This window comes from Strix uralensis, chromosome 6 (assembly GCF_047716275.1).
Source record: "Strix uralensis isolate ZFMK-TIS-50842 chromosome 6, bStrUra1, whole genome shotgun sequence".
Lineage (NCBI taxonomy): Eukaryota > Metazoa > Chordata > Aves > Strigiformes > Strigidae > Strix > Strix uralensis.
This window is the reverse complement of record NC_133977.1, coordinates 12,456,832-12,528,920: the sequence shown is the minus strand read 5'-3', so window position 1 is coordinate 12,528,920 and position 72,089 is coordinate 12,456,832.

Genomic DNA, 72,089 nt, shown 5'->3' with positions numbered 1-72,089 from the left:
TATGAAATAGATCTGTAACAAACACTTGATATACTAGTCCCAACCTTTAGCTAGATATTCATCATTACACTGATCTATATTCAATTATTTTTATTTTTTTGTAAAACATGGTTTCTAAATAAGAAACCACAAAGCATACTTTTAAATGCGAATCATGTCTTGGCCCTGCAAATCCCATTGAACCACTAGGACATCCATTAATGTCTGCAAGTGAAAGCAGAAATGGGTAGTGAATGGCCCCGCAAGAGATGACTACAGCAAAGCACTCTGGATTATGCTGCTAAATACCAGCAACATGAGGTTGCCACTGGAGGTTTAATATGAACTGCACGCTAACACTTACAGGTCTTTACTGGTCTGCACCATGGCACATTCTTGGCCTGCTGAATATATGCAAAACACCTCTGAAAGTCACAAACATTCAGTTCATTGGGTAAAATTATTAGGTAATGGATACTAGCTGTTGGATCCTTCACAGAAAATAAATTCAAATGGAATTAATAGAGCAAACGATAACCAAAGACCTGACTTATTTAAGGTATTGTTGGTACTTCTAGTTTCTTTTCTTTCCAAATTAATCTTGATTTTGAGTGTAATGTTGGCTTATTTTCTCTAAGAAACAGGCAAGCTGTCCTGATACTGAATGTCATGTTTCTATCTTCCTTGAATTATCAGTTCCATGGCAAACAGTAAAATAACCCTTATAAGCTTGTTCCATTGTTCTGCAAGCAAGCAATTAAAATCTTGTACTAAATAATCCAAACCCAAAGTAAAAGGAAGCAGTACATGCAGTCACAAAACAGCGGTGCACACACACGTGCGCGCGCGCACACACACACACACAGAGTTTTCATATAAACCAGTGTTACTTAACGCATATTATTGTAGCTAATCTCTTCAAAGCAAATTAACATTAAAAATGCATCAAGTACTATATAGAGCAGCAATAAAATGAGGACTCCATAAAGAACAGTAACAAACCTTCATAAATAAAAGTGCTTCTTTGAATAAGCTGTAACTAAACATCAATTTTATTGTAGTTACTCATACATATGTGCATATATGCAGGTGTGTATGTGTATACATATATATACACACACAATCATATATATGCCCTGATTACACTAATCTTGGTGCACTATTTTCTGTGCACACAGAAGTATCTTTTGTACATTTTTGGTATCTTTCTGTATATTTTACTAAGCATTGGGATAAAAAGAATTTCAATTAGGAACGAAAGAGTTACTGTGAGGAACAAACTGAATGCTGCAATGTGATGATTTTGGTGTTATGCTTATCATACTCCTAGGGAGACACTCGATTACTGAATTTCCAGAACATCTAGCAAATACCATGTAGTGAATAAACATTAGCTTTTTTTTTTTTTTTTTTTCCAATTCACAAATGTTATGTTGCGCTTTGTTGAAAAAGCTTATAATAGAAACATGTTCTACTGATGTTGAAATTACATTTCTCAAACTGACTATATTAAGCCCTTTGCTGGAGAAGAGTTGTACAAATGCAACATGATTAAACTCATGATAAACAAAAAAGAGAACTTGAGGGGACATATGCAGTATTTATGTACAAGCATTAAACAAGATGCACACAACAGAAATAAGAATATATTTTTCTTTACAGCACCGTTTCTTGTTTTATTAAATGCATGAAACCATATACTTATTTCACACACAGTACTTGAGGTACTTGTTTGGCTCCTTGGCTCTAGGAATATAGCTTTTTGCATTTTCTTTCTCAAACACTCTGTGAAGAAGGTAAATATTGCTGTTCCCACTTATAAAAGGAATATAGTATGTAATATTCAAGATCATCTTGAAGTCTAGAGCAGACAAAGGCTTGAAACTGATTGTCAGTAATAATCTTAGGACCTCTGTGGAAATGAACTTTTCTTCTGTCCTCCCAGTCTGGAGCTGTTGGATGAAAAGTCCCCATGTTGTCCTGTAGAAATTCTTCAGAAGGACAAATGGATGGAAATGTGACAAAAGACCTTTTGGAAAGTACAAATGACTAAAATGAGGTTGGTCATTGACTTCATTACTCCCTACTGTAGGATCTGAACATATGAGGAGGCTTTTTAAAAACTCTCAAGAATGTTTCAGAGAGGAAGGAGAGAAAACAGCTTGTTCAGCTGCGTAGGGGTGCACTGACCCCAGCCACTGCTTTGGGATGTTTTTTCTGCCCTTTTCTAGTTACTTTGCCCCATGCACAAACACTCTAGACAAAGAGTTACAGACCCCACTGCTGGGCTGGCTCTCCTGCATCTTGGGGAAGATGACTTCTCACCTCTCTCGTGTTAGCTGAGATCTCTCTCCTCGGCACCTGCTCTCGGTGAGACCCTTTGTCATTAATGAGACTGCTAATAAAAACACATGCACTGGACTCCTCATGTTTCAGCCACACGGTATGTACACATCCATATGCATACATGGACTCCATGCTACCAACTAATTCCCTATCTCTCCTTTTCACTCCTCCTTGTACAGTCACTTACACTTCCATGAAGTGAGTAATGCAAAACAGAAACATACTGTGCTACTTTAAGCCAGGGGGACAATAATGAGCAAGGGCATGTCAGACATGACCTGAATATTTGGGCCCAGCTGACACATCCTCCAGGCCCTGGGCATTTAGGATGGGCACCGCTGAGATTTTCTTAGGGAAAGAGCTCAACAGTGTCACTGTTCATGCTCTCCTGACAATTGCTCTTGGTCTGCTCCCCCTCAGCACCTCCTCCAAGTGGGTAATTACCTCCTGCATTCCTGCTATGCCCATTTAGACACCCATGGTTGGACCTGAGCAGACAGCTGTGGCAAAACACTAGTTGGCTTTTCCAAAGATGTTTTATATATTGATTTGTTCAGACACCCCATTGCCCCAAGGACTGGTGGCCCCAGAGAGACTTTGGAATAGATTTCTGGTTAGAACAGGTAGATGAGCTCACTTTCAGTTTTTTTCAGCTTCAGACTGAATGACTGTGGGGAGCAAGGGGATAATTTTAGAGGAGAATTGGAGGTTGTTACCTTGATTGATTGCTAACATGCCTTTGGATCCCAGAGATAGGGAAAAACTTGTGGTCTGTGCAGATGGTTCAATTCACAGAATATATTAACAGGTGAGGAAAATATCATGTGTTTGTGTTGTATATTATACTTTAAAATGTAGGGCAGTCTCATTCACTCTCAAATGCATGCAGAATCTGCAACTTGATGTATAACGTATTACTTCTGTACGATGAGAAATGTACTAAGCAGATGCAGAATAGCGGCACCAGAACTGTCTAAAACCATATTCCTGTGACACTTTTATCTTAGAGCACTTTGGCTCAAGTAAAGACATTCAAGAACATAAACTGAAAGTTAATTTCTTAACAAGCTTTGCTATTTTTCTAGTGTATTTTAAATTGACTTTTTCCTTATAGAATTTGTTACTAATTATCATATTGTAAAACCCTGTTTTAGGGCACTACCTGGATATCAATGAGCATATGATCTTCACTTGTTTTGACACTCTTGAGTTTTGCTGTCTAGTTCCTGAGTGACAGTGACCACTTAGAAATCGGTGCAAATGAGGTGAAAAATAAACCATTTACACTCTGAGAATGTTCTGTCCTTGCAGACCAAATATGTCCATTACAAGGGAACATTTGACTTGTACAGTGAAAGCCAGTGAAGTGTAGTTCATTGATGTTGTAGATATTTTTGACTAGGCTATGAACAGGCAATAACCACAGCCCTTTTTGCCCTTTGATGTTATAAAATAGATTAATTGTAAGGCAGAGATGATGGAAAACTGAATTAGATCAAATATATGCACACATTATAAGAATCCTGAACTTAAGGTTTCTCCTCAGTACATATTACATATAAATGAAGCACTCTTTTCCACTGTAAATTAGTCTGGTTTGAGTTTGATGCAACTGTAAGAAACAGGACTGCAGGCAGCCTAGAAGTGTATTGTCTTCCTAGTCAAAATCCAAGCTCATAACCTTGGGTCAAAATTAAAATATGTAAATATTTTCTACGGAAAATTTGTGAAGATTTTATTTCGATTTTTGTGTTGTTGGTTAAACAAGGAAAGAAGCTACAGGATTTCTTCAGCATTTCTAGAATAATGTATAGGATCTACAGGGTTGCTTCAGGGTTTGATAATGGCTTTAGGTGTTTTGACCTCCCCAGACCTTAGACTGTGTGAACATACTGCAAATTTGCTATCGCTATTTATTGTTAGTAGGCAACAGGCAACCCTGAACAAGTGTAATTAAGGTGTGCTGCAGTGCAGCTGAGGGAATGCACTCTGCTGCCTGAAGAAATCATTCACCCTCATGTAAGAGAGATCAGCTTTTACAGCTTACTGTGGGTATGAGTAATAGTTAATTATCAGCTGACTTAAGCCTTGGTAAACTCCTGGATCCTGCCTATTAACATTAGTAGCCCTTCACAGATCTGGCATTACACTTCACTTGCCCACTGAGTGCCAAAGAGCAGTATGACTGGAAACATCCTCTGGATACTTTCTGTGGATCACATGTTCTACCATTGCCATTTTACAACACTGAAAGGTAGCTGTAAACAAATACTTATAACATAGGTACATCTGAAGGATACTGATGGAAATGTAGGCTAGAGATTGATGACAACCAATGAATTAATGCTCTGACAATTTCAGTGTCTGTCTGTGGATGTACTAAACCAGAAAACTGTGGAAAAATTTTTGCAGTAAATATGACCTAGGCAGGAATTAAGAAAGCACTGTAATGATTTCTGCTTCTCTTCTCTGTAAGAATTTATAGATCCTTTCCGTGCTAGCTTGCCAGACATACTACATCAGAAATGCCTAAACTGGCTTAAGGAGCTGATACCTGTCTCACTCCCCCTCACACCCATTTAGGCTTTCTGGCACCATGCTAGCAAAAGCATTTGTATAGCCATGGGAACTAATCTGGCTACATAGAAATCTTTCTTTTACAAAATTACTTTTCAGCCACAAGTATTCTTTGATCTGCTTCACAGCACCACTCTTAAAGGCACAACATGTGAGTGGAAATGAGTGACCTAGGGCTTTTGCCACCAAAGTGAGATACAGGTCAAACATCTGTCCCTGCCACACACCCTTGTACGGTCTTCAAGATCACGCTATGGCTCAGGACACATGAAAAAAGTAAAGTACGATGCAGATTACTTATTTTGGTGAGGAAACCAGGGCCTGGCACAGATGCAAGGTGAGTTCCAAAGCCCCCTGATGTGATGAGAATCTCGTAGCAGATTTCACAGGCTTTGGTCCCAACCCAGCAGCTGGATGGACCTGTTTCCTAACAAAAGACTGCTGAGGATGATAGAGGAGGCCTGCCTCTATGGCAAGGTAGCCACACCTGAAACACTGCAAATGAGCACTCCAAGGTGTCCAAGGAAGAGGTGACGTAGCTCTTAGGAAAGAACATTTCTGCAGCAAATGGGACTGGCTGTGCTCACTTCTTTCCTGTGAATGTCATTGCCAGAACAGTGATTTATTGGTTTGTTGTGTGAAACTCAAACAATGAGTGCAAGAGACTCGGTCTTTTTCCATAGGAATTGTTCTAATGACAATCCATGACATGGGTGGATAGTATAGGAGTCAGGAACCCAGCATCCTTTTTAAACAATTCAGACATGAGATTACTGATTTTTTTCCTGATACTGTTTTGGAAACATAAATGCAGGAGTCATTTTTTTGACATGCTGCCAAGCCAACTACAGGCTTAGAAAAGTTTTTAAGAAGTAAGGATGTCTCCTCCATGCTCTTCATTATATAACTTGCTTTTAGATAAGTACCACAGAACACCATACAGCAAGAGAGCCAATTATAAGTTAAGGAGAAAAGCAAGATTTTTATGGAGAGAGTTTAAGAGAAAAAGTGATTTATTGTCTCAGAGTGAATAAAGAAAAAGGGAGTTCCAGATAAATAGGGTGAAAAAAACCCAACCACAAATTAAAAAGTGACTTCTGACCTCAGACTCAGGGAAAGGGACAGAAAGAGACTGGAGGAAAGATCTGGATTGGATAGGCTATACTGTCTGGTGCTTTTTATTTTAACTATGACAAAAAAATCTTAGTGCTCATTAGAGATAAGAAAAGATCTATTATTCTATACATTCTATGTTTCCTAAAGGTAGCAAGTTGCAGAGGGTAAGCTAAATCAACAGTTTCTTTATTTCACATGTACTACAATGGGTGAGCTACTGTATATTTTCATCTCTTTGATTGCAAGACTGTATCTGAGTGGCAATGCCCTTTCTTCTAACGCTAACACATTTTAAGAGACTATACTGAGCTTTGATCGAATGTTGGAAAGTGTTTGCACTGAGACCTCTTTAAGTGAATGAAAAAAGTTGTAAAGCACTGAATATCAAGTTCTCCTTTGGAGCTTTTTTATTTGAAGTTGTCATGAACATCAAAGATGTTGATGAATCAGTTCTTCAAACACCTTTTCCTTCCACAGGATGTCATTTATGTAGAAAGTAGGAATATGCACAAGAGGGTTTTTTCAGACAGTTCATTTATTTAGCATGGTCACTGAGATGTGATGTCTTCAGGCTGTTGTTCAGAAAGAAAGTTAGTTTTCTTTAGGACTTAAAAATTAATAAGGTTTCTTGGGGTTACAGAATCAGTCAAAAGTACAGAGTTCCAATAGGGCTTATGTTGGGTCAGTTGTTCAGAAATGTATTTCCAAGAATCCTGCAACTTTGTCGCAGTCAGGAAATATCAGTACTGAGCACTGACTCGTATGTCTGAGGTGCAGCTTTACCCTGGTAATCCTTTAAGGATGAAATCTGGACAACCTGTGAAAATTCTCTCTTTTTAAGACATAAGTCATATTTTACAATTTCTGTGATTTTTACCTCAGAGTAGTGACCCTTCAGTACTGGGGAGCTCCTAGTATGTTGTTCCTTCATATTAACATTCAGAGTGAGTTAAATTTTGACTTCTGGACTACAATCTTTAAGATGATACCAGAAGAGGAACTGATGTTACAATATTATTTGCTCACGTTTATGAAAGATGTAATTTTTCCTTGCTATTGCTATACAAATGCTATCAGTGCTTCTCTCCATAAGTCTTATCTCTGTCAAAAGTGGATAAAAAGCAGGAAAAAATAAGAAATTTTTTTTTTTTTTTTAACAGGAGAAAGAAGGGAGGCCTGTTGTTCCAAGAAGCTCTATAACTTACTTATGTTTATTTATCAGCTTCTTTATTCAATAAAGCACTGGACACCTGGGACCATAGAAAAGAAAAGAAAAAATAATTATGGAACAACAACTGCAAGAAGGGGCAATACAACATGATGAGAAGTACTCTTAGTGAATCATCACGGTTTGAAAGAGATGCTTCTGCAGGAAGCTACTTACAGACAGATATCTCTCTCTCCTATAAGTTTTCACATGCTACCTCACCCAAAATTTTTTAAAATACTCTGTTAAAGGCTCTGATTCAGAGCAGATTTAATCATCATAACAGGGAAGGACAAGAACATTTAGCTGCACCGAATATTTTGTCTGCACTGTGTGTTTGCACGCTATAAAAAGGGAAAAAGACTAGAAATACAGAAAGGGGAAAATATGAAAATGGCTCTAAGAGGCCTCTGAGAGGTTTTACTCTGCTAAAACTCTGAGGGGCCACAAGTGGTGAAACTTGAAAAAAAACCCAGCTGAACATGGCTAGAGTCCAGCAAAGCAAATTTATGCATAGCATTTCGAAAAGATTGAAGACTGCAAATCCTACATAGCCAGAATGACAATCCCATCCTGAAATCATCATACATTTCATACGTTGTAGCAGATAACTAACTGTAATCAGTCACACACAGTTAGGGCATTCAGCACGGTCTTGCTGTGAGGTGAGATTCCTTCTTCTGTTGCCAAGACAACTCAATAGATGCTAATGGTGTAAGTTTATTTGGCAGCCCTGCTCTATACCACACTGTGGATATTAATAGGGGGCCTTCAGGCATTCATAAAACATTTAAAATTTTTATTTTTGTCATTTTTTAAAGCAGGCATAATATATACACATAGGTATAAAATGAACACTGCTGTCCCTGGAAAATTAATAGTACTGTAAAAGAAAGAAAATGATGGTAATAAAAATAAGTGCACAGATCAAGTGAAGGATGGAGTCTGGACCAGAGACTCCCAGGAAGGCAAGAAAGTAGTTTGCCTTCACACTTTTTCTTTGTGTGGACTCTCAATTGCTGGGACACTGACTTTGCTATGCAACATGAGGATTGTCCTAACACCAGTGTTTTCTCACCAAGCAATATGCTGGAATTATTCAACCACCGAACAGAGGATAGAAATTCAGTGTTGATAGTTATTATAGACACTTGCAAAAAATCAGAGTCAGCATCTTGTATGTCCAGCAGAGTAAGCAGCCCAGTTTCACAAATGGTGCTGAAGTCTACTGTTGATGTTTACCAAACTCAAAATAAGACAGCAAAAACACAGCAACATCATGTCCTCAGCAACAGACTAAAGAAATACATTTTAGCAAAGAAAAGATAAGTCATTCTGGGGAGGGAAAGAATACATCCTACAAAGACTGATAATACCAGTGCACTATAGCAGTTTCTTACAGTAAACAGAGTGGAAGTTGAAGTCTTAACACAAAATCAAATGTAAAACATCTTTTTTTTGAAATGCAACTTAAATTAAAGCAAGGTCTACACATGCATTAGAGAATATATGTTTTAACTATACTTCTTTTAAAACAAGCTTTCAGCTGTCCACAGATGCTAAGGTTGGAAACATCTGAAGGAGAATGGCTCTTTCCATATGTATTTCTTATTCTTACAGATGAGTATATGTTTCCAGTAGCTAGGTAACCAGAAACACTTCCCTTTAGCAAGTTAGCCATTGAACACTTCCTTTCTTTTATGTATAGAAAAGGTAAGAAAGAAGAAATTGGGTTAATAGATGGCCGTGCCAGACACATGCACACGACTTCCTCTTTACTGGTGAATGTGGCCCTGCAATAAAGACACACCATTTGATGGCTCCTGAAGCCACTGAAACTTGCTTTGTTCTATTGTTGGACCACTTTGGAAATCTGCTTGGGAAAGTCCTTCACTGAGATTTTCAAAGGCAACAAGTGGGTTGAGCTACTTGTTTAGTCATTGAAGTGTACAGGAAAATGCAACTAGATCCTCAATTTGACCTTGAAAAAAGAAATGCTTTGAAGTATAGGATTTGTTCCACATCAGGGAAGTAAAAGCTCTGTATGCTGGGCTTTAATTTGATATTGTCTGGAGCTCTTTTATCTAGCCAGATTTCCAGAGGACATTTATTTTCAAATCTCTGGGGAAAAATAACTCACTTACTATTCCAAACACCTTGAAAGGCAACAGAATGTGATATTGTGTTTCTGCCACTGACATTAACAGATGAAATAACAATGATTATTTTTCATAAGGACAGAGAAGGTTTTTTTCAGCTGCCAATAAGAAGCAGAATAACTCCATCATATTTGTCCTTGGATTTCTGAATGGTTTTCAGAGATCAAGATCCAAGTGATTCCAGAGAGCTCTAAATTTTGTTCTAGGAAAGGAAGATGTTCATAGCAAGAGTGTAAATAGTTATGCTGATGGAGTATATTTAAATTTGTTGTTAATCTTTTATGCAATACCATTTAGTCATATTTTAATAAAGGCATCAGAATGTGTCTCTGCATATCAGTATTTTTATATTTCATCTTTATAAGCTGCAAAGATGAGTGTTTTCTTACTAGTTCTGAGTACTAATTTACCACCTTTAAAGACACCAAAAAATATCTACATTATCACTAACATTAAACACCAAAAGAAACATTGTTTTGGAAATAAATCACTGGAAATAAATTACTTCATAGATACAACCATGTTAAAAGAAAAAGTTCCCATGTATATTAGTCCATTCTGAAAAAGGAAAAAAAGGACTCAATTCCCATAGAAACTGGGTATCAACTTCACAGGCTACTTTTAATGGTTCATATTGCTTTCATTTTCGTTCTGACATTGTTAGGCTGGTCCTATAGGTTCTGTAAGAGTCATTGAAGTGTTTTCTGTCCAGATGCTCGGCAGACATTCTTCGGAGAGCTTCTATCCCAGTGATACAAACCTTTTCTTCCCAGAAAAGGCTTCCAGATCAATGTTGCCAAGTGATCTCTTCAGAGCCCACAGGTGCCAGAATTATTGATTTCCTGCTCAGCACTGGAGAAGAGGCAAAGCAGGACAAAGTAGGAGAGGGCTGATGAGATGTACAGAAGCTGGTGGAGCAGGCAGTGCAGCTGGGCCCATGCAGGGGAGCAGCAAGGTCTGCAGACAGTGAGGATTTTTGGAAGTGTGTGTCAGAAGGGTAAGGATGCCAGTTATCAAAGTAGGGGAGGAGTGGTCACTGCTTCTACATATGCACGTGGCCCGACACAGATCAGTATGCAAGGGACAGCACTGCCAGTGGCAGCCAAACTGCTGCTGCACCACCTGCAATATGACTATTACTGGTTCTAAGAGCTGGGATGAGGCATCTTGTAAAGCAATGAGTGATAGCCTATCCAAATAACACCCCGCATGGATTATTTGGACTGTGGGACCTAATAAGGCTTCATACAACATGATAACAGCTACCATCATTCTTTCCACAGTAACCTTAGAAACACAGGTCTGCTGCATCTCTCCTGTCATCCTGCTTCCAGCCCCTTCCAACTCACAATAGGCCCAAATGTGTAATGACCTGGTATTTGAGTTTATCAATAACAGAAAACATTGAAAACCTGTTGTGCTTTTCCACAATGAACTTCTGAGACCTCACAGCCTTTATTTGAAGGATCTTCATTGTTTTCAAATAATTTCAGTTCATAAATCTTTTTTTTTGCCAGAAGAGTTAAGAGTAGTTCCTCTTATATAGTGTTTAAGAAGTTTGCACATTTCCACACGGTTTGGCTTCTGAAGATGGGAGCCTATGCCCTACTTCCTTATCTTATAATATGCCCTGCAAAACATACTCTAAGTTTTGCTGATTATTTTCATTGGCCTGTGGAGCAAGCAGTCTGATAAAATTCTGCCTTGGACCAAGAAATTAGCAGTGGACATATGATCAGAAAGAAACACTTTCTTTCAAAATTCTGTCTAAATACAAAAATGAATTTCTATCTTGGTCCTTTGGGGTGTGAGTGAAACCGGTGGTATCCTTGCACATGTGTGGAACAATATAGCCACCAAAAACAATGCTTTTGCAATCCATTTTCCTAGCAGCACTTGAGTCATGAGCAACAAGTAACAAACAGTGGCAAATAAATAACCCATATAATCCCAAACTCTTTCTCCCTGGGATCATGCCCATGGCTAAAGTCTTGGGATGGTCCACTACAAATAAACAAGCAATGAAATTTTATAAAAGACTTTTTATAAAAGACTGTTTGAGAAAAGATGAGTCAAATTAGAATGAGGTCTAAAAGGAAGCTTTCATAACAACTGTGCATGGCATCTCTCACACATGATGTAAAATACACTGTGTCACAGTAAAGCTTAACCTCTGCTTAGTCTTGTATTCCATAGCTACTGCTTTAATGTTTCGACAAATGAATATGTTGTAATCTGAATTATTATCTTTAGTTAAAAAAACAGTAACTAAACAAAGGATTCACACTTACAGATTTACCACTGGAAGAAAGTAAGTAAATGCATACAGGAATTATTTATAACTATAAGGCAATGGGTAACATATCTCTCATTTGAGGAAACAGATATTTTTTATTGCCTTTTCCTTGAACTAAACTGAAGTGCTGAATAAGGCTGGAATGGTCAATTAAAATGCTCCATTTTTAGTAGTCCCTTCTTTCTGCTCAGTACTGACTTTTACAATCCATTTTTCCTTATACCCCAATGGTTCTCTAGCAGAGCTTTCTAAGGATGGAAGATTAATATATTACTAGATTAATATATCATTTTAATGTAATTTCTTGTATATACATGCTCAAAAGCACTAGCAAGCACCAAAACCAAACTGGTAATAAGTTCTTTAGAATCTCCTCAGACAACAGAGGTCAGGCTGTAAACTGAATTTCTAATGGACTTATTGCTACAACATGCAGAAGTTCCAGTTTCATATTCACCAGTGTTCATATTTGCCACTAACAGCATAAGGGTGGGGGAAGGAAGCCAAGAAGTCAGCCTTTGAGAGCCTGGCACTAGCAGCAAAATGTTGTCATCCATGTGGTGCATGGCAAGAAGTAATTTAAATGGCAATTAGTATAACACAGCCAACCATCTCAGCATTTACAAGTCAAGCTCATGGGCCATCAGAACACAGATTTCCCCTTTGCTGAAATCAAGGTCAGGATGCTGCTGTGCTTCCATAATAACCCCATCCCCAGTGCATCCCCACCCCAGCAGCACTCCCCTTCCCTTCCCTTCCCTTCCCTTCCCTTCCCTTCCCTTCCCTTCCCTTCCCTTCCCTTCCCTTCCCTTCCCTTCCCTTCCCTTCCCTTCCCTTCCCTTCCCTTCCCTTCCCTTCCCTTCCCTTCCCTTCCCTTCCCTTCCCTTCCCTTCCCTTCCCTTCCCTTCCCTTCCCTTCCCTTCCCTTCCCTTCCCTTCCCTTCCCTTCCCTTCCCTTCCCTTCCCTTCCCTTCCCTTCCCTTCCCTTCCCTTCCCTTCCCTTCCCTTCCCTCTATGAGAAATGCAGAGGGAAGGGAAAGAGGTAGGGAGCAATCCAAAGCTGAACTGCTTGGCTCACTCATACCTGTCACATTACATTAACAGGGCTTTTGACATTGTCTGGCTAGTTAGTAAAGCTTTGCTGGGGACGGGAATGCTGTCTTATAGTTTGGTATTGGCTTTATAGTCTGGCAGCTTCTGTGCTTTTCTAGCTATTAAAAAAAAAAAAAAGAGGAAGAAGAAGAAGAAAAGAAAAAAAAAATAAAAAGGGAAATTAAAAAGAGAAAGAAAAGTAAAAGTAAAAAAGGAAAATTAAAAAAGGGAAAGGAAAACATGTTTCTCTGAACACTTCCATTTCTCTATACAGCCATAGCTGCTGCAAGTTAGCAGAAGGTGTTGCATAACACCATAGCTAATCAACAGCACAGCTATCTTTTTATCTAATTGAACATAAAATAGAAAACTCAGAATGAAGTAGTTTGCCTAGTACTTTGTTCCCGTCCAGTTGTCTTCAAATAAGCATTTTCCAAGGGATCAAAAGATTAACTATCTTTTCCTTGTAACTGAACAGACAAACAACACATCTAACACTCACTGTTATGCTCTTAACCACAATCTATATAATATACAGATTGTTTCTATGTTACGTATATTACATTTTTTAAACTATTATCAATAATTCGTTTATAACTGAAAAGTCCCTTTTTCTGACACATTTTTTCCATGTATTATCCCTGATACCTTCTTTTTTGGCTATCGTTTTATACCTTATTGGGCAAACTACTCTGAATCCTGGAAACACTCAGTATGCTATCACATCTACTGGCAGCGATCCTATAGATCCTGTACAGTACTGGAGTCCCAGTGATGAATGTGGAAGATTCCCATTAAACTGAGCAGGGCTGCGGGGTGCATCTTGCCTGCGGCGTGTTTGTGTCTCCCCAGCACTGCCTGCCCTGGAGCAGGAGTACCACAGACGCAGAGACCTCAGCCAAGATCGGTGCGTTGAGCACTGTGTAAATGTAAGCATGTCAGGCACTGCTAGCTGGAAATTACTATAATCAACTACAGGGCACATTTCTGTGCGTCTAATATACACAGCTAATTACATTGAGCTATAGTTGTTTAATGCTAATTTCAACATGATACGGTGATTGAAGTTACATAGCATATTAATGCTGGCTTAAGGTACTTAGAAGATATTATTTCCTTGGGAATCAATAAGAAGTAGAAGCATCGACTCCAGCAATATATATTTTAAAAAAATATCATTCTTTCATGCTTCAAGATAGAGATTGGTACAGATCAGCTACATATTAGTGCCCAAACTGTTGCGGTAGTACATGTGCCATTTGTGTGTTTTATAGGTCCTACTTATTTCTTTGACAACTGGGAAAAAAAAAATCCCTTAGTTACAGTCAGATACGTTAACTGGAATGCATTGTTTGAGCACATTATTCCTCTAGACATCTTTACAAAGTAGCAATATAATAGGATATTGACTGTATATGAATTGATGGAAAGAATAAAGGCCAGTTGTGACCAAATCATTGAACTTTGCTGATTCAAGTTTTGATCAATAATGTATTAATTTAGATCCCTGAGCAGAAACCTTTTACCTTTTTTTCCCTCCCACACTTTCTGTCTTTCTTTTTTTTATTCTCTTATCTCTCAGCATTTCAAAGGGACCCCATCATGGTCCTATGCAATGAAATTGAGGCAGTGAAATTGTGAAAGGTTACCAAATTGTAACTTTTATATAAAATGTGTTATTGTGTTGCTGTGAAAAGACTTTTTCGTTATTGCAAGATACTGGAGAATTGTGAGTGAACTTTGGAGCACTCACCCTCTTATTATCAAACTAACAGCAAACACTATCTTTTCATCTGTTGTCGTCTGCCTTAGCTGACATCTTTCATGTCCCAGTCAAGCTGCAAGATTCTCAGCTCTATGCACCCTCTCAGAAATGATCAGCTATATATTTTTGGATTATTGGATCCTGGAAAATATAATTTCTGTCTGGTGGTAGGAAGTAAAATGGAAGGGATTTTATTAGATACCATTTTACACATAAGTATGTACTTAGTTATTACAGAATTAACATGAGTATCTAGTATCTAAAAATATTATTTTTCAGTTGTTTTCATGGAAGATAGAGAAATCTTAGAGCTGATATACTTCACTGTGATTTAAGAAATCCTGTATCCTGTATGTCATAAACTCTTTGTGTGACTGTGTACAAGTCATTTCGGTTGCCAGTTAAGAAAGCCCTGGAGAACATTCTTAATCTTAAAAATATGCCCTTGTTTATTCAAAAGGAGTAACGTGCTTAATATTAAACTAGAACCTTTATACTTTCTGACCAGGAAGGGGACGCTTTCTATGCCTACAGCTACTTGTATCACTTCAGTTCAGGAGTGCGTATTATCAATCATGTTTTTTGTTTTTCTTTCCACTGGAAATGAGGAACTCTGAGTAATTCCCTGATCTGTCTTTCCACTTTGGACTGTAATTTACCTAAAATTTATAATGCGTTATATAATGGAAATGTCATCTAATGTGAGGCAGCCTGGTGCCACTGTAATACAAGTAATAAACAGCAATAGCTCATAATATAATCTAATGGCTTTTTTCTTCTACAAATAAAGTCAGAGGCAAGGTCTTATATTAAGGTTCAAAAAGAGAGAAAAGAATACATCATGGCTCATATTTTCATAATTAGTCTCATGATGAACTGCAAACATGGCCTAATTTATGTGATTACCTGATCAAGTGAAATGGGTCTCTTTAAAAACTGTGATCTGCAATTACTGGAGACAAAACTGCAGTACATTTGCTATTCATACTTTAGTTTGCCATGAAAGAAATTTCTTTAATGCATTTTAGTCCAAAACTCTTAATCATTTCACACAGAATTAATAACTGTTATAACAAAATTGGAGAAGTGGAAAGGATTCTTTCACACAAAAACCCCATAGCATATGTGTAATTTTAATTAATATTATATTCTTGTAAATATAGTCACAGGTGCAGTTCACTTTGAAGCTAATGGATCTGCTCACATCACATAGTCAGACTAGGAATGCATTTATGTACAAATATACATACGTGAAATTATCCTGATCTGGTAGTTCTGTTCTCTTTATCCTATTTATCTAAAATAGCTTTCAACCTTTAAGTCTAAGAATGAGTCATAGGGAGGGCAGGGATAGATGCTTGAAGTATTTTGGTGTTCTGTTTCTGGTCAGAAATACATTTTTAAAGTAGATTTAATGAAACATTATGCCAACCACATGCTGGAAGTGGCATTTTTCAGTGAACACAGTACACTGTCTATGTTTGGGAGGAGGTGAAAGCAATTAGTGCAGTTTAAATCCAAAGCCAGACACTCAGAGAAGACATGCCTTGTCATCTTCCAGTGCTGTTGGGAATTCAGAGAGCTGTGTTCAAATATATTTGTTTGGTGAAGCTGAGGATGGGGCAAAATTTATCTATTGACATGACTTTAGAGTACTGATTTCAAACATACAATTCCCCCTTTAAAAAAAAGTCACTGCTATTTGATTTGAATATAAAATATTAAAATCAAGGGAACTGAAAGGGGACATAGACCTAATCTTAGCAATAAGAGAAATATTTCACCTGAATACAGACTGCTGATAAAGGCAGCAGGGGAAGCAGTCAAAGATCCTTCTAGGAAACACCTCTTCTACCATTCTGTCCACAGGGCAGTTAGTCATCCTGCATTCTTTTTACACCTAATGGCATTTCTACAGAGTGATTCACATGACCTGATTTACACAGCTCCATTAGGGTGATAGGTATCAGGACCTAGAAGGTCTGTTTCTCTCCACTTTGGATAAAGTTTGGATAACTCTTTCAATACAAGCATTACAGATGTGCGTGGTCAGATGAACTGAATTTTTCTCAGAGTGGTTATCATTTTTCCCATATCACAGGAGAAAATGAATCACAAGAAGGACCTCCATAGAGCATATCATTATCACCTTAGAGAACAATTTACAGAGGTCTCTGTGGGTATTTTAGAAATGTTTTCAAATGCTTTTACTAATTTATGATAGGGTCAACATTCCTGTCTTTGCAATCCAGGCTTCACGCTAACATTAATTCACTCCTGTTTTGCTCTGCTTTGCACTTTATCCTATGCTGAATGTAACAATAGCTGGGTGTTTAGTGCCTTTTGTTTCACCCTGGCGTGAGGCTGCAGGTGGGAAGTGTGCCCATCAGGAGGGCACAGGGATCTGCTGTATCAGGCTGGGCGTCTGCTTTACTTGTTTTGAGAGGAAGAAACTGTTCCACGTCATCAGCTACAGGACTGTGTGCTATGGCCAGCCTTTATGGAGGCTGTGCACAGGTTATTATTCTCCTGGCCTTTCTGCACTCCTTCAGCTATGCTCTGGGCATCAACATATGAGCGCATCAAAATCCAGTCCTTGCTTTTTACAAGGTATTTTGAGAGCCTAGTACTGAAACAACAAGAGAGAAACAGAAAATGTTCTGCAAAAAGCTTGCTCTTGGTAAAATTCCACATTGATTGCATGTTGCAAGCATGTAGGAAAAAGGTGAAAAGTTTTTGTTTCATCTGTGTGACTTAGTAAGATGCAGTTTGTAAAACCTGATAGTCAGTCTGGCTGATACAGAGGTAGTGCTGGGCAAAGAGATCACTCAAGAAGTTCAGCTGTCATGCTAATGCCTACATTAAGATCTTGCATTTACTCCATTGCTATTGCATCTGTGAAATACAGATCGCTATAAAAAAAGAGAGCAAATAAGAAACAAAGAGAGACTGAACAAAAAAGCAAGAGGTAAGAGAAATTCAGAGCATGAGAAAACACTGAAAAATAACAAGATCATTCAATTATATTTTCTTCTTTTCAGTTGATGTAAATCTACATCTTCTCAAAGTGGGAAGAGGAGGAACATCCATTGCAAAAACATAAAAAAAGCAGAGCTTGTGTGTGTGGTCAACCGGCAGACAGGCAAAAGTCATCAGAACAAAAGAAACCCCAGAAGTTAACACATTGGCCTAAAATCCCAACAAAACAGTAATTTGTTGACTTGACTTCAAACATCCTCTTACAAAAACACTACTTCTCAGTGAGAAAAGCAGATAAAAGACTTTCACTGGGGAGAGTGAGAGAAACGCTTCCTCCTTGTTTTGCTGTAAGGCATAGGATGCCAAAAGGAAGAAAACTTGCAAATACAAATGTTTTCTCCTCTAAAACTAGTGTTCTACTGTAACACCTTGAATTTGGCTTTCTCAACCTCCTGGGAGGCCAGTGAGGAATTTATTGAGAAAAGAAATGGTGATTTTAAAATGTTTGCTGTTTCAAATACTACAAAGCTGACTCCTGCCATTTTAGTCATTCCTCATCTCTTAATCCTCAGGTCAGTCTCATCTCTTAACTCGTCATGTCAAGTAGATTGGGAGATGTTTATTCTTTGACCATTCAAGCAGCAGAATTTCAGGCTGAATGCATACAAGACAACTATGAAACAGAACAAAAATGAAGTATGGGCAGGCAAAAGCAAGGCAAAATTCCAAGATATTTTCTCATGAAATAATATTGCCCTCAATCCTCAACTTTGTGAAATGAAGTAGATATACTGCTTTGAATACTTGTTATTTTACACCCTCAGACATAATCCTGAAAACTGAGTTATTTTTGATTCTTCCATTTTCTTTAAATAATTGCAGTTATAGAGAAGACATGAATATGCTAGTGGTATGCAATGAAATCTGAGATTTGAGATAGCTTATATATTCCAAGTGGAGAACATTGCAATTGATTTATTCAAAATACAACCTATCATTATAAGTCAAGGATTCTTAGAAATACAAGAGTTTTGAATTAAAATGTCGATTTTTTCCTTTAAAAGTAGAAATTACCCATCCTTTTTTTCCTATATATGATCTGGATTAATTTACAGAAGCTTTATATTAAATAATATGCTTTAATGAAGATAGTCACTTGGTAGGATTGTTGTTAACTCACTTTGCCATTGCCCTAGGCAACATTGGCTCTGGCTCCATTGTTTAAAAAGGCTCTATTTTTTAAGGCAAGGAACTGGCATATTTTATTTTACCTACAATGATTCTATATATAGAGGATAATTTTAAGAGTGGTCTATGTTTAAATACATATTTAGCACTTTTGTATGAGGGGAAGAGGGGACCCATGATGACTGTACTAATTTAAGCCTTTGAGATACCTAGGTTCAGTTTGCTGACTACTTCTGCTTTATTTATATCATGATCTACAAAAGGGATTGGTGCCCAGTGTGTGGCACAGGTATGATTTAGCTGTTGGAATCCAGAACCACAATCCTCAAAAACTTGGCTTAATCTCTAGAGGATCTTCATGTCATTGTCTTAGAAGAAGTACTGGGCAAAAGCTACTTTCAGACACTTTTCACTCATCTCTAGGGCTTGTGTCAAGTGATGAATATACAGAAGTTAGTAATGATCATAAAGGAAGTCTTAGAAATCAACACACTTTTTGGAGAACCTACACCAGGAGGTCTAGTAGCATTTTAAAAACAATCAGATAAGAAGATAACTAACTATTCTTTTGAACTTGATTAAATATCAGGTATTTTTTTACCCTCTACTAACATAACTATAAATTTTCATAAGTAATACTAATGTAGAGTATATTAAATCTTACTTTAAATTATATTTTAGTGATTATAAAAGCCTAATAGGTTTTAGCATTGATTTTATTTACTACATCCGATTTACTTTTGTAAAGAGTTTTGTTTGGTTTTCCTTGTTGACATGTTAACATTATTAAGAGGCCTTCAATGAATTTCATTTTTGTGTATAAGAAATGTTGTTATTTTTTAAAATTACCTTGTAAATGTTCTGCATCTCCTTCAAATGTTAAATATGCAGGAGGCTGAATTTGCTTTTCCAAATACATTATTATGAGACATAATAAATCATAATTAGAATTTTAGTCTAATATATTATTAAAGTAGTGCTGCTTAACTGTTATGGCAAATGCCACTGCAGTTGTCTTAGGTCTTCAATGGGCAATATCTCAATTTAAATGGCTCCTCATAAACCAGTTAGGAATTTAAAATTTATTTTTCTTCTACATTTCCTAGGTAATTTTAAGATTTTGGTTCTGTGAAGCCAAAGCCTTTTTCCATTCCAAAAAGAACTCTGAAGCTTAAATTGAACAAGACTAATTTTTGTAAAAATTAATCACCAATTAATTAAATTTAGGGAAAATGTATTGTTGAAGACAGAGGAAACCCCAAATTACTAGGAAATATTAGAATTTTTACATGTACCTATTTTAAGTTTTCAGAAGCTGGGAGTCTAGTCATCAGGATTTACAGGGGACTACTGTAAAAAGCTACAAAACTACTTATCTTTGTCTCAGGAGTAGGCATCTTTCTGGGAAGAGTGGCTTCCCAATGACGAATACAAGACCCACAGGGAGACACCACAATTCAGTTAGAATCATCTCCCTGGTAGCAAAAAGGAGTGTAAGATTTCTGTAAAATCTCTCCCTGCTGCTCAGTCTATTATGCTGACAAAACTCCCTGAAAGCTCTGGGCACCAAGAAGGTGCAAAGCCTATGTACCTGCACCTCCACATAGGGGTGCCTGGTTGAAGACTGTCTGCTCTGAGAGCCTGGCTGGGCCATTTCTTCTCTTCATTTTCCAAAGACAAGAAGACTGCAGACATGTGACACTTTCAAAGAAATATGTATGGCCCTAGGGTATTGTTTTCTTTACTTTGGTTTTCAGTAAGACACAGTATCTTAATTGAGTTAGGTTATTTTGAACACCCTACCAATGTAGTTTGGTTTCCAGAGATTTTTGGTAATAGAGTGATATATACTGAACCAGACATCCATTTTTTTCTTGGCTGCTATTCAGAATCATAATTGTTGATATAAAATATTTTTTTCAGTTTTTTTCCCTGTGAGTTTTTTGAGGATTCCTTTCACCATATGTAGAGACAAGGAAAGCAAGTGACTCTGACAGCTATTGGTATATAGAGGTTAACCTCTTTTAAATGAAACGCAAGGCCAGACCTTTCTTGTTGACTATAAAATATTACTCCCACAGGTTTGGCTATTTTCAGTCTTAAATATCAGATCTTCACTTAACTGCTTGAGCATGTGTATGCTGAAAATACCTATTCTGAAGAAATATTATGCATACCTCTTGTTACATTGCGTACACTGATCTATTGTTATACACCTCATTCATTTAGAGCTGATAATACTTCAAGCAAATTCCTGTGAAAGATTTTGTACTGAAAGGTCCAAAGAGGTTTTTTGTACATTTCTTAGGATTATCTCTTATGGCTTTTGTTTAATGCTCTTACCAATTTCATGTTCCTAAATAATCCTAAAACTCATGTTGGGATTCCTTTGCTTATTTAATTATACATAAAGTTTTGAGGAATTATGCTTAGATTTTTATAGGGAGATCATTATATACCAAGCATTTTGTTTCTCCTTTTGAGATACCAATTGTCTTGAGGATAAGATGTGAACATACTACAAATCAAAACAATTTAAATAGTGATCATATGTAAAATAAAAGAAAGTCAGGCTGTATGAAATAAAGAAACTGACGTTACTGCAGTTAGGCAGTGCATATGCATACACTTTAACTCTAGGGAGACAACTGAAATGCAATCCAAAAGAGGGTATTTCCATTCTAAATTACTTACAGTTACATTTACATACATTGCACTACCCTACTGCAAATTCTTTCCACTGTTTTTATTCACTTTTTATTCACTCTTTTTGATATAGAATATTCCTCATAATTGCAAGAAGGAATCTGCACAGATAAGCCTCCCTAAGTTTGAGTATGCATGGCTGAATTAGCTGGGAGGGAGAAGTCCCTTCTACTTGTTAGGTGAGAACTTCAGAACCACGCAGAGAAGTCAAAGAGGGACCCCTATAATGGCATTATCACATAATGCCCAGAAGAGCACAGCACCTCAGGGGAGCTCTGTGCAGAGCCTGGGAGTCTGAGAACTGATGTCAGGGCTACCCAGGGGTGTGAGCTTACAAACACTTTCTGTGCAGAAGCCTAGGAAACCTCACCAAGATATAAAATAATAAATAAATAACCAAAAGGCATCCAGCATCAGACAGTATTCAGCATCTCAAAGGTGTAGGTTTTACACTTCAACTGCATATATTTTCTTTTAATAGTTACTTTGCATTTTAACCTGTTCTAGTAATTATGTTTCATTATGAATAGTCCACCTTTGATTGATAGGTGGGCTGACACTGTTAATTAGGATTTTGACCCCACTTCCTTTAAAGCCAATGACAAAACCACTATTGACTTCAAATAGCACAGGGTGAAGCTTTAAAAAACAAGCTTTTATTGTACTCATACCAAATAAATTGCTAATACTTAGACACTGCTGAGAGATGATGAGCATTCGTGGGGAGGCACTGGGAGTCAAAGATGCCTTGCATTTTGCTACAGAGGTTTCAATTTCAAACTTTTCCAATATTGTACACTGAAAAGATACTGTGTTGGGTTGACCCTGGCTGGATACCAGGTGCCCACTAAAGCTGCTCCATCACTCCCTCTCCTCAGCTGGACAGGGGAGAGAAAATATAATGAAAGGCTCATGGGTCGAGATAAGGACAAGGAGATCACTCACTAATTACCATTACGGGCAAAACAGACTTGACTTGGGGAAAATTAATTTAATTTATTACCAATCAAATCAGAGTATGATAATGAGAAATAAAAACTAAATCTTAAAAACACCCTCCCCCCACCCTCCCTTCTTTCTGGGCTCAACTTCACTCTCAGTTTCTCTACCTCCTCCCCCTCAGTGGTGCAGGGGGATGGGGAATGGGGGTTGTGGTCAGTTCAACACATGTTGTCTCTGCTGCTCCTTCCTCCTCAGAGGGAGGATTCCTCACACTCTTCCTCTGCTCCAGTGTGCGGTCCCTCCCATGGGAGACAGTCCTCCACGAAGCTCTCCGACGTGAGTCCTCCCCAGAGGCTGCAGCTCTTCATGAACTGCTCCAGCATGGGTCCCCCACAGGGTCCCAAGTTCTGCCAGCACACCTGCTCCAGCATGGGCTTCTCTCCCCATGGGGCCACAGGTCCCACCAGGAGCCTGCTCCAGTGTGGGCTTCCCACGGGGTCACAGCCTCCTTTGGGCACCCACCTACTCTGGTGTGGAGTCCCCCAGGCTGCAGGTGGGCATCTGCTCCACCGTTAACCTCCCTGGGTGCAGGGCACAGCTGCCTCACCATGGGCTGCACCACGGGCTGCAGGGGAACCTCTGCTCCAGTGCCTGGAGCACCTCCTCCCCCTCCTTCTTCACTGACCTTTGTGTCTGCAGAGTTGTTTTTCTCACATCTTCTCACTCCTCTCTCCAGCTACAGTTGCACAGGTTTGTTGGGTTTTTTTCCCCTTCTTACATACGTTACCAGAGATGTGCTACTACCGTCACTGATGGGCTTGGCCTTGGCCAGCAGCAGGTTTATCTTGGACCCATCTGGCATTGGCTCTGTTGGACATGGGGGAAGCTTCTAGCAGCTTCTCACAGAAGCCACCCCTGTAGTCCCCTACCAAAAACTTGCCACGCAAACTCAAAACAGATACCTACTTTCATAATGCATAGGTTTGTCATTTGAAATGAGATAGTTGTCAAATGAAATGAAACAATTTTAGGGCGGTATGTTCATTTTCTGTTACTATGCATTCCCAAATATCATGGGTATTTTGCTACTGGCTTCAGCACGTCCCTGAATTCATTCCAAAAAACTGACAGATTTATGGAAAGTAGGTTTCGGTATGTTGTTTCCCCCCCTATTTCATAGAACAATAATATTGTGTTTATAACATCTTGCTTTCTGTATGCACATATTTCCTTTTCCACAGAAGGAAAAAATGTATAAACAATGACCCTGCTGTGATGTGGATAAGGAAAAGCATCAGTAGGACAATTAATTTTTCCATGTCAAACATGAAAAGGAAAAAATGCAAGACTGACATATGAGTCATGCACTTCCCATCAGCACAAAACTGGTGGGGAGGATGTTCAATGGGACTGGTGTGGAAAATACGTTAATAGGTACTCTAAAGAGTGGAAAAATAGGAGCCTCGGCTTGCTATGACATATGTTTTTTCCACAACAATGCTGGCACCCAAGTTCTAACCCTGTTTTGGCCCATGTCACTGTTCATTTTTCCCTCAGTTTATGCTGGTATAGTTTTTTGTGAGGTTGTTACGGTACAGTGTCACTTAGAGGCAGGACCAAAGAGGGAACTTCTAAGATACCGGACAAGATAGAGAATATCTAAAGCAGATTTATTCATGGAGAAATACTTTAAAGTACAGAGAGAAGAATCATTTATGTGTAAATCATTGAGTCATATAGTTTGCATATATAAGTTGTATTAAGTACAATGAATCATGAGTCCTGAAGTGTGAGTCCCCTTACACTCAGAATAGCAACTCTCAACATCCCAGTCCAAGAATTAATGTAGCATCAGTTTTTTAGTATGGCAAGAGTTATCTTAAAAAAGATCAGAAATCTTTAAAAATAACACTGACATGGGGAAAGTGTTTTATTTTTTTAACAATGGCATTTTAGAGAGTTATTGGAATAGAGTTGGGTTCATGCTGCTGCAGTTGGCAGATGTCAGGTATCTAGTGGAGTTCTTCACCCATTGGGTTTTGGGTCTCTGATAAATCATGCTTGAAATTAGTCTCGGGGGGAGGCACACCTTCAGCTGGATAGCTGAGCTGCAATAGCAAGCAGATAATCCCTTTTCCATGTTGTGGATTTAGCATGGTGGCTTAGGAACTTCACATTTTATACTCCTATATACTTCCACATTTTGCTCTCTCCAGTACACTTTCTGGCACTGATATGACACACGCCTTGTCCAGGGGCAGTCCTACCCTTTGGCAGCCCACACATTTAAGAAGAGCATCTAATTCTGCTACAGCCTAAATTTCTCTTCTGCAAACAGGCACAGGACCAGCTGCAGAGCGTAGATAGTCGTTACCTCCTACCAGGTGGAAATGATTAAAGAAATAATCATGATTTGCACTGTCCAAGTTATGGTCCTACGCTTCCCAGATGAGGTAAATTAGTACAATTGCAGCCTGATTAAACCACATCTCTTGCATCTTAATTTCCTTCTGGTATATCTGGTTCAATCAGGCTCCTTCCAATGGATTCACATTTCCATTTAGAGAATCACACCAGCCTTGCAGATCAAAGTGGACATTTATCAGAGTCCTTTTCAATGAATAGTTATATTATAATGGGGCTCTCAAAAACTAATTTAGAATATACCAGCCTACATAGATCTTGTTTTCATAACAAGTTGCTTTTAAATAAATGTCTGATAATGCCAAGAAAATGAAAAATGAATTTGCATTAAATGAATTTTTTTAAGTCTGCTAAATGCACATAGAAACATATTTATCTGATGGGATATATGAGGGAACAGGACAAACAAAAAGGTCTCTTCAGTCTATAAAGTGGTGGTAACCAATTTATGAGAAATTATATGTAGTGTTATATACTTACTGATGGGAACTTAAGAACATAAGTCAATGATAAAATCACAGTTAAATCTGCTTAAATTATTTTTTTCAGGGAAATGTAATTGTATTGTTGAGTAGATTTGTAATTTCCATACTACTTAAGCCCATAACAACAAAAAAAAAAAAATCAAAAACCGCAAAAGTTGATGAAAACATATATGGAAGGATGTAGAATTACCTTAGAAGGGTGTATGAATGCTTTATTAGGGTTCTGACCACTCTAATGGACTGTTGACCAGTTTTCTACCCCAAAAAAAAGCCACACAGGTTTGATTTGGGGGATATTTTGTTAGTTTAAGAGATATGTAGCACAAATATTTTAGGTGCTTATTAGCATGAATAAAAATAAGTAAGACACAAAGCTACAGCCATGATTCAACATTTGGATTGTTAGCTTGCTCCTCAAATAGAATAGGTGAAGTGTGAGTCTACTGTAAAAATCTTGGTAAATATGATAAATCTCCAATAGTAAGAATATTCAAATGCTACTGTGATTAACTTAGTTCTAAAATAAGCTGAAAAGGATGCTCCAGGATAACAGGAGTGTATAATTAAGTTGCACAGATTTAACATATTAATTACATCATAATGGTTTACCTATCCCATAGCTGGGGGCTTCCAGAGATGTTAGAAAATGCATTGTTATTATTATTACTACTACCAAAAAATTCAGAAATATTCTCTATCTGCTGTTGTAGAGTTCTGAGTTTTCTATTACACTTCTGTTTCATATCTCAAAATGGTGATGGGTTTTCACAAATAAAAATACATAGCTTTTTCACAGTAGGCACGAGTTAGAAATAGTCAAGAGAAAAATGTGTTGCTGAATTTAAAATTTAGTTTTACCACTATTGTACTACTACTCCACTCATCTGATGTCTGTATGACCTGTCTGTACAGCACTGACAGCTGCTGGGTCTGAGCCAGTAGTACTCACGTGGTTGTTTGTTGTAATCTGCAAACAGACTTCAGGGGAGGGCTTTGTTGAAAAATACCTCTGGTGGACAATATTTTACAGCTGAAGCAAATTGCTCAGTGGATGTGTGTAGATCAGTAAGTGTAATCGTGTATAAAATTGATTGTCCATAATGGACAGGAATGACACATTTGGGATAAGTGAGCTGTTTACTTCTCATTAGATAGCCCTCCATCCCAATATGTGTAGACCACAGCAGCGTCATGTGGTAATGTATTCAACTAGATCTTTTACCCACTACATAAACTTCTCTGAATTCCAGCTGACCTCTTCTGATCCCCTCCAACTGGGAAGTGAATTGTTAAAGAACAAAAACTGGCCAGCTAAAATGAGATGTTCAGTGTTACAGGTGGAGTTTACATTATATATGCCACCAGTGTACGCCACTTACATGGTAAGGATGGCTTTGTTATCTATCTACTTAAAATGTAGTCACTTCCCAGACAAAGTGATCTCCACTTGGCAGTTTAATCTTCTATCATTGCCCTACTGGAGGGGGACAGACAGGTTAAACTAAAAATACAACTAATTAAGGTATTTTAATATAACTACACTTTGGAATTTGGTAGTTATTAGATTCTTTTCCATTTTTTAATAGGCAAATATTTCTCTGGAATAAATTAATGAGTTTCCAGTAATATCCATAGTGTTGATTTCTTTTTTTGTGTCAAGGTCTGATCCTATGTTATTGTAATATTTTTATCAACTCTAATGAAGGAAACAAATTTTTTTCACTTTTTATCTTACATTTGTTACATTGAATATTACACAGCTTTTTACCATGAGGCTGAAAGTGAGTTTCACTTCTAATAAATAAGTTCAAGAAATTCCAGACAGTCACCTTGATCCAGTCAATCCCTTAAACTGAAACATCATGAACAACAATTTAAAAAGTCTACCAAATTCAGCAGAAAAAATTCAGAATTTCCACAATCCGTTCAGCTTATCCCACCAAGGTAAATCACTTGAAAGGCAGTTTGTGCCATCGTATTTCTGACTCATATCTGACCAGCAAGGCTCAGAGACATTCAAATTGATTAGAAACAGAGGCTATTCCCAAAAGTATACAACACGCTATTTTCAGGTCAGTTGTTTTGAAATAGAGAAAGTTTTTGTCCCAGGTGAGTCACAGATTTAAAAGCTGACTAATGTGTCAGAGAGGATCTGTGAGGTATGTCTCCTCTGAAGAATTACCATTAGAGGAAGAAGCATTTGCTTGGTGTTATGGCCAGGTAGTGAACGTTACTGAGATAATCTGAAGATACTCTTGGCCTTTGGCAGCAGTTCACACCTTCCTTCTCATAAATTGTTTATCATGATCAAAACAACCTCTGGTGCAATATCCTCCAAGATACATCAGTAAATAACTCTCCAATACAACTGCAAATTTTAAAGGGTAATAACACTTGATACCAACTAACTATGCCATATTTGACAAGGACTGCCCTAGGTCAAGCTCTTTGCCTATGAAATGTATAGTATTGAACAATTTGGATAATTATACTCATATCTTTATATCCAACTTCTCAAGTAATGAAGTAATTCTGTCCTTAACTAATTGAATTCCCACTGTACCATTCTTCAGATAAGAAGAGTTTTCAGAATAAAAGTGGAAGATACATCTTTTATGAACCTCAGTGACTTCTTTTTAAGAAAAAGAAAAGGAACTAGTGGTGATCGAGTTACTTTCTGTTTGCCAGTAGTTATACCCATGAGATCAACTTTGCCTAAACTAGTTGCACTTATTAGTGCTGGACACCATTGCATACTTCTGTTAGTGAGCTTATAAAGTATGTTTTTCTGGGATGCTGAAAAAGATCTATTGCTTGCCTAAAAGGAATTAGAACATTTGACTCACAGATACTAGACTTTAAGACTACTAGACTTTAAGAAGCAGCCAGTGAAAGTATTTTGAAGCACTCCCCTATACAAAAAAATTTCTAATCACATATCTATGTTGTCAGCTTAAATTTCCCTTGACCCTTGCCTCTCATATATACATAAATTAATAATTTAATGTTTACTGATATTAGTATTGATGGCATCACTGTAATGATTATACCTATTACTCCTTCTGCAATCAGGGGATAAACCAAGGTCTTCCAAAGTGATTGGTAAAGTATATTTTGTGATTTCATGAAGCTTGAAAGAGGTCTGTCCATCAGAGGGTTAATGTTTAACTCTTGAGAAGCAGGGCTGTATGAAAAATTACTAAATTAAGCATCCAAAGAAGCACTCACAATTATTATTCTTTTTTTAAAAAAATCTTGACCTGCATGTGACTGACTGCAGGGTAGATATCATCACAGCTGACAAAGTGCTATAAATATGAAGTTCCTGAGCCTCCTGAGAAGTCTGCAAGGTAAGAAGCAGTGACACTTTCTAAATTTTACTGTGTAATTTTGCTGTGTACATATTCATGTACAATACTGAATTGATAATGGCACACTTTTTGCATCTGATTAGTCATGATACAAAAGCCAGAGGGAAAAATGTATAGTCATAAGGATGAACTTCCCAAGTGTTTTACTTCTGCAGCATTAGTTGTATTTCTGCAGATTCAAATGGGATTATTCTTGAGTTATTTCAAATACAGCAGCAGCATTAAAGCTGAGGGTCCAACACAAACCAAAGCAGTAAATGTACATTCCTCTAATATTTACACAAACATAAATGTTATCTTAAATTCAGTTTTAATTACAAAGTATTTCACGATAAATTGGTATTTCTACGTGTGTCCAAACTTATATACACTACGGTCTATAAATTTACTTTTCCTTGTGAGTGGTATCTAATCCTGAAAGAACATCTGAGCTCTGCAAAAAAATCAGAGCTTCTGTTTTCAAACCTTATGAGCAGGCATAAAACACTCAGTTAATATTCAGCTGCTATATTTATTATACATGACAAGAGATAATAAGGTGTTATTAATACATAATAAGTATCATATATTAGGAATGTAATGAAGATGTAGTCTCTGACTTTAAACCAATTATATCATTCCACTGTTTTATGCTGCAAAATTTGACTAAATTTTCTTAAGAGTTCAAAAGGAATGGAATCAATACTTCTTGAATATTTTGTCCTGTGGATCTGATCATAACGTTGCCAATCTTTCCTGTGAGTCTCAGTAGTATTTTCTAACTGAACTCCTAGACATACATGAATATATCACAAACCCATCTTTGCCTTTAACAGAAGGATGTTTTTTCAAAAAGGAAGATTGAATATGGGATGGTACCTGCAGCCTAGGAGGTCTAAGGTGAATTCAAAGCTACACACACTGTGTGTAGATCAGTCTCATGGAGCCTGACCCATGCAATTTCTGTCCTTGAGAATGGTAATACTGTAGATGAGGTAGAATACCCTGTTTCCTCACTTCTTGTTCCTTGAGTAGATTTTTCAATATTTTCTTTCATTAACCTTTAATTAAGATTTTAAGACTCTGTAGCTCATTGGAGCAGCTCCAGATTCCAATAGCAGATAAATATTAATCGTATTCATCATTGTCATTCAAACCCAATATTCTCTCCTACCTCTGTTGTGTGTTCATATTAAAAAAACATTCAATTGAAAGTGCTATATTTAATTAACAAATGAGTTTGCCTGCGGTAGTTCAAGCTAAATACTGAGAGGAGGATTTGTCAATTCTACTATATTGAAAAGCTGCTGGAAAGGGAGATGCTGCTTGAAATAAGACCAATAACAAATATGTGCGATGGGCTAGAGTTGTTGTTAATAATAATTGTTACGATTATACATTAATACATCGCATAATTACAAGCCCAATTATAACCCCATGACAGCCGTTAAGAGTAGCAATGTCTCAGACTATATAGCATCTTTACTTGAAAGATTCCAAATATGTCGTAGGTGTAACAAACTATGGAATAAACTCTTGGAAACAAAGAGCAGTGGAAACCATTGCCGATAAATAAAGCAATCACTAACGTACCCTCTTGTTAGCTTGCACAAAATGAGTGTTTAGAGAAGACAATCACTGGCTAGCTCAGAGGTGAATACCTAATCTAGAAACTCTGCTTCCCCCAAGAGCTCCTGCAAGCCCTGCACAGCTCCACATCATGGTGAGTGTGGAGCGGTGCCTCAGAAAGCAGGCAAGAGCCCACGCCACCTCCTTTTAGAAAAATGTGACACCTCCTTCCAGGGCAGACAATTTAAGGTCCTAGAATGATTTTTTCAGAGGCACGACTATAACTATTTGACCAGTGCAGTGGTGTTTTGGTATATACTGAGTTCTTGAATTTATCTCTCACACAGAGAAAAGACAAAGCATTCCCTAAGAGTTTCCGGTCCCATAAACATTCCCTAACATCAGGGCAGAACAGCATACATTATTGATCAGAAGAAAGAAGGAAATGACCAGGATATCACTTACTGGGATTGGTCTGATGACTTTTTAGGCTTTTCCAAACTAACATGACTGTTATTGTTATTTTCATCTTGCGGTTTGGCTTTCTTTGGACAAGGCGCACATACTTTGCTGAAAGCTACTTTAATCAAATGTGATACCAGTCTTACAATATATTTGAATAACTGTGCTTTCCTTTGGCATGTTAGATATTCACTGAAAAACTTTGGACCAACAGTTATTCCTCAAAGAGCAAGTAAGAAAAGGATGCATAATCAGTACACTGGCTTGTTTTTAGTATGGATTTATTTTGGTAAATACGTTGTCACCTGTACTGATGACAGCGATGTCCTATATTGTGAATTCAAAGCATTTCACAAATGTCAATGAATTAAAGTTCTGAGATATCTGAGTGATAGAAGGGTTTTTGATTTCAAACAGATGGGGAGCCACAGAAAAAACACTCAAGTGCAACTTGCTGCAACCTGAAAGGAACTCTTCTTGTCTCTACACTTAAGTTCTTATGCATTCCTTTGCACTGCAGTTCTCCTGACCCAAACGTAAGATTTCAGGAGCAGAAGAAAACTTGCAGATCTGTCTCACACAGCCTCAGAAAAACCCTGATGCTGGCACGAGAGAAAGAGGTGGCTAAAGAGATGGGAGCTGGACTGCCTCTTCTGGCAGCTGGCAGTTAGACAATCTTTCAACTTAAAAATCAGCCCTGGCTACAATGTCAAATCAAATGTCTGTCCAGTGGCAACTCATCCATTTTGTGTGTTGACCAAGAAATTATAAAATAACTCCTGACATACCAAAGCCACAGCTGAATCCAAACTTTACATGAAGACAGAAATCTTGAAAAACCCCAGTAATAATAGCAGACTTAAACGTGACCTGTCTTTTCTGTTATACATAAAGAGAAATATCCGGATGTGGGGTTTTGTGCATTGGAAACATCTGTTGGGGCTCCAAAAAGAGTAACAGCCTTATTTCACTTTATACACAGAACTTGAGATGAAGGCAGCTGAAAATGCACCACATGCTACAATGCCTTTTTTTTTTTCCTTTCTTTGGGCAGGGTGGGGAGGCATTTTCTTTCAGAGATGGGCTGCAGCAGCAGCTCTCCTAGAAGAGTCTGGCACTGGTGGGAGGTGAGAGGGATAAAATGAGAGAGAATATTGCAAAGCATCTCCATACCTATGGCAAAGAATCCCATGGCTTTTTCTGTCACTGTACCAAACTTCTGTACCTCCTCCTGTACCTACTGCCTAAGATTCTGAGGAAAAAAAGTTATAAATAAAAACCTGCACTAAGCAAAGGAATCTTCAACTGGTGCTCAAAATGTCTGAGATGCTGCAAAGCTACAGTAAAAAACCCATGGCAATTTAAAACAAGATGCAAAAGGAGTATGGAGGGTTTCACAAGTCTCTGGCAAATCAAAAGTCTCATTCTTCTGAATACACAATTTTCATTAATTTTTTTCCTACATGATTTTGAAATGAATGAATCAGCCTATTAAGATCAAACAAGGGAAAGGAGGTACTGTATGTTTAACTTTCTCTGCTGTCTATGCAATTTTTAAACCAGTGTACAAAATAAAATCTTCACATACCTGAGACATACAGCAGTTATTAGGCAACACTATATTTTGAAATTTTTTTTACTTTTCATTAAAGATTTTAGCAGAAACATTTTGAATAATTGAATAAATTAAATTTTAACCCATTCCTGAAAGCCATTGTCTTTCATAGATGTGGAAAATATTTAAAAAGCATGTTAGCGTCTGGATTCCTTAAAACTTCTCTTTTCGTGAAAATTTCAATGGCCCTCAGTAGAGTCTAACCATTGAACAGAGTCAGAGAGTTCCAGTATCTGCTTTTCTCTCTATTTGTGGAAATAGATGCCTGGGGACAGCATCTGTCAAGAGAAATAAACCTCACTGGCCAGATAAAAGTGGACAAGCAAGAAGCACATTAAAACCAGCATCTTGCACTGTGAAAGCAAAGTGATAAGAGCTGATTCTTGCTTTCTATGGCAGATGATATGCCTGTAAACGAGCATTTGGTTAATAACACATTATCTCATCTCCAGAGAACCTGTCTGGATTGTTTTGGGTTTTTTTTTCTTGCTTCATAGCAGTGTTATTTTGTGTTGTAAATTAAAAAAACAGTTTTCTGGATTGGCAGAGTTTGGGCTACTCTTAGGATGGAGGTTTGCATCTCTGCATTTAAATAGTGGTTTCATTTCTAAGCGCTTGCATATATGGGAGTTACTGCTCCTTCAGGCAAACTCACTGAACTTGGATGGGCACTTGCTGGCTGAAGCCTATCTGGTATGCTGCTTTGGAAATCCAATGATGTTGAGGCACACACTGATGTTCAGCAATGCAGGCAGACCACACCAGTGATTTCTGAATAGCCAACAGTGTTTAAATGGGAAGAAAATCTCATACCACTCTGCACATGGTCAAAGAGCTACCTATCTCCCTGCCAGTTATGCAGCTATTTTAATTTGGCATCTATTGAATACAAAGCCATGGAAATGACTTACCCAAAAAATGCGGACCACTGCCTTTGTGTGCCACTGCCAATTTTTAGAGGAACAGTTAATGTCTCGTTTAGTTTAAACTGCTGAGACTCTGTACCCTGAGCCAGGGCAGAGTCTCTCCTGCCCCCACTACTGTGGGAGCCCCATCAACAGCCTGCTGCTTTGACGCAGTAGGACACTGCCTGTGGAGTTTATTCTGAAGTTTCTGAATGACTGGGTTCATAACCCCACTGAATACTTCCTGGAATAATGTTATCTCATTTTATAGCACATAGCATATCTAAGAAATAGGCTGTTAGGAATGCAGTTTATGTATTTCATATTGTAAACTAAAGTGGGATTGCAGTGTTGTGAACAATAACACATCAAGTATTTAAAAACCATGTCTGGCTTAAGTCAGCCTGAGTTTGCCTCTTAAGCCCTTTATAAAAAGCTCCTAGTTTCTAGGCAATGAACGGTGAAGTCAGATGATCAACAGCAACCTTCTCTATTGCTGAAATGAACCAGAAGTACATAATATATGACTAGTCGGGGTGTCTGGCTTTTAAACTGGTACCAACATGAATTATTCTTGTCCCTTTGGAGAGACAGATAACATCATAGCCGAGATTTGTAAATCTATCCCCTACTCATCCCTCACTGCAGTTTGTGCTGCTCTGATTTTGTGTCTAGACCCTTCTGAGCACAGAGTAGAGCTCGTTGAGCATTAGTCAGCTAATGTCATCCTTGCCTCTGTGGACTGTGTTTTATCTGGAAATGCGTGTGAAAAAGTAGACAGTGTGAGCTACCCTATACTTATCAAGGCTGACATAGCAAGAGGAAATTCTGTTGAAGGAAGACATGGACGTTTAGCATGCATATGACAGACAAAAGATATATTAAATTCCCAGTGTTGTGCGGCCAGTGATATCTCTCTTTCTCTGACAGATTCCCATTTGTTGTTTTGCTTGTTGCTGTTTTGACGGTAATTTGCTGCTTCACATCGGCCATTCTTGGGCCTTCTGCTGACACGCACATGAGAAGAGGGGTGCAGAATATTTTTCTTAGCATTTCTAGACTCCTAAGCTTTTCTCTAAGGAGAAAAGAGTAATGAGAATTCAGCCTTGGCTTTTTTCTTCTGAAAGTAGTGCTTGAATCACATGAGGAGGAAAGGCAACTGACTTTTTTTTTTTTATTTCACACGCTCACATACATGCACACCAATTCACACACAAAACCATATAGAAGCAAGACAGATATGCCTGCAGGGTTCAGGCTGAGTTGAAGAACAAACTGTTTTAATGAATATTTTGATCAACCTTGCCAAATTGATTTAGAGTGTGAGTGCAGTCTGGGAATTTTTCTCATTAGTACTGAACTTCATGATAGAGGAACATGGAGTGGTGAGCTCATTAATATCAGTCTGACTATGTCTGAAGGCGTGCATGATGACAGGATGACACAAGTGACAAGAGACAGGGGCTGTGGTGCTGCATGTTAAAAATATCCCTCGCAGTGCTACTCTGAAATATTAATTTTACTAACATAGTTCTTACAATCAGTTATGTTGAATTAATAGAAGAATGAGGTGATTTTAAAGTATTTCCCTAAAAGGAAATATGCCAGCTCCTTCAGCAAAGAGTGAAACATACACTCTAACCTCTGCCTTGCATTAACTTGTTTGATTCGAAAAGAGGCATATGCAGCAGATATGTTACATAGGAAATCACAATTGTTTCCCTTTACTGAGCAGAAAGGTACACAAGATTGCCAGGTAGGCTTTACCTATAATAAATCCATGTTCTTAACAAAACATTGTTACAAAGAAATAAAAGAATAAAAATAAAAAGCAAGAGTAAGAGCACAGATGAAACACACAGACCTATGATGCCATGACGGACTGGCAGCCCACCTCGTCTTCCCTTGACTGTAGCCAAAGCATAGGGGTAGCTCCAAGGAGCCCTGGAGCGGTCGCCACAGAGTAACCTGCCAGATGAAAACAATTCCTCCGCACCCTTGTGAGTTAGTGGCTGCCTTATGGCCTGAAGTATTGGACTTTATGTCCTCTATAAAAGCACTTTATGCTCTCTAATGTAACGTGGTAACTTCTGATTATACATAAAAATGTCCACTCTTTCTAAATCCTGCTACATTCTTGGCCTCAGTGCTACCCTATGGCAACAAGTCCCATAGGTTAATTATATGCTTTGTAAAAACGTCTTGATACATTTTAAATCTATTGCTTTTTAATACTTTTGAATACCCTTTTCTTCTTCTGTTGCAGGAAAATTTATATAGATGCATAGCTCTACAATATGCAATTCATACACTTATCTCAGCTTTTTCTTTTTTTGGTATGCTTGAAATAGCCCCAAAGTCATCATGACTTTAATATTTTTAACACCAGTTTCTAAATCGCACTGCCTCTGTCCTGTCTTTGAAACAGGCAGATCAGAAGTGAGCCTGTCATCCCAAGAAAAGCTCTTTATTATAATCATTTTCATCACAGACATTTTCTAGGTTGTTCCTTGTTCGCTGTATCCTAACATTTTTATTTCTTTCTTTGTCTTCTCTTACATTGACTATGCTACCTGCGGCAATAGTCAGGATTTTTGGTTTTTTCCTAAGCAGTTATTTGGAATTTAGAATTCCAGGTGTGGCTTTATAAAAGGTATGGAAAAGTGATTATATCAAGGTTAATGAAGTGCATTTGAAACATCTGATCTTTGTGCTACAAGATCAGGATACACAGGTCTGTAAGATATGGCTGCTAGTTCTAGCATTTCAGTTTTCACATAGATAACTGAAAAGCTGTAATATTTCCTCTTTCTTCTGTGATCCAGTTGGTCTGGTAGCGGCAATGAGGTTTCATCTGAAGTGTTTTGCTGGGCTTCTGGTGTAATTCTATGGAAATCTATAGAATTACAATGAGATGCATATGTCTTACAACAGAGAAAAATCTCTCCTCAGTTACTTATATAGAGTACAGATACCTATAAACTTAAAAGAGCTAGTTAACATTAAAATACTGGTTTTGTTGAATGTATTTTTCTTGATACTTTTTTTTTTTTCCCCAAAGATTGTATCTTTTAGAAAATTACCACATTTCATAAAGGCAACCAATCAATTCAGGGAACTTTGAATGTTCAAGTCACAAGAATTATATTTTTAAATACAGCTCCAGTGTCTTATGGGATTTGTATTTTCTTCTCATCCTCCTCTTTATTTCTGCAGCCAGAGCCAGTGATACAGCAACGAATTTCAGCCAATAAGCCAGGCAGAAGGGACACCTGGGGGTAATATTTCAGAGGAAGTTGCCTGTTTGGGATGGCAGCTTGTGGGTCTCGGCTTGTCTCTGAAGAGAGATCAGGAAATAAGCCTGCATATTTTCCAATCAGCTGCAACTGAAAGGAAGCTCTTGGTCAAAGTCAAGCAAATTGTTTGGTGGACACTGATTTCACACCTGAATGAGATGTTTCAAGCTCTTCATAAAGAGTATTTTTTATATTCTTAATAATCAAAATTAGTTATTGCTACTGAGTGTTCCTTGACTATTATTCTGGTTTTTTTTTTTTAATTTTGTCACCATTTTCTGTTTTCTCGCTGTACAGCAATGTTTTACAGTTTCCTTCTAAGACCACTGTTTCCAATGGCTGCAATTCTTGGCAATTAAGAGCAGTGGTATCTTACAGCAGAACTTGAGCTACTGATATTAGGGTTTATATTAACAGTAAATGACCTAAAATGTAAGGAGTCAAAGCCTAAGAATCACATAAAGGGCAGTACACAGAAGTAAACTGAAGATAAACATCTTAAATAAAAGAGGGTGGTGAATAATACTACATTTACAGGTGCAATAGAAAACTTTGCTTTGTTTACACATCTGGAACTATTACTCTTTCTGGGGTAAATGAATTTGAGAAAAGCAAAATGTTTGGTAATCTGTTATGTGTCCCTTGCCCAGACAACTCCACCTCAGCTTGCCCCTTCCAGAAAAGATGACTGTTTCGCTTTGTGACAATAAAATTGAAACAAATAATCATGTAAATAAATACTGAGTAGATGAGGTCCCAGGTCTTAGATCAGGCAGATCACTTACAGAGTCTGCTCTACCACTTTACTGACTCAGTAAAGCACAAGTATTTCACATGTCAGCATTTCATAGCATAGACAAGATTCAAAGATTTGTTAAACTATTAAAGATTTTTTTTTTTTTAATTTCCAAAAGTTGCTGCTGTTAAAGTTATGAATTTTTAAGAAAATAAAGGAGCAGATGCTCACCTAGTATAAACGGCATTAGCTCTGCTGTATAAGGTCTAAGATGTACAGGTGTTTTCTTCAACTACCAGACTTAAAAAACATAAATGTGATCTCAGCAAAGGCATGAAAGTTGGCCCTTACAGTCCTGGAAGTTCCTGAAGGCAATCTAAAAAGATACCTGGCCATTGGAATAAATTCATACATTTTAATTGATTTGTTTATGCATCTATGTTTGAATTTCTGTATGGTGTTAACCTTCAAATCATCCACTGCAAATTACTGATATAATTTTTATACTGCTTAGCTGAAAAGACAGATATTTAACCCTATCTTAGTGAGAATACCATACAATATCCAAGTATTTTCTAATGTGAGACCCCTTTAGCACTCATCTTTGTCTTTAAAGCCTAAAAGGAAAGATTTATTTGAAAATCTTAGTTGTTATTTTGCAGTTGTGAATTTTGTCTGCCCTTTACAGTCTGAGAAGCACTGTGTCACAGAAGTGAAAGCATTGGTTTGGAGAACCTTCCTAAGTTTCTGCAGGTGCTAAGCAGTGCCATCAAGTTGAGAGCTGAGAAAAGTCAGGATAAATCCACACATTTTGTTGTAGCTATGTTGCTGCACTGTGATGCTGTGCAGTTTTGCAATGTTTCACTACTCACATTATTTGTAATTGTTAGTCTCTTAGCAGGTTCTAGTGCAACACCATTTCTAGTCCCCTTTGTGACAGATGGCTTTCCCCCCATAGATGGGTTTTTTGTGTGTTATTAACTTTGCATTAGACCTGTTTTAAGAGCACCATAAAAAGTTATGTGCTACAGTTTTCAACAGTAAAACATTTATGCATGCCAGAATTATTTATGTACTGTTAATTGAAGCCAAACAATTTGCAATTTTTTTTCATAGTCAAATCGGTAATTATGTTGTAAACATCCAAATTATCTGCACTAATAACTTAAACGTAATTGTATATACTTTTAATGATCAAAGATTTTTCTCATCTAATTTTATTCCCTGTGATTTTAGAGACTTGCTTTCAAATACAACCAGGTACAAGAGAACACACAATAATTAACTTTGAGGCAGAATCCAAATCATTAGCTTTGATTTATAACTAAAACTATCTGGGTTTAAGAACGTGATATACAGTATGAATTGCTGTTTAATAGAGTACTTCTTTTCTATAAGAAGGTATACTGGATGAATTTTTGCTTATGTACTACATAATGTGGAGCTATCAGAACAATTTCAGACATGCTGTGCAATCTTTCATCTGTGAACAGACTAGTCAGCGTGTTTGCTAAATACAGCTATATCTTTAATCAGAGTAAAAAATGTAACTTGACAGAGTGCAATTATTTTAATTGTCATGGAAAGACAGATAACGAAATTATAAGGTAAATTTGATTTTCAAACATAGGCCTGTTCTAGAACTGAAATAAGATTTCAGACACCTAACAAAATTTTGAACTTTGAGGTTTGTTCTGTCAGAGTTGCAATAACTTTTTCTGGAAGGACACATCCAATGAAGAAGAAATGTTTTTATCTATGTCAGCACAGTTAACTTTGAAAAGACTTGGTTTTGAAGCACTTCTAGGGTTTCTGTTGTACAAAATAAATGCCAAGCAGCTTGTTCAGCAACCGTGCAATCTTTTCATTCTTCTTTCTGTACCCTTTAACAGTTTTTGTCAGGAGTCGATCTATGTTCATTTGACAGTCACACTAAAATGAAAATAATTTTGATTGCTGACATTCCTCCCTCCACCCCTCCAAGCTGTCTTATGTTGTCAGAAACAAAACAGAAAACAGAGTCTTTGGGCTTCATAATGCAAACAATTATTGCATAGGGGGATTTCTATATAAAATTTAGATCTACCATAATTGGGACATATTGAAGCCTCTGTTGGATAGTCATTCAAAATATATCAAGCTGCCAGTTCAAAGATTTTAGCCTAGAAGCCTTAATACCCTATCAAAAATGTGGGCCACTTTCTTGTGTTTAATAGGAGCAAAGTCATAGTCTCATATGCCATAATTCAAGAGATTTCTCAGGTGTGACTGTTTCTGGCTTGAACATCAACATGTAAAAGTTGAACAAGGAGACTTTTTCCACACAGAAGGTAGAGGAAATTTGCTGGCTGCCGGCACGTTGCTAGCCCTTCACGCTATAATGCCCAGGCAGCTTTGACATGGCTCTGCCATGCTGACTGAATGACTGATTTGCATGCAGGTATCTCCAAACTCCTGAGCCAGCTACAGTCTTGTAAGGACATTTGTGTCATATTTGTTTATATTCTTACACCCTAAATGAATATGTATTGTTTTCGCTTCTTGACAGCTTAGAAAACCCACAATACAAAACAAAAGACATCCAAGCATTCTCAAGACCTTGGAGACTTCTTCCTGAGTGCAAATATTTGTTGTTACCTCCTGATCTCACCGTGCTCGCAGAGAGCTAGATCCTCAGCTAGTATGAGGCTTTGTAGCTCTATTTGTTGTCACCATCAGAGGACACAAGTGGGCTTTTTGGTCTTTTCCACACTGTTATAGTGTGAAAAGACAAGCTCTGGGAATTTGTTTGACATTGCTAGAAAGCCAGGGGAGGCACCAGTTTGAAACGTTATGGCACATAGTTCAGGCTGTCACTTTAGGTCACACAGGTTAGCATTTTAGTAGTCTCTTCCTCCAAGAAAATCTTTTCTTTTGAAAACTCTGCGCTCAAACATATAAACCAGAAGCAGAAATATACAGAAATCCATCCCAAAGAGCCTATGCCACTGAATGAAATGGAGTGGATGAAAAATATTTTCAGTTCTTTTTGACACATTCCCACACAATTTCTTTGATTTATCACCTGTTAATGAAAAGACTGGGCCTGGTATTGTGTTATGGCAGGCTGCACAGAGCGGAGGTTTACTCAAAAGTAAAGCTTATATAATATAAATAACTGCAGTTGGAAAGAAAACAGAACAGATGAGCTTTTAGATACAATAGTTTTGTGGGGTTTTTTTCAGCAATAGCTATATCCCTAATCAATACTACTTCTAGAAGATCTGTAATTTCTTTACATATTACTCCAGATAGACAAGCTTCACAAAAGTTCTCACATGCGTGGGGGACTATTTCTACAATGTCTAGGACAGAGGTTGGCTGCAGAAATATCTTAAAGCCACTTGTGCACCTTTAGCAGTTTTGCAGCTGTTATACGATTACTTGGTACAAAGACTGATGGGAAAGACAGCACTTTTGTTCAAGTTGTCAAGTGACATCTGGAATCCTTAGAGAACTAGTTAAAATAAGTTCCACTGCAGATACTTCCACATAAAAGTGGTTATTAGGAAAATGGATCATAATCATTGTACATATTACCCATTCACAGAAAGAGTAACTCTAATAATTATTAGCTTTTCCCTGCATGCAAAACAGCACACTGACATGGTATCGAACGCTGTTTGAGGCATGAAAATTGTCAGTCAGTGCCTTTTAGAGGAGTACAAGCATGGTAATCTCAATAGAGGCTTCAGTTTGTGCTTTGTTTGTGGTGGGAGACAGGAAGCAGAAATGACTCAAAGATCTGCAGATAGGGGGGCCCTATTATTTGGTTAAATCCTCTGTAATGTTTGATCCCCAGATGGCAAATAGAAGAGTATTGCTTCATGAAGGTGACTTTTCAAACTAAGATGCAACAAGCAGACAGGTGGGGGTTTTAATACTCCAGTATCTTTCATGGAAATACAATCGCAGATCCTGTGATGGTCTCAATCATTGGGTGAGGTGTTCCCCTAATTGCTAGGAAAGGTGTATATCGAAGTAATTAAACACCATCTGTTCAGACCTCAGCAGGGGTGAGTCGGCATAACTCCCATGAGATGGGAGAACTTGGTGAAAATGCACCCATCAGTGAGCATGGCAGAGAGATCTCAGGGCATGACACCTACCTGGGCACCATACCCTGACAATCTAAGAGGAAACAGCCAATAAATTAATGCCTCTGCAAGAAGTTTAAAATGTTTCATTTTTGTTTCATTCACACATTGATGTTGCATTTAAAGCTGCTCAGGGTTACACCACTTTTTATTGAAAGATTAAATGAGTAATATGGAAATATCCCAAGAAACTATTTCTCTCTATAGTTATGTCATATGAGTTTTTTACCCAATCGTAAGTCTTTCTAAATGCAATTTATTCAGAGTGAGTACTTAAAGATTATTGTAACCATTACTTTCTTTCACTTACACACGACTGTTCAATACAACATCTGCACACATGCTTCCTATATAGCTTCATCTACTGATCTTTGTGGGGTTTTGCATTGTAAGACACACACAAAAGATTTGTTGTTGATTATACATATAATCTCTTTAAGTCAACTCTTCTGTTGTAAAGTGGTTCTACAGCAAAAAATCTTTTGAATTCTTCTTTTCAGACACTAATTTTCATTTCAGTTTATGATGAGGTTTTTAAATTATTTTGTATCAACTATTTCCTTTTCTGTGTTTTTTTTAATTGATTCTCCTCTCAAAAAAAAAAAAGTTCTTCCTTTTTTCTAGAGACACATGCATACACACTCTTTTAATTTTAATGAGTAACTGAACAATATAGATCAGGGGAGGAGCTGAAACACATTTTACAGACAAATGCTTTTCTCTCTATCCAGAACGAGAGCAGCCATCTGAGGCCATTCCTTTTTGCCATGAAAAAACTATAAAAGCTGAAGAAACATAAGAAATAAAGGAAAATCCAACACAAATTATGATTTAAAGCAAGCCAAAACTCATATTTTTTTTAAAAAATCATTCCATTTCAGGTAACGACAAAAAAGTGGGTGCTTTTAAAGACCAGACAGCAGGTTTTGGTAAGACAGCTATGAGAAGCTCCTGGAAGGCTGCACTCAAGGTGCAATTGCTGTGTCTTATTTCTGCAATGGAGCAAGATGTAAGACAGGATTTAGGTAGGGCTGACCTAGGCCACACGTGAGGGCATGGGGACAATGACAGAAGGGCTTACTGGTAAGGAACATAGATACATACAGTCTTGAGGTAAGTATGATTGTGGCGAAGGTTAGATCAGAAAAAATAAAAATCATTACTAACAGAAACGCAATGTGACTGCAAAGAAAACAAATTGCTCCAGGTTCTTGGAAATTCTGACTGCAGTGACCTAAGGGTGAAACCCCCAGCGTACTTCATGACTTGTGTGCCAGCTGGGACAGAGTCTGCTTTGAATATCAGCTGTGAGATACTGTGCTGTGTGCCGAGTTAATTGGTGAATGGAGAAATAGGGATTTCAGTAAACAAGTAGCTGCTCCTTATTGTAAAGAGAGAACACTGAAATTTAAACCTTCATTTCTCCTTATGTGTGTATGCAGTGTGATGTGCTGCTCTGTTTAAAGTATGCGAATTAATGACATTCTTGCTGCTTCATTTTGTGATTTTTGCAGTGTTTCACCCCTGTCTTTCAGAACATTTAATTATGTCTCTCAGTTTAAAAAGACAACTATTTAGGATTATCAGATATGTTATTATATTATTAGATATGTTTTTGAATATATGAGCATAGTTTTCATTTGTAAGCTTGATTTGTCAGATGACAGGAAACAACAGCGCATAAGGGGAAAAATACCTATTTCTGTCTCAATATAGCTCATATTGCTGAACTAATTACCCACCACTTGTAACTGGAAAATTTAGAAAAACCCTGAGTATCACTAAAAAAGCCTTACAGCATGATTATAGGAGTATTCTATGTAGTAGGGAACTTTTTTTTTACACACCAAAAATAAGGTGAGAGTTTGAAAGTGAAATAAATGGTAATTAAACTTGGATCGGATTGGTTTGGCCACTGCAAAATACACTGTTGCTTTTTACGAGATCTACCGCTGATTGTTTATGATGATTGAAACAGAAGGGTCTCTTTAAATAAGAGTAGAACTAAATTCTGCATATTCATGGGACTGTTTTAAAACAGTCTTCAGCTGCCATTTGAGAAGCCCTGGGTAATCCAGGACACTCGCACTGTCCTGTGGCAACAGGCAGAGGCTGGGCCAAGGTCCCAAACAGCTCTAGACTTAACACCAAGTTATGGATTCCCAGTCTGCACTGACTGCTGATGGATGGATATTTGGAGAGCCTGAACAATAGCATCTTTATAAATTAAATGATAAATAAGACCGTGATTTTTAATCTTTGTGGATTCTTCAACTCAGAATTAAAATTCTCATGTCATTTCCACTCGTACAGATTCTACTTCTAGCACAGTCAGTGATGTTATATCACTATATAAAGACATTTTACAATTGTATTTTACAAGGCAACAGAGCGCTGGTGTTAATGTGCAGAGCCCCTTGACAATTGTAGAGACATTTTCCTCCAGAATATTGAAATATTCATTTGTACACGTGCATTTTCCTGGAAGCTTCTTCCTATGAACTTTTAAATTAATGCTCTATTCTGATCTCAAAGTGCACAATTTTGTACTGTCCTGTTGTATACCATAAGTATGAAGGCACACAAATGAAAATGCAAATCCTCATCCTATGATCAAGTGTACCGTGTGTGATATGCTAGGACTTGAGCTAGTCTACACTGAGACAGAACAGAGACCTATCAGAAGGTGGAGCAGAACAGATTCTGCAGAGTGGAGTCATTTCCAGTAAATCTGCTGCCACATCTTCTTCATACTACATCGCTTATAGATATACATCATCCAATAAATCCCTCATTCTGAGAAGCACTACTCATTCCAGAAACTCTGCAGCACATTAAAGAATAGGAATGAGAGAAACTTCACTGAAGATGCTTCTAAATTTGTCTTTTTATTCCATTGCTTCACCATGCTGTTTTTCTAATGATTGCTATATTTTATTTTACAGCATGTAAAATAAAGTAGTTTCAGTCTCCCTAATTCTATCTGACATATTTAGACAAGTATTCTTTTATTCACTGAGCAGTTAAATAGGGTGTTAGTTTTCTGCAGGCAGTTCATAATGTATTGGCATTTGAATGATAAACATTCACTAGGTTCGATAGTCATGACAATAGTGGGTAAATGTTAGTAGATACTAGATCAAACCAGGGGTTTACAGGACCTGGAGTTCTGTTTCAGATGACTCCAGAGAACACTTTTGGAAAGAGAAGAAACAAGGCACCTACAGATTATAGGAACTCAAAGTAGAGGTCACATTCAGACTATTCTGCTGCTGGGTTAAAAGATGAACAATTTATAACTGGGCTTCAATAATACCTGACAGCTATGAATTCCACAGTTTAATCACACTCCAGGGTGTAGGGGAAGTACTCCCTTTCTCTTTCTTTTAATTTGCGGCTTAATAATTTTAGATAACCTATAGTTCTGCTGTAAATTTTGAGGAAGAATTAGAAAATATCATTTTTGTTGAACTATCGGGTAGTCTATACCAACAAATCAATACTGAGAATTGTAAATACTGAAGGTGCTTAGCAGAGGCTTTTTGTACAGCCTGCAATGCTCCAAGTTTAGCTATGTCCCTTTCTCCTTTGCACTTACCATATTTGCTACAAATTGACCAGACTGTACGTCAGAAACTGCAGACAGAAAATGGATAAACAGCAAAAATTCAAGGATAAGGCTTCTCCCTCAACTATGAAACCACCACACATGCTGTTGATGTTACAGCCTTTTGAAAGGAACGGGCATGTTGCCACCTCACTGAAGTTTCTGTAACCAAGATGCAGATGTGAAATGAATGGCTAAGATGAAGGCACTGAAGTGCCTCAAGGGCCACTCTGAAGTAAAAGTAACCTGTGAATCCCCAGGAAAAGAGAGAAAAAAAAATCCAGATATGTTCATGCACAGGCACACACACTGATATTTCTCAAGGTGGATTGGTTTGATAAAAATTATGACCTTTTTTCCTCTACCCTATTTTATTTTCCAGTACTAAAAATATTGCAAGTGCCTGAGGCGTAAGTCAGAGCAAACCTCCATTATCACTCCAGAGACTTGGCACTTTGCTCATTAGGCTCCTTAGGATCTAACTGAGTGACCTTGTTTGGTGGGAAGGCACAGATGGAGTCTGTCAGTAAATCTTGTTAATGTAACAAGTATTCCTACTGTTAGATGAGATTTGCACCTCATATAAGCGTTTCTATCCCGAGTAAACAACCACCATTCCCTCCTACCAATGTCAGTACCCTTATTTCATGCCACCAGGTACTTCAGCATTTGTTTTTACTGTGAATTACCAAAAAAGAACATCTTGCTGTGAGTGTAGGATGATCTTTCTCTCAAAGGCAGACATGCACCTTGCTTCTAGAGAAAGCGATGTTCACTTTTAAATTTGGAAGTGTTACCTGATAAACACAACAGCCTGCTTCTGCTTTGAATCTTTTCCTGAGCTTAAAAAATATTTTTATGATAGAAATGCAGATTTTTCCTGGATTCATGCTCACCCAGTTGTACTATATCATATACATAACTAATACATAACATAATAAATAAGGGGTTTATTTATGAAATAATTTTAAGTGGTTTAAAATTTTAGGATGTAGCTACTCTTTTGTTTCTGTGAGAAAATAAAAAACTGGTTTCAAAGTACATTCAGCTTCTAAAATGCAATGCTAAGAAGGTGACACCACCTTAGTTCAATGGATCCCTTTGAGTAAAAAAAGAGGAAGACACCACTAACTGAAATATTTAAGTAAAATTCAGTGTTGTGAAAAGCCACTACAACCCTGAACCCAGGATAAATTACATGCTGAATAAGCAGTCATATTTCCTAAGTGTTTTGCATTGCTAAAGCACAGCAGCAAAGCTGAGAGTGGTTGAATTAGGGATCCCCATTTTTAATTTCTATCTTCAGATTTGTTTACTAAGTTTCCCAGTCCAAATGGGACTGTGAAGGCACAGTTTGAAAGCAACAGCTTTGCATATTTTTAAATAATGTTCTATCCTGGTATGCAGATGGAAGAATCAAGTTTGAAATTGGAAACTGAGATGAATCTGCATTTCCTTTTCCATAACCACTTGGTTAGATTTTACAGCTCAAGCAAGAGAAAAAGAATAGTCCTGCCCACCTATGCCTGCCCCTGCATGAAGCGCTGACTCCAGTGGGGTCTCTGTAACACCACCTTATGGCTTAGATTGCTTAAAAAGAGGAGAGAGAACAGACAGAAGAAACCACACTGCTTTTACTTCTGCCTTTCCACCCCTCATCCGCCTCCTAAAAGACAGCAAGGTTCTATGTTAGAAAGCCACCATTGTTCACAAACTTACTAAGGGATATGGTTTATAATGTCTGTTTTGTTTGTTTTTAAATATGTTCATTTACTTTCTTCCATGTATATTTCTGCCAAGTTCTTGTTGCTTCCAATGTACAAACACTTTTTTATTAGTTAAAACTTCTCTTTGCTACTTGCTACTGTAGGGATTATAAAAAGAAATTAAATTTAGGACACCAAAGATCATCACAGGCAGAGGAATAAAACCTCCCTGCAAGCTTAATTAAAACAAGAAGACAGCCTGCTAACAGAAGACATGTTGTTAACTGGGCACCAAAGGTAGGAACAGGCCTGCAGAAAAAGACAGACTATTTATTAAAGTCTTTAAGTTGCATGGAAACCCATGTCCAGATCCTGCTACCATGAGAATGGTAAAGGCTTTTTGGGATCTGATGGGAAATAAATTGGCAGAGTATGTTAAATAGATAAATGGGGCAGAGGAAGCTATGCAAGGCAGAAATATATCAGAAACATTTGTTTTGAAGCATAGCCCTGGCACCCTGTTCTCAACATTGTTATTGGTAAGTTTGAATAACACTGGCTTATCTTGATCTTGGCTTCAGAGTTTTAGATAAGAAGTGAAATTATGACCTAGTATGATCCGTGACTCCAGAGGTATGTGTCACTTTCCTCTGTCTGCGGTAAGAGGTTAAAAAGTCACATAATTGCTGTTGCCACTTATCTTTCTGTGTAAAAGGGGATTATTTCATTCCTTCCTTACTTCCTTTGTTTTTTTACTAGAGTCCTGTCCTGCAAAGGCTCACCCATTTGAACCTACTCCACAGCATAAGAAACAAATACATCTGGTTAAAATAGTAATAAAAAATTTTGAAGAAAGTGTTTTTTTTACCTTTTCCTTCAGTGAGCTCTAATTAGGACTTGCATAACATGTTAAGACCTTTCAAAGATGTAAGCTGTTATCTGTGGCAATTTTGCATGCTGTAGTAAAATGGAAACAATGCAGTTCTCATAAATGAGCTTTATTATTTCTAAGATTGATAGGTCAGGATTATCAAACCCTTCCTTTCACTTTTTCCTGTTCACTCAAGCTATTTTCTTGTTACAGTGGCTCTGTATTGTAGGGATCAGTGTATTCCAGGTGTCCTGTCCTACATTACTATTACTGTAGGTGCCTGCAGCAATGAAATAGCAAGCCTTAGCAATTCTCTCTTGTAATGGTTTGTTCTCATAGTTAATTGACATAGCCATGAACGTAGAGGCTTAGATTGCTTCTGCATCACTGCAGACACACTTTCGGAGAAAATATTCTGGTCCTAGGAAAATACCATTCCCTTCAACCAAGAGGCCCTGCAATGAAAGCCTGAGGCAGCTGGAAAAAGTGGAGCCTGAAATTCAGATTGCCCTCATTTTATCAAAGCAAAATTACCATTTTCCCCAGGTAATTCATAAGATACTTCCACTGCTAGTTGATTTTAGCCAATTCATCCTAAAACTTCCAGATTTTTTGGTGATGTGTGGTCTTTCATTTCATTCAAATGCAGTTTGCCCTCACACAAATTCTCTATTTATACCATCATATTATTGCATTTCTAGCTAACCTGCTAAATTTACAAACGAAAAGACAAAGACATTCAGCAATGAGTGAACTATTCTGAGACTGAAAACTTTTATGCAAGGACTATATTTTTCTCTCCATGTTGAGTTTCTATGTTGAGCTACACTTGGAAAATAATAATTGAGATGTTGGTCTCACAAACACCAGAGCAAGTTCGCCATTGATTACAGTCACCTAGACTTGTCCTGGAGCAATATTTCACTTCACAAGGCTGGGTTTGCCCCTAACAATATTAACTTATTTGCTGTTGATTTGTTGAAATAACTGTGCTTCCTTCTATAGGTTGGGATTATGACTATTCTATTTCATATCAGTATTTTGTGGCTCAAGAAATTTCCGTAAGGTGCTTTCAGATTGTTAAAAGTACTGCAGGGGAAATGAAAACAGTTACTATGGCTTCATTAATTTAACAGTCATTGTTCTCCTTCTTACATGCCACTGTCAACATCCTTAAAGTAAGCTCTGAAAGCAAAGTCGATGAGTTGTTATTTTGGCACATTTCTGATTTCATTTAAATCCATGCAAATCTGGTGTAACACCATTAAAATGTATGGACAATTGAAAACTTTCCACTTAAACTATTTTTCTAAGTGGGGAAAAATAATTTTGACAAAACTAGTCCTCCTTTATAAAAAAAAAGCTCTGATTTTCATGCAAAATTTCAAAAGAAGTATCTATCATTTGAAAAGTAGAAAAGGATCATTCAGGCAAATTCTGATTTGTACTGGCCTATCTGAGTCTGGATTCAGGAGTCCTTTGTCACACTTTCTATCTGGAAGGATCCAAATCAAGCACTTGCACCTCCTTGTCAGTCTCTGCAGTGTGTGTGCATGTGGTGTATATAAATACCTACATAAATACATAGGATGACATATTTCAGGTTTATCACCTCAGGAGGAGAGACAATTATGTGCAACAGTCTCACAAAAGCACTTAGTTGATAATTAAACTCTACAAATCTCAAAGAACTAAAATTATTTTTTTTTATAGTCTCACGTGTATACAAAATAATCTTACCAGGAATCTGGAGCTTAATAGTGATTGGCATCAGCTCCGATGTCCTTGGTGTGTGTCATGGCATAGATTATTGCTCCGATCAATACAAACCAATTTCCAATCAAGGAAAACAATTGTACATTGGTTTGTTCTGATCCATTTTCAGATACTATTTCTACAGCCTCCCATGGATTTGCAGCTGCTCAATTGCAGTCTAACTGCATGACCCCTGTAGAGCAAGAAGTGTTAGTGGTACACGGTGACATTCAGAGCGAAGCAAATATGGTGAAGCTTGCAGTTCACACAGGAAGGGAAAATGTACCACATGAAAATAAAGATGGCACATTAAGATACAGGTGTTACATACGTTCTTGTTTAGAAAAACTCTAGAGTGTTTGTATGCCTCTAAAATGCCCACTCCCCCCATTAATTTATTGTAAGACACATAGAAATATTCAAAATTGTATGTTCCTTATTTACAGAAGAAAGAATAAAACAAAGGAAGATAACCAGGTGTTGTAGCTTAGCAAAGTTCCCAGAGAATTTCCTTGTTAAAACTAAGCAAACATCTTTTAGCAGTGCTAACCTACTAGACAAGATCACAAGTCACTGGGAAGACTGGGAGTCACCTTCAAACTTCTAGATATTTCAGGTCTGGCTCTCAGACTGTGCTTTTGGGCATTTTATCTTTCCAGTAGTCATTTTTTTATTGCTAGAACCTCAATTTCTGCTGATGCATCAGGGAATAAAGGCATCAGTGCATAGCAACAGCTTATATCAGGACAGTTCAGAAAAGAAAGGGAAAGATATTGTTTCTCTTCAAAGGAGCAGGGGGAAGATAGGTAGGCCAAAGTCATTTCCCAGGTTGAAATTTTCTTTAAGATTGGAGATTGCTGTCCTAATCTTATGAAAAGTGCAGTAGTGAACTCAGGTGGCAGGAGAGCTGCTTCAAGTCTCAGCTTAAAAGAGGTCACCCAGTTCCATGTTAGGACACAAACAAATTCATATGCTTGGGATGTGTTGAGCTCTAGCTGGGTACATCAATCAGACAAATCTCCCTGTCCCCGCAAAGAGGCCACAGTCTGCAATTAATTCTGAGGATTTTTACAGTGAAAACCATTTCTTTCCTATGACTGTCCCAAAGATGTTTAACCAGTCTCATTTATTACTATTAGAATTCCTGAATTTTGGAATAAACTGGTAAGAGTACTGGGTAAACTTAAAGCCATCATTAAGAAGAAAGGACTCCGCAGTGAGCTCTAACTCATAGGAAACCTTCCTGCCTGTCTTCTAGAGCAGCTGAAAGCTATTGTTTGCAGACTTGCTGGGGATGACACTTGCTTATGGATGTCTTGCCACCGGACTTTGCAGTGATACAGGTGTCAGTAAATCACAATTTGTCAGCTCTCAGTGAAAAGTCAAAATAGCTTTTTCCCAAAGGCCCTCATTTTATACACTAGAAGAAAAACTTCAACTCTATTAAAACAACTCTTAAACAGGAGAAAAAATAGTTAGCATAGAGTAATATCACAATACAGGAATGCAAAAGAATGCTAAAAAATTAGCAGGTATATTCAGACCATTTCCACGGAGAACTGAAGACAGAGCCTCTAAATGTTCAGCTCTCAAGTCTGCAGGGATAATTGCAGGCTGGTTATGTCCAACAGTGAACATGAGGTCTTGCTATTCTGAGGTGTCCTGGCCACAAGGGAAACTGATGGCATCAAAAGAAGCAACCAGCAATTGACAGTTCTAAACCAACTTATTTTGTAGTGATAAAAGTAGAACATTTTCATCTGTCCAAAGTTTCACAAGCATTTTGTTAAATAAAATAATAATTATTAAAGAAAACCTTAAATGTAGGTTAGGTGTATTTGACCTCTCAACTTCTAGGACCTGAATGGAAGTTGAGAACAGACTTCCACAGCTTCATGCCAGCAAGAGGCTGAGAGAGGATGCCAGAAGAGACTGGCTGGACTATGGGAATATCCCAACATAGCTGTGGGAAGTTGGCTGGAAAAATCATTTCAATAAGGCTAATACAAAACTTTATTCATACAACGGATATGATATATTGATGCTGTAAAGAATATGTAGCTCTTGTTCACAAAACTCTTGGGTTTTTAATTCATGTTGTAACAGGACAAATGTATAGCATAGGGCATGTAAATTAGGACAAATATCCTACAGAGTGACATAGAAAACTATTTTCATTTTAAATCACAATAAGCCACTGTTAAGAATCTGCCAATAGTGCCAAAATGTAAACCCAATAATGAAAGTAGTTTGTCAACTAACAGTTAGTGTCTTAATTCCCATTTTATACATTGTTCTCTGTAGCCCATAGACTGGTAACAGTTGCTTTATCTTGCTCAGACCCTATAAACTTACTCTACTTTGTTTTCTCATCATGAGTTGTATCTAACTGCTGAGAGAAAACCATTTCTTTGTTGAACTTTCACTGTTGAATTTCTTGGAATGAAGGGTGGATTTCGTTCTTTTTCATTTATTCTGCATATACTTTTTGGACAAATTAATAACAACTTAGTGTCATATATTACCTCTACTCTTCCTTGCGGAACTACTTTCCCACATTGTAAGGGGTGGATAAACACGTTCGAATTCTCAGTACACTTTTTGAATGGTTTCTAGAACTTTTGTTGGAAAGGACAACAACCTGCCAAAGCACAAGGGCATCATGTAAATTCTTCTTACACCTGCTTCATTTCAGAATGCTTTTTGCAAGGAGAAACTATTGTGACAGTATTTGTCATCAATAATGTTGAACTAGGTGAAAGGTAGTTGTTTTTGCAAGAGACCTATGGGAGACCTCGGCTGATCCGAGGGATCAGAATGTAAGTTTGGTATTGACCTTCAGCAGATAACCGTGTACCCTTAAGAGGCTTGAAAGTCCCGAGAAGAGCTGAGTAAACGAGTAAGGAACTACCAGACTGGAACTGCCTGACCGCAAGAAAAGGAAGGTTATCGAGGTTGCAACAGAGAAGAGGTCATCCAATCATGAACTGTTAGTCTCTAATTAAACCAATCATATATGGACACATACTCTTAATAAAGTTATAAAAAGGCTTGTTAGAACAATAAAGTAGCCATTTTGCACAATTCGGTGTTTGTCATGTCCATCTCAACAGCGACAGAGACCAATGCTTTAATGAAGATCTTGATAAAATTCTAACTTTGGTGAAACATCAGTGTTGTCTGGAATTGGCCTCAGAAGTTACAAATTTTAACCTTGCATATGCAACAGAACTCTTATTTTCCTACAAAAGCAACCTTTAATTCTCATTAGTTTGTAGTGGAAACTTTAGCTAGTGATAATATTCTCCCCCTAACACACACCCATTTCTCTAACTCAGAATATTTGATTAAGCATATGTATTAGATGGGATAATAGACAATCTTTGCTTGATTTTAATTATCTTGGACTCTGATGTCAATGTCAGTGAAGACAGATGCCAGTGGGAGTTCTGAGCACAAGTACAAGACAAGTCAAGGGTCTGACTGAGCACTCCTTCGCAACAGTCTTGTGTTTAGTTTCTGAATTACTTTATCTTAATTACCTCTCCCCCAGTTCTAACAAACACTATCATATGGATGATGTTTATCTGAGAATATAGTTAAGATTCAATACATGCTTTTCTTTTAATAAATAAAATTGTTTCTAAGATAAATGTATTTCTAATCTGAATGCAAACTGATGCATTTTTTTTCCAAAGTCATCTGCACAAAGGATATGAAAGGAAATTTTTGTAAAGCTACTACAACAGATTAAGCAAATTCACATTGATACTAGGGTTATTTTTCCTTAGGAACTAGTACTCTTTAATAACATTTAGTAAAATAGAAACCAGCCAAAAGCAGCAATTTTCTGGCAGCTGACCTTCAGACCTCATCATACACTACCAAATTCACCTTGTCCAGGCAATACTCCTTTTTGTCACACATAATTGTATCAGGGAATTACAGGAAATGGGTTGGAGAGAGAACTTCTACCCAGTTCCCAGGTCTCTTTCATATGATGTTGCAAGTCAGGATCTATTATTCCATTTGTTTCTGGCAGGATGTTGTGATAGTGTTATGTCAAAAGGTTTGAAGAAAGTCCACTTACAATGCACCGTGGCTCTAGATATTTTACTGCTCATTTGAAGAGGCGATTTGGATAATTTGCTATTCACTTTTGAAAAACTTTTTAATGTACATTTCTTTCTACATCCATTTTAAGGAATGTCTAAAAGCAATTATTGTAGCCTAAGTATCCAACAATAAAAATAATGTATATATAAATAAAATAAGCCATTAAAGAGTTAAGAAAATCATTCCATCAGTCTATATCAGCCTTTCCCAGACTAATGTCTTAGAAGAGCAGCCCATATTTTTTTATGACAAGGCTCTTCTACTTGACCGATAAGATCCTCCTATGTCCTATGGGTAATTCATGCAATTAGAAGACACAGGTGAAACACAAAAAGACAGTAGGTAGGGGATAGTCATAGACTGACAGGGAATGAAGCTGTAAAATGCAGTTGTCAGTGTTCCTTACTATCATAATTTCTAACACTGGTCTAATATAGACCATGATTTTTCAAAACATTAAACATAAGTCACATTTTAAGTACATGAGCCAATCCTTCTTACTTGGAAAAATGTATGTTTATTGCTTTTGTAGTTACTAGATTCAAGCACACACTTAAGATGCTTTCCTAAGTGAGATTACAGTGTGAAACAGTGTATTCTAGAGCTCTTACTTCAAGTATTTCCACTTCTGATTGTACTTCCACTCTCTCTCTTAAGAAGCCATTATTATTCAGAAATAAATCCCTCCAGAGCTTTCTTGGAGGTTTTTTTTAAGATGAATATTCTAGAAAGGCAGGTGTGTGCCATATCAGATTGTTGTAGAGGCACTGCTGTCACTAACTGAAGTGAAAAACAAGGGCTACCTTTTCAGATATCACAAGAGAAGACAATTTTCTTGGTATGTGGGCATAGTTCAGTTTAAAACTAACAAAGTTATTTATGTAAAATGCATTAAAATATTGTAACTGAAAACAAAGCATACTTTCTCGTATGAAACTTTCTGAGCAAAACTGGGATTTAAACAAAATTTTAAATTATCTCTATATGGAATATAACATCCTCAGTGGTACTGATGACTTCCAGTCAGCTAAGTGGTATGGGAAATACAGATAGGATCATGTCATCTACTGAAAAACTGACAAAATACATACACCCTGATTTCTTTTTCCAGGTGTGAGCCCACATCCTCAGCTTGCAAATGTTTCCAATCTTTTTAAAAATAGAAATGATAATGTGTCTTATCTATTTCCTTCTCAATCTGCAACTAAACCAATTTGATTAGCTTATCTGCTTTTGCTTGTTTTCTCCTTGTTTGCAGTGTGGAAGACTGAGGAAGTGTGGCTTCCTTGTGTCATGGAAAGAGCTGACAGAAATGTTTTTTCTCCAACTTCACTTGTTCCTAGAAGTAGCCTCTTCCACAGTCACCTGGGGAACAAGCCCAGCGTCTCTTTCAGCCTCCAGTGTTTCTGGCTCCTGTCAAGAACTGTGATCACAGAAAGATTCTAGCACAAGCAGCAAGAGACAATCCCAAACTACAGTTTGAATGCTGGTGCACATTCCTTGTGCAGGATTTTATACTAGAAGACCTCGTGCAAAAAGTGGAAGACAGATGTGATGTGATTATAGCAAGATGCATTGCTAAGCAGCCACTGACTTTCCATGAGGTGCATTCTTGTATTCCTAGTTAGATGAAATTACAATATTTATGTCTGGAATACAAATGTCTTAACAGAAGTACTTGTATCTCATCATCTGGGGGGCTTTACCCAAATTACTTGGCATTAGCTTTATTCTTTCCCGTGTAAATGTTCAGCATTAAACCCAGCAAGCATGAATTTTCAATATCTGTTCTGGGAGTACATACAACCCACGGAGGTAAGGATCTCTGTTTTAAAATGTATCATGGGTGGGTCAAGTGACACACTCTAGATTCCCTTCCCTCTATGCATGGGTTAGAGGAGATGTAATTTGACTGTTTCCAATTTTGGAAACTTAGTTGGGATCCTAAGTTAGGAGTCATAAAGCCAGTCCTGAACACTGCTACTGATGAAAAAATAAAAATCATGTTGTGTGTACACACTGAAAAGAAACTGCAGTTACATCCAGTGACAGAGAACCCACGGGAGCTGCTCTATCAATTACGTTTGGACAAAGCAGAGGAACACTTCTTCCTGGTGATACAGAAGTCATTTATAGCTTCCATCTGCTGCTGAACACAGAACCCGAGCTTTTAGCCTTTTGGTCTCTATAGGGAGCTTGTTCGAATCAGTCATCTTAGACTCAGAGAGATCAAATGTGTAAAAGTCTGCAATCCTTTCCACCACTCTTAAGAAACTACCACCCTGAGCCAGCAAAGAGTTAACACACAGTGCTTCAAGCATGTATGCAATTCCAGTAATTCCCTTCATTTTGCATAAACATACTTAAACTTCCATATCTGTATAATTCTGGCCTTGACATATCCATTTAGTACTCTGCCTTATGTCTCCCTAGTCTCTCCCTCCAGCTTTCACGGGCAAAGCACCATCTGACTCCCTGGCATTTTGCACAGCCACACTCATCAGATTGCTGGGTATGTTAAAGCAAGTCTTATGTTGTTGTAGCTGAGAATATGTCCCAAAGACAAAAGTTGATTTCTGAGTTTGAAATTTAGTCTAGATACAGTAGGTATTACAGAAGGTCACCCACTACTGACTAAAGAGAATAGCTTTTCTTCTATGTTATAATTTAAACCATTTTTCCCTGCCAGTTCCATAGCTCCAGTTGTTAAACCTGGTATTACTTTTTTTTCAACCTTTTTCTACAACCTGGAAGATATCTTTCTATCTACAGATAGGAATGCAAATACTTCTGCTAATACCATTATAAGATTTTCTTATGAATAGGGAAAATATTAAGAACCTTGACATTAGATTTTGAATAATCTACCAATCAATTGCTCAGATGACAACCAGATAGAAGGCAGCACGTATCTAAATAGTTTAAAATCATATTCCTGTCTTATCTTAATTAATGCATTAAGACCTATGGACATAATTCTCTGTTTTCCTAAGATATTGACAGTTGACCTCATTTCTCCATGGCATTTTTAAAATGCATCTATTGTGCTGCATCTAGTATGCAACCTTACACTAACGAAATCTTCTATTACAGAAGAAACTCACATATTTTAATATTTCTTTCAAATAATTTGTCTCAAGGTGTTCTGAGAGATACAAAACAAAGGAATAGAATGAGAGACCTTGAAGATAACCATGGTACAAAAAGTTGTGCTAGCAATAGTTATGATACTTTTCACCAATAAAAAATCCTACATCTACTATCCCCCTTGTTATTCCTTTGGTTTATTAATTTTTCTTTGGCAAGTGGTTTCAGTTTGCTCAGAATAGAAGTAAAATGTATACAGACTGTTCCTGCTTTTTACTAATTCAAATCTTCTAATGTGGAGTCCATAGCATTTTCTGGACTACGCTGGTACACACTTTGAATTACATGAGCAGTAAAACCACATTAATCTGGACACTGGCAACCCATTTAATTTCAGGGTTATAAAAAAATACTTGAATATCAGAAGTAAGAAAATACTCTTGCAATAATTTAATGATTTGAATAGAGTAACTCAGCAGTGTTTTCTGCTTCAAAATGGCCATTCCATTAGTAAGACAAGGTATTCATCTGATCATTAACCAAAGCAAGCAAAAAAAGATATTTCAATATCAGTAAGATGGCCTTGTTTTGTTTTGTTGTTCTGGTTTGGGGGGGTTTTTTAGCTTATTGAATTGACATATGATCACAAAAAGGCCCAAATCCATTAAAAATAGTTATATCTTCCACACAAACTGTTGGAAAATCGTTTAACTACTCTCTGGTACTAATAGTAAAGACATCAGAGATTTTGCCACTCTGCCTAGACTTTTCTCATCTGAATTAGAAAATTTGGTGCCAAAAAGCCCAGCGCATACACAGACAATATACATGGATCAGCCCCACTTATGAAGCTACTTGTAAGGCACAGGTGGGAGCTCAACCTGCTCCTAACATGGTTAGTACAGGCTCTGGCTTGACTTCACAGTGAGTGTCAGCCCATGGATCTCCCTCTCCAAGCTGAGCACCATTATTTCAATCTTTAAAGGTTTTCTGAGCTGTTATTTGCTGGACAGGTTGAGTTTATTTATATAAGGTGGGACAACTCATGGCCTGTCTGCTAATTAGGTTTCTGATTTTCAGAAAGTTAGCTTCTTTTCCATCTGTCTCTAGGGGTTGCATTGGTGCTTTGTATTGTCTTTCATGCTTCACAGATGGATGTTTTTTAACATGGTCATTAACCCAAAGGCTGGCTTAAAATTTGTGTTTTTCTGTGAAGCATGAAGATCAGCAGGGAAGAGCAAAGCACCTACGGTACCTTGGGAAAACCTGGCAGGTGGTGAGAAGCCAAATCCTCTGTACACTAAAGTTAAATATCTCAGCTGGAGCAAAAGTACAGGAGGAATAAGACAGAAAAATAGTGGTAATGTTGTATAGGACTGAAGGTCAGAAAATAGTGGTAGAGAATTTAGTGAGCAGCAACGTGACTGGAGAAATCAGGGGAGGAACACATGGCAACAATTTAAAGCTATATCCTCAATCAAACAAAAAAGGTGGTCCAAGTATCTTGAAGCCAGTATATTTTAAATTACAGCAGTTTTTAAACCTAGCATAGCAAATTACGGTAAAACTTAGATGAAGCAATCAATGGCCAATCTCATTTCATTACATGAATCAAAAAGGGTTCCTTAATCTACTGGGCATCAGGATTTTACTCTGAGGTGTTCGTTTTGATGTTAAAATCAAATGTCATTTTTTATTATAAAAGTGACACCACCAAAATTGGGAAAAAAGGCATCTGGAATTAAACACTGTACTTTGCCTCTGAGGGGAGATTGCCAAAGACTAAATGTACTGTGCTAGAAACATGTACAGGGTGACAGGCCATACCCTGTTTTGCCCTATCATTTGTAGATGGTAAGAAAATCATCACCCTCTCCTCCCACTGATGCCAGATTAAGCCATATTATATGTACATTGTTACCTGAGAATGAGGGTGGTCAAAAGCCACAGAAAGACTCTCACTGCCAATATGGTATTGGCTACTGTAGGTAAGCAAGATTCATTATAAATTAGGGGAGAACTTTGTAGAGTAGGGCTGATGGTTGGACTCGATGATCCCAAGGGTCTTTTCCAACCTGAATGATTCTATGATTCTATGATCAACATAAATGAAAATGTCATGGGTCAGCTGTTTCTACAGGAGAAAGAAATGGCTAATATCCAAAAGCATAAGCCATTAGCAAAATAGACAGCAATGACTTAAATGTGAAGTATTAGTTAGCAGCAACCCAAGGGAGAGAGGTGTTGATGGAGAAGAGAGATCTGGTTCACAGCCAGTAGCACTTCTGGAGACCGATATACAAGCATAAGGAGATGATGTGCTATTTCATAGCCAGAGACTACCTAAGTGACATAGAAAAGGCTCTTATACCAGGGAATGTTGCTGATCACGTTGATCACCTGTAACTTTTAATAGGTTTTAGTACTGTCCAAGAGGATTCAGGGACCGGTCACACATGTACACAGAAATGCCTGGAAGAGAGAAGACAAGAAAATTCTGTTCTGCTTACAACAATCAGACATGCATATTGTACAGCCTGCTTCCAAGGTGGAAGTTAAGGTGTCTGGAAAAAATATCAGTGAAGGACATTTGCACAAACAAGACCTAGTAACACATATGTGAAACTGTCATCCTTTAATTGGACTGCTTTGTGGCTTCAAAATGCACATCTGTGGTGAAGATAATATGCAGCTGTAGTCCAGTGGTATACGAGGTGTTACGGGTGAAAAAAAGAGACACTACAATTCTGGAAGAAAGTTAGGCCTTCTCCCTGACCCTTCTCCAGTGTAAGATGCTAAGCAATGGAGAGGGTTATATACTAGGGAGAAGTCCCTAAGATTGCTGGATTGCAACCACATATGGACAGAAACAGAAGGGAAGATTTTCTTGCGCCTTGTAATGTGTCACATGAATCAGCAGTAATGTGTTACACAAGGCAAAAAGAAGAGAGTATGCATTTCAGCCACTGCTTTGTCCTCCATATTAATTGTTACTCAGCCTCTCCCAAAGGATTTGCTCTTTAAAGCGTACTCATATCATCATGCAATTCACCACACGCTCTTCATATTGCTCTCACTGCTCTCTTCTTCAACAGCTTCCTGAACACTTAGTAATTTTGACTCTTGACATTTAAGAATCTGTTGTGCTTCAGAAACATGCTAAATCCACCACACTAATCTCCATCTTACCCACCTCACTGCTCTGTCTCCCACTTACTCTCCAGATGGGTCCTGGAAATGTTTTCTCCAAGCTTTGTGTTGCCTTCTTTCTTTTTTAAGCTTCCCTCTCTATGAGAAAAACAACAAAGTTTTGCCTGAAAAACTCTCTTTTCTCCCAATTTTCAGGGCCCAAACAGTGCCAGACACAATTTTTTAAAACTACACTTATTTTTCACTGTCATGGAGCTATTCCCCAATGTTGCTGTTCACCTGCTTCTCAACCCTCTACATTTTTTATGGCTTTTCCTCTCAGCTTTTAGAAGTCTGGGTGCTTTTTCATGTCCTCATTATTATCTAAATTTCTCAGACACATTCTGTGATTCCGTCTCCAGCAAGTGCTGAAAGTGCGTAGAGAGAAAAAGAAAAGGCCAGTGCAGCTGTTGCTGTTTCCTCCCGCCCGCTGCCCCTAGTGATATTCACACCCTCTTCTCTTCAGAGAGGAGACTTTCAAGTCTGTTTTATCCCAAGAACATCATCAGATGTTTGCTTATCCCAAAAACACTCTCTGGAGAATCCTATGTGATACACCGCAATAGTGAATTTATCAATTCTGAGGTCTAGAAAGTTTTCCCTTCCTTTAAATACTGCTGAAGCCACACAGCATTTTTAAGTCCTTTACAAATAACATCTATGAGAAATATGCATAAACTCCAGTGACTGAAGCTGCTAGAGGTCAGGCAGACTGTCTCCTGAGTTTCAGATAGTAGGAATCAAGACCAGGACAGACTTTTGCACCGCTGCCTTTCAGGATGTTTTGGTTTCAATACATGTCCAAATCCAAACTTGGACTTGTTGAATTTTAATTTTTAGACAATAAATACTCATGACCCACTTCATCACTCTTTCAACTTGTATGGCCAATCATCTGCACAAAAGAAGAAGAAAAGATGAAAAATATTACCTTTCAAAACTTTCAGATATTAAGATGCCTACTACTTAAGCTGATGCCAATTATGTTTTTGTCATGCTGTATGCTACATTTACCTACATACATGTGTGTCTACATGTATATCTATGCATATATGTTTGTACAAGTATAACTATATATGCAGACACTCTATATAGGTACAATGAGAGTAATCACAAGGCACTACTTATTTACTGTTCTTTCCCCAGCAATACCTGGTTGAAGTAGAATATTAAGGGGTGCTAGAGTCAACAGACAAAGAGCAGGAGAGCTATATTTTCTGTTGAGGAAGGATTTGCTCCTCTTTTGTTCCTGTTTATTTGGTTATTCATGTGAGCTGTTATTATTTGGCAGCTTATCTTGATCCTGCCTGAAAACAAGTGAAACTTGTGAAAATGAAAACAAACAAAACATTCTCCACAAGTTTAAACACATTTGGTTATTTGTGCTGTGTTGCCTGAGCCAAGTAATTTTTAGTTTTGTTTGCAGGCCTAGTAATTTTTAGCCAGTGTTTGCAGACCTACTTCTATATTCATGTTTTGAAAATACTATTAAGAAAAACAATTCACTGGCTGTGAACATTTCATTGAAATCTTGGTTTTCAGAAGCAGTTAGTGCATGCCCAGAACTTTATTCACTCCAGCAGGAGCTGGAAAAGGATCAGATTCTAAATTACCATCTGAAAAACTAAAAAATGAACTAGGTACCCATACCACATTGTCAAAGCAATGTCAGCATTTAATTTTTCACATCTTTCCATTTTAACTAATTTTATTTTGATAATATGGTGGACGAATAAAAGCAGTTAATATTGTTTTGTACAAAGGCACATGGGGAAAGTGCAACTGATATTTCTGACATTCATTTTAGAATTGCTGTGAATAGTGGGAGGAAGGAAGTGTTCTCACCATACATACAGTTTATGAAAAACATGAAGGTCACTTTTTCTAGGAAAACTCTAGGAGAACAGATGTATGCCCTTGTGTAGCTCTTTTGCTTTAGACATAATGCAGTTTGTTGCCATGTTAAGTGTTTCACTGACAACGAGGCTGAAACAGAGGGACTCCTTCCACTAACTTATCTGGTTAACCAATAGTACCATCGTACTGAAAAAATACATGCCCAGAGCCAGAGAATGCCCTCTTCGTACATTCTAGGCTTCAAAATATAACTTTAGACTGAGTGTATGTTATGGTATAAATATATTATTTTGCCCTTTAAGATGCAGAAAAACTTAACTGCTTGTGAATAGCAACCACTGTTGCTATTTTCTCTATAGCTTTATATGATTTAATCAACTGGAATTAGCCCTTGCAAATCGCTGCAAGGCAGGCAGGAAAGCTCCTTGGTTTCTCTGTTAGCAGCTGACAGTTGTACCTCTTCAGCCTTGTGCAGCATAGCTGAATCCTCTCTAAACAGCAATTACTTCTTTTGTAAACAGGCACAAAATACAGGCTGGCTTCAGCCAGAGAGAACCAGCTTCTATGCATGCTCGCGGGCCACTTCTCTTCCCAGATCACCGGTTATGGTCACTCTTAACAGTATGGTGCTGCAGCTGAAACAATAAACCTTGACAGTCTATCTTTGTAGTGGATATTTGTCTCAATCTGTCTCTGAAATGCAGCTAATATCCAGCTACCTGCCAGCACCCTGGTGAAGCACAAACAACATAACCACTGTTTTTGTTTTTACACAACTGCACTTCCTGTATTCCCAATAAAAACAAAGAGGACCCCAAAAAAACCTTTTGGGATGCTCCTCATCTTCATGAACTGATTTTATAAAGATACACAGACAGTGTGGTGCTGGCACAGCCACTTCAGCTTTAGGAAAATATACAGCTGTAAAGTTTAAGAAAGGGAAGCCCAACGTCACCTTGCATTTAACTAACCATAAAGCATTTGCTAAAAGGTTACCAGGAGATAAGGCTCCATAAATGAAGACAGTTCTGCATCTATTAATCTATAGAAATTAGTAAAAGATCTATCATCATCTAAGAGAACAAAAAGACTTCTTAATTTCTCATCCCCCTGACACCAACTAAAGTAAAAATCTCTTGCTGCTGATAGCTGAAATCTGCCCTCTTGTTGCTAAGTAAAGATAGGATATTGCCCGTTTCCTGAGATCAGAGTCTACTGTAGGCTGCTATGCCTACAATGTCTATGTGATAGCTCACAAATAAATACAAGTAGCCATATTAGTCTGCCTGCATCTCCTTCCTCCCAAACCCTCTCAAATGGAAGAAATTGAAGATCATGGCATACCCTCATTAACTAAAGTTGCAAAGCTTAGGGATTGTCTCAAATCTTCATTCTCCTCCTTGTGTTGCATCTACCACAGCAGCTTTCTTTGAAGTAAAAAGGCAAGCAAACAAGCCCAGCTGTTGTCAGTGCTCTTTCTGAGTCACTGAGCAGCAGATGCTGAAAGAGCTGTGTTTCTAAATGCAACACCTGCTGCTGAACCTGAATTTCCAAGCCATAGCATACAGAAAGATCAACTGAATAGGTATGTACCACTAATAGCCCTCTTAGAGTAAAATCAAAGGGAGACTGTCAACAAGTAATTGTACGTGAAAGCTCTGGACCCACCTCAAAATTTGCAGTAGTCCAGTGGCACAGGATTTCTTCAAAAAGCAAAAGAATTGCAATTATTTGAGAGTCTTTCTTTTATACATTGTTAGACAAACACTTTGAAGACCACCCTAACTTTTTCAGTGTGTATCTGTATCTGGATACTGGCACAATGGACTCCAAATTCAGTGCTGTCTTAGGCAGATACTTCAGAAAATGCTTTTTTTGGTTACAAAAGCAACGTATAAAAGAATTAATTCCCTTCTTTATGTACATAAGGGTTTACATGGCTATGGTGTAGAACTGCTCACTGAACAGATTCAGGTTAAAAATAAATATTTCTCTCCCTTTCTTTTTGGAAGCAGAGAAAGAAAGGAAACATTATTTGTGAACTGGAATCAATTTATTTGTCAGACATACAGTGCAATATCCCCAATTATTGTATTGCGTACAGTGTGGCATACATTTCAGTACCTGGCAGAAGACGACAATAGCCAGCATAGGCACTGCTTAAATGGACCCAGGTTCAAAACACATGGATCGTAAAACTATGGCCCTAGTTGCACATACTCATGAGAGTCCCATTGCCCGCCCCCAGCCTCCCTGCTTGCATGGTGACCAAGAGGACTGGCACACAGCCTGGGCGGACTTTTCAGGGTGGCTTCTTACGTCTAATTTTCTAAGTCTTTGTTGTATTTTTTGGTACAAACTACCACTGCAACCCAATCCTGGCAGCTGTACGCATCCAGTGTCTGCTGAATAGGAAGTATTACACAGTAGCCAACACAATGTGTCACTACAGCTCAGGAAACAAGGTTGGCTCAAACAAAATGCTCTTAAATCCTAGGAAAGATGGTTCCTTTTGATCAAAGTAGAGGACGGTGCAGTGACACAGATAAATCTGCTCACCACCTTTCAATACCACAGTTAGCCTACATGTCCTTTTTTCTCCAAGTATTTTCTTCCCAAAACTTGAATTCCTCCCTTTCATTTCTGTTGGGGTTTACAAAGCCAAGCTGTTCCTCATCTCCACTTTGATCTGAATTGCTGTGAGAATGACCACTGATTTTCATTTATGCTCACAGCTTCTCAGAGGAGCATGGTCTCCCACTATAACAGCTGCAGTCAGTGAATAACCTGCTCCCTAAGAGCCATGGCATGCTACCGGCAAGGCTCACAGTCATGCTGCAGTCTCACAGATGCCCTATGCTGTTTTTATTCATGGTGGTCTAAGGTGCCACCCCTCTGCATCTCACTGCCTTCTGCCAAAGGTTTGCTTAAGCTACTGGTGAGGAGGACATACCCTGTGAGGGCTGACGGTCCAGCTAGTGCCCTTGCTCCCATGCACCTCTGCAAGGAAGTTTCCAGTAGGGGCATGTGGATGTGTGGAAACAGCTCCAGGCTGATGAACGGAGCAGACCCCCATGGCCTCAGTACGGTGCCAAGGGGAAGAGGAGCTGCCACATGTTCTCAGGCGGCGCCATCCCACAAGCCAGGACAGGCAACGGGGAGTCTGCTCTTGAGACTGACGTCACAGCAGCCTTCAAGAAGCATAAGCACAGCCAAAGCACTTAAAATTACCCCTATGATTATGTTTTTGATACTTTGGGGCCAAATCACTAGTTGGTAATAGTCCTTGGAAACCTAATAGAAACATAATTATTTACCAGAATATTCAATTTTGCTATTTGAATCATCTTATTTGTCAACTAAATCATATATGTGACAAGCTGAAATGCTGCATGCCAATCTCTGCTCAGAGTAGTGTGGAGTACACTTGCTAGTGATTTTGGTAGAAAATGAGTGGAAAAAAATGATAAATCCCTGGTCTGTATCGTTGCAGTGTATTTTGTAGCTATTTACATCAGTGTGATATATGTGGCAAACAATGCTAAAGCTAAGGATCTCTTTGTGCAGGTGATAACTTTCCACATTCAGTGTCAGCTCTGATGCATGTCTGTTAACAGGGGAGTCGCTGATTGTTACAGGCGGAAGGGGAACATACATATGCTTGTACTCATGCATACATGCATCTGCAAGAAAATAAATAGAAAAAAACTAAGATAAACATTTTTATGGCATCTGAATATACTGCATTCATTATCCAAGCCCAGATTCTCACCCAGTGTAAGGTGGCATTGACTGAAGTCAAGCAGAATGGGCAGAATTTAGCAAAACTTGACATATTTTCCCAGTTCTGCACACTTGGGACACCATAACATTTATCACAGTTTTCTCCTGAGTGGTGCATTTCATCTTTTAATGTCATACAATACAGAAACATCCCAATAACTGTAGTGTATCTGCACTAATTTTTACACTGTCTGAAACATTTTTTGTATGTGTCCTGACATAAGAACTGCACCAGTTGCTCACACCTGTGGTCTCAAAAAAGAGTATAGTTTTCTTCTGGGTTCATTTTTTGTCTTTGGGGCTTCTTTGGCGGGGGGGGGGAGGGGGGAAGGGGGGGGGAGGATGTTGTGGCAAGCTAAATAGTAAGTTGATTTCTCCTTCTCATAAAAATTATCATTATAAGTGCATGTGGGTTTTAACCAGATTCCTTTCATGCTGTAGCTCAGTTGTGTGTTCCTAAAACCTGTACCTGGGTTTTTCACCCCATATACAACATTAATGGCAACTAAGGAGTTACAGGGTGAGTTTACAGACCAAAGTCATACCTTGTAAGACCAATGTAATGAATTTGACTCAAATATTTTTGTGGAAATATGTCCTTAGTTCTGAGTGCATTGCTAATAGTGATTTCCTTCAGATTGATGTACTAATTCCATTGAAGCAGCCTATATTGTTATTCCACAAATTCATTTTACTAGTTTCTTTTAGCAGGTTTTTATTGTGTTGCCTACTTACCTTGCAGTAAAAAAACAGCACTAAGATCACCTGAGATACCAATTAAAGCTTTATGAAAGGATAAAGTATGACAGTGCTCATGGGGAAGCATTACTGAATAGGAAACTCGTAATTAATATGCTAACTTGATACAACTGTTCAGCTCTCCTCTGAACCTTGAACTTTGACAGTTTACTGATTCATCATTCTAAGAAATTATAATACAGGTTAGGAAGCATACCAGGACTAGTCTTAATTTAATACAATGTGTGATGCACTCTTGTCTTAGGGAATTTTAATACACTAAATCAAACTGGTCTCTATGGTAACAAAACCCAGAAGGCTTATCCACCAGTAACTGTGGTCCGTTACAGTCAGTGTCTACTAAAGCAGTTACAAAGTGAAAGAAGCTGTTTCTATGTGAAAACAACAACAGCAGCAACAAAATCCCATCTCATTGTTGTGCAGCTGTGTTCTTCAATTCCCTTTAAAAATCATGTTCTCTCTACATTTGATAAATTATTCCTTCCTTGGTTGAGTCAACCTTTTAAAAAAACATGAAACAATTAATTTGCTAAAAACAAACATAAGTTATCTTTTCTGCTTCTGTAAGCATAGAAAAATCAGATGTCATGGATCTGATCTGGAGGCAGCTGGTGAGACAGCAGTTTTAAACACTTTCTCTGACTCTGGCCTCTAAAAAGACATTTTTGAAAGCTGGGCAGAATGTTTATGGCATGTTCATAGGCACATAGTCTTAAGTCTTGCAGAACTGCTAAAAAAGGAGATTAAATTTTTTTGGTTTTGGTTTTGGTTTTTTTTTTTTTTTTCATTTATACCTTCTAAAGGGAAAAGATGGGAATTTTAAGTGAAGAGATTTGTTTCCACGAGAGGTTTGGTAACTGAACTGACCCTCTTCAGTTTTTGCTCAGAGGATCTCAAGTTACATGAAAGCTTGGTGACCCAAGATGACTTCTAAGCTCTAAAGTTCAGGTGGCTTTCTCCCCACACCCTTTTGTGCATCAGCTCCCTTCCCCTGTGCCCTGATTTCCACACTGAAGGCTCTTGAACCCATGCGCTGGGGTGGAATAACTTAAAATTGCAGGAAACTTGTTATTTCCTCCCTGACTCTGAGGTGACTTTGCTGCTATTAGAAGAGAACTTTGTGAGCTGACACTTGGATGTACTGTCCCTTATAGCCTTCTCTCCTGGGTATGTCTTGGTGACTTCTATTGCTGCTGGAAATGATTCTTCCAGCGGAAAGTGTTCTGATACTTCCATGAAAATCAGTGGTAAATTCAACAGCAGCAAATGAGTGTGTGCATATTCTACACACATCAGTAAGCACCACACATTCAGCTTAAAGTCTGGACACATGAAGCTGCAACACATTACGTTTCAGAGTTTGAGGGTCATTGTGGCTCTGACTATACAGTTTCTTTCAAAACAAATTGCACATTCTTCAATAATTTGCTTTTTTCAAACCTGGCCCATGCAACTCTCTACATGATGATGCAGTAAGACGGCATTTTTAAGAGAAATCCATTGGTTATCTTGGGCAAGCTCCTCACCTTTTTGTTTTAAGAGCATTTTGGGGTTTCTAAATGCAACTAAGACCTCAAAATCTTCAGCAAATGCAATCATCCAAAGCAATCATTTCTACAGACATTTCATGAACTCTCAGTTTTCTAACATGTCTCAGCTTATGGAGACTTTGCACATTGTTACAAAGGTGACAGTGCCAATGTGGCTTTTTCCAAAGCATCCTGTCACCCTTTTTGTCAGTTTTAAGGACATATGGGCCTCGGAGCGGCTGCATATGTCTGAATGGGAATGTGCATCTCCACCGTGGCAGCTATAAGGATATCTGATAGATTTTGTTTTCAGTTGCTTAAAAATATGTGTACACAAACAGAAGTTCATAGTGGTGAGTTAATTTCAACTTCTGTTACGATGCTGCTAGCACTTTTTCCTAAAAAGCTTATTTTTAATTTCCAAAATCAAGAACTGTGATATACTAGGTCCCTATTGGTGTTTACACACAACAGCATGGTCCCATGACTGCAGTAGGAACCCCTGACAGCTGCTGACTTCTCATGGCCTTGATGTGTGTCCCACTGTGGCATCAGAAAACAAAAGCCACCGATCTGTCATGTAATCTCCTCCCCTGGTTCAGCCACGCCCTCTTTTCCTCAGGGGTCTCTGGTGGGAGCCTCAGGAGGACCACTAGAACACTGGGAGTAAGATTTGTGAATCTGTAAGTGAAGGGTGTCCCTGGCATGGGAGGGGGGTTGGAGCTAGATGATCTTTGAGGTCCCTTCGAATACAAACCATTCTATGATTCTATGATATGTGGAAAAGAGATTTGCTGACACCGGTCCCTAATACCTTACTAATGCTCAGCCTGCATCTGCATGTGAATTTGCAATCTGAGAACACGGGTAGTAGAAAGCAATGATACAGATGCTGGATAGCGTTTTAATGTTCTTGAAAGGGTCCCATGGACAGCAGAAGAATTGATTGCTCATTAGTGTCTTCCCGTGGTGGGCATAGTTGAAAGATCTGTCCAGGAATGGATATTTCCAATCCTTATGTATGAAGTACTTGACATGCAGAGCAGGGACTCTGAAGTGACAGCGGCATTTGTTCAGACATGCTTTCCGTGAACACAGTCTGAATATCCTAGACTAACATCCTATCAACCCACTCTATTTTTCATCTTTTGGGATGACACTCTCAATAGTAACAGCAAAGAACTTGGCATTTGTGCCCGCCCTCACTCTTCACACATAAACAATTTTGCATGATACTGATTATCTCTCTAGAGAGCTTTTGTCATATAGCATTTTTTTCATTCTCCAAACCAACCGTTCTACTCTGTTTCTGTATTGTATTTCTGACCAGTACAGTTACAGAGCTTCTTACAAACTTATTCTACACAGCCCTGTCTCCTCAGCAGTGCAAAGAATCTCAATGTGTGAAGAAGGGAAGGCATCTCAGAAGTTACCATAATAAACAACTAGAAAAGATCATTACTGCAGGATGTAGTGGTGAAGCTGATGACAAGATGAGAGCCAGGGACTCGGTTCTAAAGATTTGTCTGCAAACATACATTCACATTTTTTCAATTCATAACTGTGTGACTTTCTTGAGTTTCCTAAGTTTATTTTATAGAAACTGTGGAGAATTCAGGCTTTTCTGGTCAGGAAAATAATGTATTCTTAGGAAACTCTTCTGAGAAAGTTAGGACTTCTTCGCACAAGAAAACCCAATTATACTTGAATTTGGTCTGCAAACTGTTATAGTGAAACCAACTCAAAGGTCTGAAGATTTTTTATGCATACGCACCTCATAAGAGATGGAATGAGTTAATCTACTTCTGCAAGAAAACAAGTAGGTTGAGCTGCTTTAATGTCACAAGTTCAAGTCACAAATTACTTTGTACCAAAATATCATTCTATGTAAGACATTGGTTTTGTACTTTCCTTTGCAATTGCACAAGAATTCAAGAAAAAGGTATATTTTTGAATCTTCACATATACAAAATCTCATGCTAAGAGGGCTTCCACACACAAGGTATGTGATGGCGTATGATCTGACTTACATGTCAGTTCAGTATTTGCAGTTCCAGATCTAGCCACAGACGTAAAATTTCCAGTAAAGTGTTTATCAGAAATTTTTAGTAATAAACTTATCTGAGCAACCACTGTCCACATTGAACAGAAAGGTAGATTAAATCTACAAAATTATGGGTTTTTTTCAATTCTACACATTACCTTTGCAAGTGAATGCAAGCTGGCATGTATTTCTGGATATATGGCTTTAGATAAGGAAAACCTATGCCAAAGGAAAGAAAAATTATACCCTACCTAAATAACTTGAGAGCAGCTGACATGCAAATAACTTTTGTCATATCTTGGTCCTGTCTAACGAGCATGATGAAACACCAGGACAGAGATGTGATAGCTTCTGGACACCCATGAAATGGAGAGACGCGATTGTTGTTGTAAGAGCTCACAATCTACGTATTAGACCTTACACAGGACTTGAATAAGCTAACCAAAACTCCAGACATTTGAGGTAAAACTACAAATGAAAATATTTTGTATGATTTAGTAGTTATCATGGGCTCACTTGATTTATCATAATTGGTGCTGTGTTTACAAGGACATCTTCTTTCCTAATATAAATCATCATACTTACAGTTTATATACTGAGGATCTACCTCACACCGTGTGCAACCTTATAAAATTTACATTTCTTATAGCTTTTCTGATTTTCCCTAAATACTTTGATCTCTTTCTCAATTTCTAGTAATGGTAACCAGATTATTTCTTCTCTCCTAGCTAGGAACCGTGAAGTTACAGTGAATTATGCTGTCAGTAAAACCATAAATTGTTGCAGAAAGATACAGCCTCTTTTTGCTAGTTATCAGCCAAGAGATGCCCTTACAACTACTTGTTTCTTTAATGCTTTTATACACATTATTGTCAGGCTGACTGACAATAACAAAGATAATAAAGAAAAGATGAATAATAAGAAACAGAAAATAAAGAAAATAGTACAAACACTACTAGGAGCTCCAATGGACCACAGACTAACAGTGAGGATGATGAACATGATAACCTGAATATGAATGAGTTCCAAAGAATTCCTCCTTGTTGTTCACACTTGCATTTATCTACTTGATTTGGGTAATCTGCATAACTGGAAGGTAATTTCCTGTTAAAAAAACATGATAAAATGCTTTGATTGCAGTGTGTGTGTCTCCATGCATGTGCTGGTTTGGAAAAGTCAGAAGTACGATAATGAAGTAACATTTGGAAGTCTGTGTACAAATAATGAATAAATAAAATAATGGAGAGAAAGCAAGTGAGAGTGTCCATTTTCAGGAGTCATCCTTTTTAAGAATTCTTGATGAATATAAATCCAAGAGTCCCAATTCATAAAATATTGAAAACACAATGAATTCACACTTTTTATATTATATTAATTCATCTTTTGAATAAGTTATACAACCAAAGCCTTGACCAGAAAGGATTATTGAATATTCCATGGCCAATTTGGTGATACTTTCTTATTATAAAAGATGGTTGGAGACAGCTCTTGCACAGAGGGCGCAAAGGCCTGAAAAACACACCCCACCCTACCCAGTTTACTGAAGAAGAAACGACTCAGCTATAATCTGACTTAAATAAGATGGAGCTTTACAGTAGGTGGAGAAGACTACAGTATCCTGGAAGCCTCTTTCATTCATTTTCATCAGACTTACCCTCTCTCTTAACTGCTGAGCTTTGGCATTACTAAGCTTGAATCCCTTATAGATCTATCTCAATTTATCTTCCACAAAGAGTCAACTGCTTTGGGCAAGTCTGATGAAAAGAGGAAACAGAAACATTATGTTTCAGAATGGGCAAAGTAAATTTGTATTTTTAACAGCTGAAGCTGCTTGGCACTCAGTTCCAGGTTTTTTTCAGAAGTTCTGTTTACTGGCCATAGATTTTCACAACTATCAGTCATTGAAATCTCAGTGCGGTTTAATTTCACAAATGTCATCAGACTCAGTGTTGGGCTGTTAACACCTTTTGCACATGCTGAAAACCATATCAGTTCATCATCTATAATTCCTCATTTTTTTAGGAATCCCATTCCTGAAACAAGTTGCCTATCCTGGGGCCAGTAGCTACTGGACACCTCACCAAACAAGAACAAGAAAAATATCAGTTCATATTAGTGACCCTCTTTCTTGACAGTTTCTTCAGGAATACCTCAGACCAAAGTCATGGGAATGGAACTACTTTCATCCCTCTGGTACAGGGGACCAGTAATTTAGCAGGACTAATGCTAAAGGCTCAAGGAAATTTAAACTGAGGCTGCCATGAAGGTTCCTCTACTGTAGATAAATAGTGGCTATTAGTCTCCAACTGTGGGGCTCTTACTTAGTCAACAGTAAGTGCCTGTTTGGGTGCTTAAAAACATTGAGACCAAATTCCATAGCTAGAGAATCAGTCCACAGGCTAGTGATCCAATAGCTGAGCAAATCATCATACTGAAATAAACAGATACTGTATTAGG